Genomic DNA, 72,089 nt, shown 5'->3' with positions numbered 1-72,089 from the left:
CATATCTTGCAAGAAAAAATAGAAATTTCCTGAAAATCAGAAAGCTCATAGGTTTTAGCTTGAAGTTGACAAGTTTACAAGAAAAGTTTATAAACACAATTAGACAGTCTAGAAAATATTCGTCTCTCATGTCCAGGGTATGTATTTTTTAAGGATTATAGAATGCATTCTCTTAGAAGATCAAATCATATCTCCCATTACATGATAGCTATATTTCTTTATGGAATTAATAATTATAATTTCTAATAGGTATGTTCGAATGAATCCTCTGCCAAGTTGCTAGTTAGCTCTGAAGATCTTGGGGAATCTAGAGAGATCAAGTCCTGATTCGATAAAATATCATAGGAATCAAATTAGTTTTGATTCGATAAACTATCATAAGAATCAAATTAGTTCTTATATACTTACCTTTACAGTGAAGCCTGGAATCAAGAATCAATCAATGGATGGGAAATTATCTCTTTCCTTCTAGTCACTAAATACCAAACTGAAGATTGCAGTTTGTAAACCAACCACTTAGGTCTTATGATTTTTTAATAGTTAGGGTCACAGGCCATTGAGATATCAAGATTCAAAGGCTCATGCCATAGCTGACAGTGACCAGTGGTTCAAAGTCCTTCAATCTTTTGGATTTAAAAATGTATTCATTTTACAATTTTTGAAGAATAAGTATTTTTATTAATAAAATTTTCACAAATATATCTGATATGATAGATAATATGTACATAGTTAAAAGGATTGGTAGAAAGATAAACACAAACAAAAATAAACACACACACACACACACACACAAACAAATTTTGTCGACCGTGGCCACATAAGAACCGGATTACCTGGAAGAGGATTCTGGGGTTAACGGGAAGGGGGCGAAAGAGAAATGATTCAAGAGGACAGTTGCCCATAGAGACTGAATTTACTATCATTTAGCCAAAATTTATAATCTTTGGAAAAACCACCCTGCCCACCAATGACCACGAGTTCCTTGGATCTTCTTATCAGCGGGTTGTCTGCTTTCAGTTACGCAGTTTTCTGCTGGTCTCAAGGTGGAGCTGCGCTGAGGTGGCCTTGGTAGTTAAGGTGAAAATTGCTGTATTGTTCCCAATGGATCAAGGGCCAGAGATAATGCCAGGGGAAGGGTGGAGGCTGTGAGCCAGCAGCTTGAATAGGCCTGAGATAACGCTAGGGGAAGAGTGGGGGTTGCCAGCCAGGAGGGTCACAGCTAAATGCTGTGGGGGGAAGGGACACTTTCCCCTTAATTATTAATTTTTAACAACTAAGTGGATATAAGTATATTTGTCCAATGGACGATGGGCTTTCACCAGTGAGGGAAAACAGTAGTCGAACCCTCTTAAATATTAACGACATCTTTTTCAGGGGAGGGGAAATAGACTGCCTTAATAATTTAAGGACAGTCTCTTAATGTCAACCCCCATGCAGCTGGACATGATTTTCACGGAAATCCTGAGACAGGATTTTTTCATTTTCCCTTGCATTGCCTCGCCTCGCACCTCAAACTGATGCCCATGTTTGTTATAATAACAAACATGCATAGTTCCGAATACTATGCAGCCTCATTTTTGAGGATCCACTGGTAAAGTAAATGCTCTGTGAATATGAGCTGGCTTGCTATAATAACCACCCATCCTCATCCTGGCGGCCATTGCTGGAGGAGCTTATCTTCTGAGTGTTATCGGCTTGAAATAAAAAAGGAGATTAAGAGAAAAAAACCTGTTTGGTCAGTATCAGAAGGCCCAAGACATTTAATTTGATTGAAAATTTGTGACTTCAGGCAAGAGGCCTGGCTTGCAACTTAATTGCAAGAACATAAAGGAACCTTTCTTCCCAAGTAAGTGGGAAGCGGCTTAGGGAAAGCCTTTTGAGTTAATTATAATTACCAGCAGCTTTTAGGGTGAGTTTACCTGTCTTACCAATCTCTCTGGCAGCTAGCGTGCACCATCTTCTCCCCTCGAAAAAATTCAGATGGACCCTCTCCCCCAGATTAAAACGGGGTCTGGACTATTCCATGTATTAGTTAAAGGGTCCCGCCACTTAACCATGGCGTAGGAATTGGAAGTACCTGGGTGCCAGTGTCGGTCTGCTGCAGACTGACCTTTAGCATCTGTTTGGAGAAAATTTAAAACAAATAAGACAAAGTCAAGTTGTGTTTTGGGAGACCTGGGGGGGGTAGAGATTCCCCTTCTTTGTTTTAAGAAGCCAGTTTTTAAGGGTGCGGTGAGCACGCTCTACAATTCCTTGACCCATTGGGTTATAAGGAATTCCAGTTTTAAATTTTATATTAAATTCCTTGCAAAATGAGATCAAGTTCTTACCAGAATAGGTTGGTCCATTGTCTGTCTTAATGACTTTGGGTAATCCTATGGTATTAAAAGCTTGTGAACAATGATCAATTACATTTTTAGAGGCTTCTCCCGAATGCAGGGAGGCAAAAAGGAGTCCCGATTACGTATCAATGCAAACATGTATAAACTTTAATTTTCCAAATTCTGCATAGTGAGTTACATCCATTTGCCAAATTTGATTGGACATAAGCCCACGTGGATTAACCCCAAGGTGGGGCACTGGTGCTAAAGTAAGACAATTAGGGCATTGTTTTACAATCATTCTTACTTGCTCCTTTGTGATCTTATGATGGAGTCTTAATGCATGGCTAGAAAGATGAAATTTATCATGATCATGTTTAGCCAATTCTATAGCTTTTAAAACTAAAGCCTCTCCTATGAGAGCCTTGTCAATGCACTCATTACCCTGACCCAAAGGTCCAGGAAGACCTGAGTGAGCTCGTATATGGCTAATATAAAAGGGATTTTTCCTAGCAAGAATGATACTTTGCAATTGTGAAAACAAGGATCCAGCTGGCGTATTAAAATTAAATGTGCCACAGGTTTCTAATTGTGGTATAGAAAATGCAACATAAGCACTGTCAGTAAAGAGATTAAAAGTACTATTTATCGATTGAAAGACACACAACACCGCTGTCAGCTCTGATAACTGAGCAGAAAGCCCAGGGGTCTATATGACCACCTGTTGATTATTAATAAGATACCCGGCTCTTCCTTTGAAAGAGCCGTCTGTGAAAATTAAAAGAGCATTATGCAACGGCTGTAAAGATGTCATTTTAGGAAATACAACCTCATGCATATTTAAAAACTTTATCAATTTGTCTTAAGGATAATGGTTATCTATAGTCCCTTCAAAGCCTATTTGATCAAGCAACCAATCTGTGCTATGCTGTTTTAACCAAGCATCTTGATCTACACTATAAGGCTGAATAATAACATCTGGTTCTTTGCCAAAATAAGTTAGCGCTTGCTTTCTTCCAATCACAATTACTTGGGCTACTGGCTCATAATATGGCAAGATATTACGCCTTGAAGACACCCTCAAATGAATCCACATCAGAAGAGCCTTTTGCCATAATAAACCTCTAGGCGAATAAGTCGTATTAAAAATTTGCAGGTACAAAGGTAAAGAATAATCTATATAGATAACAAAGTGATTTTCAAAAACTTTCTCCACTGTCTGCAAAGCCAAAAGTCCTGCTGAAGTTAATAATCTAGGGAATGTAGGATCAGCATTCCCCTTTAGAATATCAAATAAAGGTTGTAATTCTCCTGTGGTAAGCTTTAAATATGGCCGAAGCCAGTTAATGTCACCCAATAACTTCTGAAAATCATTTAATGTTTTTAAATTGTTACTGCGGATAATTATCTTCTGGGAAAAAAATTGCTTGGTCTGTAAGTTTAAAACCCAGATAATTATACGGCTCCTGGGTCTGCACCTTCTCTGGTGCTATTTGCAATCCTTTAGCAGATAAAGCTTGCTGTAAATCTTTAAAACATAAAAGCAAAGTCTGAAGAATTTTTCCTGCTATTAGAAAATCATCTGTGAAATGGATAAAGTAAATAACTGGCCATTTTTGTCTTACAGGCTGAATGGCCTGTGCCACAAACTTCTGACATAAAGCCGGGCTGCTAACCATGCCCTGGTATCTTTTCATAGGTTCCATGAAGTTAATAGAAGGAACACTGAACGCGAATCTTTTGCAATCCTCAGGATGCAATGGAATAGTAAAGAAACAATCTTTTAAATCTATGACTATTTTATGATATCCTTTAGGAATAGCCACGGGGGATGGAAGACCAGCTTGTAAAGTTCCCATGGGCAACATAGTTTCATTAACCTTTCTTAAATCTTGTAACAATCTCCATTTACTGGATTTTTTCTTAATAACAAATATTGGAGCATTCCATGGAGATAAAGACACTTTTAAATGTCCCGCCTTCAATTGTTCCTGCACTTGCAAAGAGGCGGCTTCCATTTTTTCTTCAGATAAAAACCACTGATCAACCCACAGAGGATTATCATTAAGCCATTGAATTTTATCGCGTGGGATACAGGCAAGATAGTGGCCATTACTGAAAATGCCCCAGACTTCTAGAGTTAGGGTTTGGCTGGGTGATTTAAACTTTCTAGTGCCTTGCCCTTCTTTCCCAAGCCCCTGAGCGGGCAAGGATTTTTGCTCTGTCTTTTGCTTAGAGGCAATTTCGTTAGGGCTACACATAATCAGATTCATTTTTGACAGAAGGTCTCTTCCCCAAAGGGTAGTAGGCAAGTTTTGCATAACATAAGGCAGGATTTGCCCTGAATTTCCCTCTTTATCTTTCCAAGTTAGAAGTCTCGCACTCTGTTTTGGATTATTAGCATATCCGATGCCTTGGAGATGCGTAAGTGTCTCTGTCTATGGCCAGGTACACGGCCAATCTTGTCCTTTAATAATTGTTACATCAGCTCCCGTATCTATTAATTCTTCAAAACTCTTTCCTTCAATAGTCAATTTAAGGTGAGGTCTCTGATTGGTGATAGAGTGAAAAAGTTCATCAGGAGCCTGTTTGACACCTGTTAAGTTTCCACTAAGATCTCCCTTTGATGGTAAAAGATTCCAAGCACGGCAGGCAGCCATCACAATCTGCACATACACGGCGATGGGAAACCCAATCTGGTTAGTATTTCTTTCATATACACCTTCTCCCAGTAACATATCAGCATTCCATTCTGGATGGCCTGCCTGAGTATTTGTGGTGGCAGTTCTTTTGCTAGCCTCATGCCATTCAGAACTCCAAAGCAAGAAATCTCCTCCTGACAAGGTAGCCTTACACAGGGTTCTCCAATCCTGTGGAGTTAAATTTGACTCTATCACAGTATCCAATAACGCTTGTGTAAAAGGTGCTGTAGGGCCATACTGAGCTACAGCTACCTTTAATTCTTTTATCACTTTAAATTCCAACTTCTGATATTGTGTAATCACATTTTCCTGGTCTTCTATCTCAAGGACGGGAAAAGCTAAGATTTCTGACGTATCCTGCCCTTCTCTATGAGCCTGGCTTATGACTCTTTCTAGTGGCAATTGGCGGGTCTCAGAATTATTGTTCTCTCTAGTGTTTGACACCATTTTCAGCTCCAGTAATTCATAAGTCAATCTCTGCAATTTAATTTCAAACTCAATCTTTTGTAACTGCATATCTCTCTGGATCTCATCTCCTGCCATCAAGGTCATAGGTGGAGCAGATGGCACGATAGGGGCCCATTCTTCACTATGAGATTCAGCTGCTCTTTTTTTTGGGGGGGGGTGAGCTGCCTTTTTTACATTTAGCACATCAGCACTATCTCTGTCTTTTTGTAACTTAGGGTGGGGAGGGTCCACCTTTGCCGAGGTCCTCTCCGGCAGGCTTTCTTCTTGAGATTCCTCAATTTCTTGAATAATATCAAATTCCTCCAAGCCTCCTTCATCTATAATATCTTTTATAAGTGTCCAGAGGCAGAGGGTAATATTAATCTGCCTTGGCTGCCTTTAGCAAATTACCAGTTCTTTCCCAAGTTCTCTCGTTTAACGTTCGTTTTTCTTAAAACCAAGGACAGTAAGAATATATCTGGTCCAAGAAATCCTCCAATCTTCCTTCTTCAAACCCTATCTCTTTCGCCTGAAGCAACTCTTGAATGTTGCAGGCACAAATTTCACGCGAACTTTCCTGTCCCATTTTTCCCTATCACTCTACCACAAGTGGCCTCTGTGCCGGGTCAGCAAAATTTTGCTTGCTAAACCGTATCCCTCTGCACTCACAACAATAGTTTCAAAGAATAAAATTTTACACTAGCGCTAGAATTTGACTTCTATGTTGCTTATCTTGTGGATACCGTCTTCTTTCCAATTTTTCTGCGAAGCTTCGCCAGATATGGTCACCTCAGGAAATTCTCCCGTATCAGGTCTGTCCATGTTTAGGAGCCAATATGTTGCCGTCCATGGCCACATAAGAACCGGATTACCTGGAAGAGATTCTGAGGTTAACCAGAAGGGGTCGAAAGAGAAATGAGCCAAGAGGAGAGTTGCCCATAGAGACTGACTTTACTATCACTTAGCCAATATTTATAATCTTTGGAAAAACCACACTGCCCCCCAAAAGGCCGCGAGTTTGTTGGATCTTCTTCGCGGCGGGTTGTCTGCTTTCAGTTACGCAGTTTTCTGCTGGTCTCAAGGTGGAGCTGCGCTGAGGCAGCCTTGGTAGTTAAGGTGAAAATGGCTGTATTGTTCCCAATGGAACAAGGGCTGGAGATAACGCCAGGGGAAGGGTGGAGGCTGTAGGCCAGGAATGCCTCAGCTTGAATTGGCTAGAGATAACACCAGGGGAAGAGTGGGAGTTGCCAGCCAGGAGGGTCACAGCTAAATGCTGTGGGGGGAAGGGACACACACACATATATGAAGATGGATACATAGATAGGTAGATAGATAGATAGATAGATAGATAGATAGATAGATAGATAGATAGATAGACATTTGAAAGATATCAGGAATAATATCTGCTCAAGAAAATGAAGAATATTTTTAAACTGAGTAAAATGCATGCTCATTCCCACATACACTCAATACCTAAATATTTTTTTGCCCTATCAAAGGTATATGTAAAAATTCAACATCATTAACACTGTGAATCTTAGATAGCAACATGTAAGTGTCATAAGAGACTTTAAATATTAATGTGATTTACTACTTAGGTTAAGAAAGATTCACCAACATGGAGGTCAGACGGCATTGAAAATTTAGTTATATTTTTCCCATTACAATATTTGCTCATTTCAGAATCACAGTTAAATATAAAAACATTCTGTAAATTAATCCATTCTATCATTTACAACTTCACTATAAAAATCATTAAAGTAGATACAAAATATTATTCTATTTGATTTTATTTCTACTATTTAAAGTTTGAGGTTTAAATATTAATGTTTTTTTTCTTCCTTATATTTTTCAGTTAAAACATTACATTTATTTCCTTTCTGCAGGAGTCAAACTTGCTGTCTTACAGAAATGTTTTTATCTTGTGCTCATATTCTGGGGACCCCAGACACATTTCTAATATACATGACCCATACCAATGCTAATTCAAAAAGCTGATTACAATTCAGAGCCAGTTTGTTTCCTAATCCCACAAATTTCCCGAAAGACAGACAGACACACACACACACACAGAAAGAGGCACACACAGAAACACACACACACACTCAGGAAGAGAAAGAGACATAGAGAGACAGAAAAACAGAGAGAGACAAAGAGTCAAAGAGAAAAGTCAGGAAGCACACAAAGGGTGGAAGCTAATGGAGTGGAGACAGTTTGTACAACTGGGCTTTGTGGTAATAAGCTAGTATCAGGAAATGCAGAAGGAAGAGATGATGGCTAAGTGTTGAGGGAAGGGGGTCATGTGAAAATCAGATAATGACAGAATGGAGACGTTTCAGGAGGAACCAGAGTCAGCTTGGAATATATCCTGACTATGTGTACCTTGCGAGATTTCCAGGTCGAGTCTATCTGCACAGGGATCAAAACATGTAGAAACATACTGTAAAGGCTACAGAACTCAACAAGAAGTTCTTGTTTCTGAGACTCCTCAGCTAGAAGAGTCTATTATAGAGATCATTGTCAGTATCTGCCTAAGCTATAATGAAGTAAGTCATGATGGAGTCAATATGATTATCCTGATGGGGATCCTGGTGATGGCTGTGTTTGGTGCTGCTTCTTGAGCATATGATAAATATTATGGTCCATACTCATGTCCACAATCATAGTAAGGTACTTATACATAGCTGGCACTGGAGATCAGATTGATGTCTATATCCTTCATGTACCAGTAAATTCAGTTGAGGATCCTGATGCATACTTATAACACCCAATGTTGACCGTGCAATATGTTTTGATATCTGTGATTCTACCTGTAATAAGAAGCTGTGTTGATGTTAGTACTACATACTGTGAACAGAAATCATGACAGAATTGATTATTACTAATCTGATGGAGATTATGGAGATGGCTATGATTGGTGTTGCCTCTTGACAATTTAATGAATTTTATGGTACATCCTCACACCCACAATCATATTAAGATAGGTATTCTTAGCTAGCACTTATGATTGATGTCTGAAACCCTACCTGCCAAAATTAATTCAGTTTATACTCCTGATACATATCAGTAGCACAACATATCGACCATATAATGTATTTTGGTGTTGGAAGCCATAAGAATGTGAATGTTTCCAGCTGCCAGTAAAATTATTACTGATGTCAGTGTTCCATGCTTCTGAACCATTTAAGAAAAACCTCCTTCAATTCACAAGGAAGGGAAGGTATTTCTGTCCATGGTCATACCTGTCCTCTGAAACTACCTTGATTTTCCTGAAACTACCTGCCAACATCCACCATGATAAATTCGAGATGCCTTTTGCTAAACGGAAGCAGGTTGTAACTGATTCAGATTGCCACTTTTGAGAAGATTGAAGATATCTTTGATCCCAAATGCCAGGAAAATTTATTGAGAGTACTAACCCATGATGTAACTGGTAACTATTATGAAACCCATTGTCTGTGGGGTCATTTAAAAGTTCATTTTGTTTGGAATTCTTCAGCCAGAAATGTCTATTGTGAAATTCTTCGTCAGTGCTGCTGCTGAAGTGTGTAATGTTGTAAGTGGTGTGTGCTGCTACTGGAACCATTTTATGTATATGATACTACGTGGAACCTGAAACTTTGTGTAAGTAGTGCATGTGGTGAAGAGCAATCTTAATTTAGTCATGGTTCCTGTTGCTGATGGAGACCATGATGATGACTATGATCTTCCTGCTGCAAGAGAATCCATTAAAACAAAGATCAATAGTACACTCAAAATCAATTTGAGTTAAGTGTTCTGAGTTGGCCCTAGTGATCTGATTGATGTCTGAGGTCTTACCTGCAATAAGAAGCTATGTAAATATCCGTGATGCATGCACACAGATATCAATGTTTACCATGTAATTTCTAAGATCCTTCTGCCACCAGAAGAAGTAATAATGTCCTGACACTGTTTTAGTTTATGAACATAAAATCTTCCTCCATCTGAATCTATCTTGATGTCACTGATATAAACTTGTGGCAAAAGTCATCAATGTATTGCTAAAGATCTAGGTGACCATTGGCAAACTTGTAGTCAGTTATGTGTGCTGTCATTAAGAACCATGTTAGTATTTCTAAAATATTAAATAGCTAAAGTACCTGCAGGAACTTTTACAATGTCAATCATTCCCACTGCCTCTAGTAGCCATCTTGAAACCCATTGTCCATGAAGTTTCTGAAGAGATTGTTAATGACAAAGAAAGCTGAGGCCAGCAGGGTCAAACGTGAAGGTCAAGGTCATTACTACTCCTTCATGCCATACAGAATTCTATCTTCTATGATACAGTGAAGCAACCTGAATAATGACAGCAGACACCATTTTATTTCCATTCTTCTTTAGGTCTCTCACAGCCATGTGTCAATGATCCCTGCTGCCTCTTGTGTGACCACAATAATATGAGAGTGACCACAATAATAAGAGTTGGTAGTAATATTAATAGTCAAAATTTCTGCCTAATGTCTTAATGAGGTAAATGCTGTGTGAGTGTACCTTTAAGGCTTTTGATCCTACCTCCAAAATGATAATATGTTGATGTCACTGCTACATGAAGTAGCCAACAATCATGATGGAGTCCATAGTTTCACATGCTGATGGAGACCTTCATGATGGCTGTTATTTGTGCTGCTGCTTTTGGAATGATGAATTCTAAGATCTGGACTGATACATGATATTTTATTTAGGTAAGTGTAATGAGCTGGGATTGAAGATCAGAATGATGTCTGAGATAATAACTTCCCCAGCTCTGATGACAGCTCTGATGGTTTTGTGTATTTCCTGCTGTGGACCATGAGTTCATTGATAGATATATCATTAGAAGAGCAAGCATTGCATTTTTACATTTTTAGATTTTGTAGGTAGCAATACTGTCAGTAATCAGTTCTCTTATTTAGAACCACATTAATATGAGTGATACCAATTGACATTGGAATCTATGCTGATTTCAGTGATGCATGTTTTGTCACCTGTGATTTAATTTTTGAGAAATACCATTCCAACTATAACAGATTTGATGAGAATAATCTATCCTTTCAGTAATGATGTGTTTCCTGTTCACTGTCATTCATGCTCTGTGAAAATATTTTGAAGCTCCTGATATGTCCTGGCAATAAAGAGACAGCATGATATATCCAAGATTACGAATGCCACAGTCAACCTAGATTTTAATCATCCTTAGTGACACATGGAGCCAGAATGTGACATCGGTCATCCTCTCTACTATGACAAATATATTGATATCACTCATTCATTGTGAAATTTTTTTATACACATTGATATCTGTAGTCAGTGTTTTCTCAGAATAGATTTGTGATATCTATGTTTCCTGTGAACAGAAGTGTTGTATTTGAAATTCCAGGTCAGTATTCATATTTTCTAGTTCTCCCTCCCAATCAAAACAAAGCAAATCAAAAAAAACCCAAACAAACCTAAATGCTGTTGATGGCAGCAATCTGTGTTGCTAAATGAGAAAAGGCTTAATTTCAAGTTCCATAGTGAAAGGTATCGTCATATTGAGTTAAGTATTTTTTAGCGTGCACAAGAAATCATATTGATGTCTAAGATCCTTCCTACCATGAAAGCAAGGGCAACATTTCTGATACATTCATGTATTATATCTTTTTACACCTTGTTATAAGTAATATCCTTGCTGCTAACAGAAGAGTAATTGATGTGATTGAATCATCCTGTCACTCTAGAAAAGCTCTATGCCCATAATGACTTAGAGGACTCTGTCCTCTGGATCTATGCTGATTCCAGTGATACAGCTGTCAATTGTCTTTGAACTTTTTCCAGGATCCCTACTGCCAATAGCAAATATCCTAATAGAAATTCGTGACAGTGTACCATCTCCATGTAGCACCAGAAGCCAGCTATTCAGCCAGTGACACAGAGGAGACATGCAGCACCAGTGAGAATTGTTCTGCAGCTCATAGTAGCCCACGAGGAACACTCAGGGAGGAGACTTCAAATTTCTGTCTCCGGCTTTGGACTATATTCTGCCATGCCCGAAGGTAGCTAAGCACTGAGGAGTTATAGCAGTATAATAGGACAACTTCTGCTGCTCAGAGGAAACAGCCAGGCACCCTGAGGACACAAGAGCCTAGAAACAGCCTGGGACTGGATTCTTCCAATTACTGCCTGCACACAGATTTGAACTGAGCCTCATTTTTATATACCCAAATATAACTACAAGAGAGAGGTTTTTGCGGAAGTACTTACACACTAGTGTGTACAGAGAGAATGGGCCTCCCAGGAGCACAGAGAGCCACAGTCAGACACAGCAACACCAGCTTACAATAGAGATAACCAGATGGCAAGAGGCAAAGTCAAGAGCATCACCAACAGAAACGAAAGCAACATAGCTGCATCAGAACCAAATTCTCTAACAAAAGGAAGTTCTAGCTACCCCATCACTGCAGATAAGCAAGACCTGGTTTTAAAATCACACCTCATGATGCTGCTAGAAGATTTCAAGGAAGACATAAATAACACCCTTAAAGAAATTCAGGAGAACATAAGTCAAAAGGTAGAAACCCTTCTAAAGGAAACACAAAAATCACTTAAAGACATACAGTAGAATATATGTCAACAGAATGAAGCCCATAAAGAGAAATCACAAAAATTCTTGAAAAAATGAAGGAGAACATGTGTCAACAGGCCTAAGTCCTGAAAGAAAAAAAAACACAAAAATCCATTAAAGAATTACAGGAAAACATAAACAAGTAAAAAAATGAGCAAAACCATCCAGAATCTAAAAACAGAAATAAATGCAGCTATGAATAACAAAGGGAGACATAATTGGAAATAGAAATCAAATTTGAAGAAAAAAAATAGAAGTCATAAGTGCAAACATCAACAAGATGATACAAGAAATAGAAGAAAGAATTTCATGTGCTGAAAATAGCCTAGAAAGCATTAACTCTACAGTCAAGAAAATGCAAAATGCAAAAATTGTGAACCCTTATCATACAGGAAGTCCATAACAGAATAAGAAAAACAAAACTATGGATTAAAAGTATTGAAGTTAGTGAAGATTTACAATGTAAGGTCCAGTAAAATCTGACAACAAAATTATAGAAGAAAACTACCCTAACCTAAAGAGAGAGATACCCTTGAACATATGAGAAGCTTACAGAACTCCAAATTGATTGGATCAGAACAGAAATCCTCCTGTCACATACTAACTATTATATCAAATATGCTAATCAAGGAAAGAATACTAAAGCAAAATGTGAAAATGGTCAAGAAACACATAAAGGTATAACTAATCAGAATTACACTGGACTTCTCACCAGAGACTATAAAATCCAGTAGAGGCTGAGCAGATGTCAGGGAGAATGTAAGGGAACAAAATTGCCAGTCCAAAGTATATTATCCAGCAAAAATCTCAATTTCCTTAGATGGAGAAACCAAGGTATTTTATAAAAAACACAAACTTTTCCACAAATCCAGCCCTTCCAGGAGTAATGATTTGGAAAACAAGAACAAATGGATTGAAACCATACAATGGAAAGAAACAAGGAATAATTTTTAAACAAACCAAAAAGAACATAACCACACCAATATGAAAAATACATTAAAATTTTCAGGAAGCAACATTCACTGTTTCTTCATATTTGTTATCATCAATGGATTTAATTCCCCAAAAAAGACACAGAATTACAGACAAGATATATAAAGACGACTCGACAATTTTCTGCATAAAGGTAATACATTGCAGTGTCAAAGCTAAACACTACCTCACAGTAAAGGCAGGAAAACAGATTTCCATGCAAATGGTGCCAGGAAAGAAGCTTGAATAGCCAATCTAATAGTGGATAAAATTGTATTTCATCTAAAAGTTATCAAATAAGACGAAAAGGACACCTTATACTCAACAATTGAAAAATCTACAAAGTTGAACTCTCAATTCTGAAATCTATGCTCCAAATAAAAGGGATTCATTTTCATTTATAAAAGAAACTTTAAAGCCTACATCACAACCCACTTAATAATTATGGGTGACTTCAAGACCCCATTCTCTTCAATGTACAAATCAGTGTACCAAACTCTAAACAGATACAGTGAAACTAAAAGAATGTTTCGAACATATGGATTAAATAGATATCTATAGAACATTACATCCTAAATCAAAAGAATATACCTTCTTCTAAACACATCACGGTATCTTTCCAGAATTTAAACCTATAATTGGTCAGAAAACAGACCTCAGTAGATATATCAAGAACAATCTAATCCCATAAATTCTAATAGATCACTATGGAGTAAGGGTGTTCTTCAATAGCAACAAAGATACCAAGATGAACACTGATACCAAGTCAAAGAATAAATAAACAAAGAAATCAATGATTTTTTTTTTTATAAAATTTAAAAAAAATGAAGGGACAACATTACCAAATGTATGGGACATAATGAAAATGAGGCTAAGAGGAAAACTCTTAGCACTGAATGCCTCCAAAACTAAGCTTGGGAGAGTTTGCACTTGCAGCTTAACAGCACACCTGAAAGACTTAGAACAGAAAGACTCTAATACACTCAAGAGAAGCAGAAGACACGAAGTCATCAAACTCAGGGATGAAATCAACCAAGTTGAATAAAAAATAACTAAACAAAAAATCAACAAAACCAGGGAACTGGTTCTTAGAGAAATCAACAAGATAGATAAACTTTTAGCCAGACTAAACAAAGGGCTCAGAGACATTATTCAAATTAACACAATCAGAAATGAAAAGGGAGAAATAACAACAGAAAATGAGAAAATTCAAAAATTATCAGATTCTACAACAAAATCCTATACTCAACACTACTGGAAAATCTGAATGAAATGAATATGCTCATAGACAGATACCTATTACCGAAATTTAATCTGGATCAGATATACAATCTAAATGGTCCAATAACCTCTAATGAACTAGAAGTGGCCCTTGACAGTCTCCCAATTAAAAAAAAAGAAGAAAAGAAAAAAAAAGGAAAAGGAAAGAAAAGAAAAGAAAGAAAGAAAGAAAGAAAGAAAATGAAAAAAAGTAAAAAGAGAGAGAGAGAGAGAAAAAAGAAAATCCCAGAACTAGATGGTATTAGTTCAGAATTCTATTAGACCTTCAAAGGAGAACTAATAACAATACTCTTTTAAGTATTCCACAAAGTAGAAATAGAATAGTAGAAGTAGAACACTATCCAATTCATTCTATGAAGCCACAATTACACTGATACCAAAACCACACAATGATCTAACAAAGAAATAGAACTTTAGAATAACTTCCCTTATGAATAGCAGTTCATAAATACTCAATAAAATTATTTTCAACTGAATCCAAGAACACAACAAAATGATCATTCATAATGAACAAGTAGATCTCACACCAGGGATGCAGGAAATGCTCAATATATGGTAAGCTATCAGTATAATCCCCTACATAAACAAACTCAAAGAAAAAAAAACACACAATCATTTCATTAGATATTGAAAAATCATTTGACGAAAGTCAGCATTTTTCATGTTAAAGTTTTGGAAAGAACAGGAAATCAAGGCCCATATCTAAACATACTACAGGCAATATACAGAAAACCAGAAGCCAGCATCAAACTAAATGGAGAAAAACTTGAAGCAATCACACCAAAATAGGGATTAGACAAGGCTGCCCTTTATCTCCATATTTATATAATATAGTACTTAATATTCTATTTAGAGCAATTAGAAAACAAGGGGTCAAAGGGATACAAATTGTAAAGGAAGAAGTCAAATTATCACTATTTGCAGATGATATGATAGTATATTTAAGAGACACAAGAAACTCCACAAGAGAACACCTACAGCTGAGAAACAACTTCATCAATGTGACTGGATATACAATTACCTCAAGCAAATCACATTCCTTTGTTCATCATTCCTTTTATATGCTGTTTTTCCTTTGAGAAACACACACACACACACACACACACACACACAGACACACACACACACACATATAATAATTTCTAATTTTTTTTGCTATTCTCTCTTTACCCTTCCATTTTTTCTTTTTTTTTATTTGATATATTCTTTATTTACATTTTATTTTTTTTGTCTGTTTTTTTATTCGATATATTTTTTCTTTACATTTCAGATGATTTCCCCTTTTCTAGCCCCCCACTCCCCGAAAGTCCCATAAGCCCCCTTTTCTACCCCTGTCCTCCCACCCACCCCTTCCCACTTCCCCGTTTTGGTTTTGCCCTATACTTCTTCACTGAGTCTTTCTAGAACAAGGGTCCACTCCTCCTTTCTTCTTTTACCTCATTTGATGTATGGATTATGTTTGGGGTATTCCAGTTTTCTAGGTTAATATCCACTTATTAGTGAGTGTATACCATGAGTCACCGTTTGAGACTGGGTTACCTCACTGAGTATGATGTTCTCTAGCTCCATCCATTTGCCTAAGAATTTCATGAATTCATTGTTTCTAATGGCTGAATAGTACTCCATTGTGTAGATATACAACATTTTTTTGCATCCACTCTTCTGTTGAGGGATACCTGGGTTCTTTCCAGCATCTGGCAATTATAAATAGGGCTGCGATGAACATAGTAGAGCATGTATCCTTGTTACATGGTGGCAGAACTCAACAAATATAAGATGATCGAACTAATCCCATGCCTCCTATCCGATCACTATGGTTTAAGAGTGATTTTCAATAGCAACAAAAACAGCAGAAAGCCCACATACACATGGAGGCTGAAAAATACTCTACTCAATGACACATTGACCAAAGAAGAAATAAAGAAAGAAATCAGAGACTTTTTAGAATTTAATGAAAATCAAGGCACAACATACCCAAATCTTTGGGACACAATGAAAGCAGTGCTAAGAGGTAAACTCATAGCCCTGAGTACCTCCAAAAAGAAAATGGAAAGAGCATACAAGAGCAGCTTAATGACACACGTGAAAGTCCTGGAACAAAAAGAAACCAATTCACCCAGGAGGAGTAGAAGGCAGGAAATCATGAAACTCAGGGCTGAAATCAATCAATTGGAAACAAAGTGAACTGTACAAAGAATTAACGAATCCAGGAGCTGGTTCTTTGAGAAAATCAACAAGATAGATAAACCCTTAGCCAGACTGACCAAAGGGCACAGAGAAAGTATCCAAATTAACAAACTTAGAAATGAAAAGGGAGATATAACAACAGAAACTGAGGAAATCCAAAAAAATCATTCGATCCTACTACAAGAGCCTGTACTCAACACAACTGGAGAATCTGGAGGAAATGGACAATTTCCTTGACAGATACCAAATACCAAAATTAAATCAGGACCAAATAGATCATCTAAACAGTCCCATAACGCCTAAAGAAATAGAAGGAGTCATAGAAAGTCTTCCAACCAAAAAAAAGCACAGGACCAGATGGTTTCAATGCAGAATTCTATCAGACCTTCAAAGAAGAGTTAACACCAATACTCTTCAAACTATTCCACAAAATAGAAACAGAAGGAACACTACCCAATTCCTTCTACGAAGCCACACTTACGCTGATACCAAAGCCACACAAAGATCCAACAAAGAAAGAGAACTTCAGACCAATTTCCCTTATGAACATCGATGCAAAAATACTCAATAAAATTCTTGCCAACCGAATCCAAGAACATATCAAAATGATCATCCACCATGATCAAGCAGGCTTTATCCGGGGAATGCAGGGTTGGTTTAATATATGGAAATCCATCAATGCAATCCACTACATAAACAAACTCAAAGAAAAAAACCACATGGTCATTTCATTGGATGCTAAAAAATCATTTGACAAAATTCAGCCTCCTTTCATGCTTAAAGTCTTGGAAAGAATGGGAATTCAAGGCCCATACCTAAACATAGTAAAAGCAATATACAGCAAACCGGTAGCCAGCATCAAACTAAATGGAGAGAAACTTGAAGCAATCCCACTAAAATCAGGGACTAGACAGGGCTGCCCCCTCTCTCCTTATCTTTTCAATATTGTACTTGAGGTACTAGCTCGGGCAATTCAACAACATAAGGAGGTCAAAGGGATACAAATTGGAAAGGAAGAAGTCAAACTATCATTATTTGCAGATGACATGATAGTCTACCTAAGTGACCCAATAAATTCCACTAGAGAACTCCTACAGCTGAAAAACAACTTCAGCAAAGTGGCAGGTTATAAAATCAACTCAAGCAAATCAGTGGCCTTCGTATACTCAAAGGATAAACAGGCTGAGAAAGAAATTAGGGAAATGACCCCCTTCACAATAGCCACAAACCGTATAAAGTATCTTGGGGTGACTCTTACCAAACATGTGAAAGATCTTTACGATAAGAACTTCAAGACTCTGAAGAAGGAAATGGAAGAAGACCTCAAAAAATGGGAAAACCTCCCATGCTCATGGATCGCCAGAATCAATATAGTTAAAATGGCCATTTTGCCAAAAGCAATATACAGATTCAATGCAATACCCATCAAAATCCCAACTCAATTCTTCACAGAGTTAGAAAAAGCAATTAACAAATTCATCTGGAATAACAAAAAACCCAGGATAGCTAAAACGCTTCTCAGCAACAAAAGAAATTGTGGGGGAATCAGTATCCCTGACCTCAAGCAATACTACAGAGCAATAGTGTTAAAAACTGCATGGTATTGGTATAATGACAGGCAGGCAGATCAATGGAAAAGGATTGAAGATCCAGAAATGAACCCACACACCTATGGCCACTTGATCCTCGACAAAGGGGCTGAAAACATCCAATGGAAAAAAGATAGCCTTTCCAACAAATGGTGCTGGTTCAACTGGAGGTCAGCATGCAGAAGAATGCGAATTGATCCATCTTTACCGCCTTGTACTAAGCTCAAATCCAAACGAATCAAGGACCTCCACATAAAGCCAGACACTCTGAAGCTAATAGAAAAGAAACTGGGGAAGACCCTTGAGGACATTGGTACAGGGAGAAAATTTCTGAACAGAACACCAATAGCATATGTTCTAAGATCAAGAATTGACAAATGGGACCTCATAAAATTACAAAGTTTCTGCACGGCAAAGGACACCATCAAAAGGACAAATCGGCCACCAACAAATTGGGAAAACATCTTCACCAATCCTACATCAGATAGAGGGCTAATATCCTATATATATAAAGAACTTTATTTACATTTAAAATGATATCCCCTTTCTAGGAAACCCAGGAAAGTCCTCAAAAGTCGCATATGCTCCCTTGCCTCTCTCTGTCCCCCAATCACGTCTTCCCTTTTTCCCTGCCTTAGTAGTCCCTGAAATGCTACACTGAGCCTTTCCAGGACCAGAACATGCTTCTTCCTTCTTCTTGGGAATGATTTCATATGTGAGTTGAGACTTTTGTATTCTAAGCTTATCAGTGAGTGCATTCCATGTGTGTTATTTTGCAATTGGGATGCCTAACTCAGGATGGCATTCTCCAGTTCCACACACTTCCGTAAAATTTCATAATTTCATTGTTTTTAATAGTTGAGTTGTATTCTATACTGTAAATATATCATATTTTCTGAATCCATTGCCCCAATCTCTTTTTTCACATAATCCTTCCCAGATTTGTGACTTTTCTATTATGTTTTGATTGGTTGAGTATAACACGAGTGTGTATGTGTGTGTGTGTATGTGTGTGTGCATATGTATATTTGTGTTTGTTGGTGCTTGTGTTTGTATATGTGTGAGTTTCTGAACCTGGAGCTGCTAGTCTGCATGGAACACACTGTTAAGTTAATATGTTGTACTAAAACTGAAGATATTCTTCATTGTAAGTAGAAATATTGACAGTCATCTACTATGAGACTAATAATGCACTTAACAACCATAACTAGATGATAAATAGATAGATAGATAACCATTATAATATTTCTGCAACAACAGGAGAAATATTTTTATAAAACTACATATGTAGTTTTATATATACTTTATGTAGAATATATATACTCAATTCCTAATTTGTTCAATCTGTCCTGAGAAAATTTGAAGAGACAAAAAATAAACTTCACCCACACTGTGAATGTTAGTGTCTAATGTTTGTAAAAATTTCAGGAAACATAAAAGTTTTTGGAAGAAGATACACACATTTTAGGTAAAAAAAAAATTTATTTAGTAAGCCAAGAATGACTAAGTACTGTACATAAAATAGTGTGGAACATTCACTTTAAATCTTACAATTATGTAGCATCTCATGGAAATCAAATAATAAGGGAAAAATATGGGAAATTAGTAGTGTGAGGTCCATAGTGTAAGACTATGTCATATTTGAGAAAATGCCACATACTGTTTCTTCCCTTCATTTATGTGACTTTTATATTAGTGAATAATTGATGATTCTTGAGTATTTATATGGAATAACAGATATTTGTCAAATATACATGCAGAATATATATATATATATATATATGTATATAGATAGATAGATAGATAGGTAGATAGATAGATAGATAGATAGATGTGTGTGTGTGTGTGTGTGTGTGTGTGTGTGTGTGTTTGTGTAGTTATGGTACTTAAAACAATTGGGTTGCACATAAAATAATCATCACCCATTATAGGATAATTTTTTTAACATATACAGAAATTGTTCTCCTGTATTCTTAAAAAATAGTACACCTTATTGGATATTCCTCCAATAACTCCCTTTTCAAAAAACCACTTCAGAGTTGAGATAGCTTATAAGACCTGGAGGAATAAAGAGAGAATATTTCCTGATAGAATTAGGCAATCAAGAGAAACAAATTTCTTATAAAAATACCTTTTCAGTGGAGCCTGACAGAGAGAACCTTTCAATAAACTTGAATTTTCCCTTCTTGTTCTTGAACACCAAACTGCTTACTACAGTTTCTAGACACACAGCTGAAATCTGAGGGTTCTGTAGTAGTCATGCTTAAGAACCTTTGTGATGTCAATATCCTAAGGCACATTCCAACAAACACAGGATCACATGCACTTTTTCTTATTCTTAGGAACTTTAAAAATATTTTGTAATAGTTGTTGAACTATAATACTTTGGAAGGAATAACATTTTCATAACCGTAGATATGTATATGAAAGTTATATAAGTGATAGAACATAGAGACAAATGGATGATAGATCAAAAGACAGATTGATAGCTACACTCTTTTTGGTTCTTTGCTCTAACCTGCTCATAAAATTTGAAGACTAAAGCATATATTAAATGAATAATACACAGCCCAAAATATTTGATATATCTTTCAAAGAATATGGAGAGAGACACCAGGTTTTATCAAGAAAGGGTTTAGGAGCCTTGACATTAGAGGAGTCAGAAGGGAAAGCAGCCATTGGTTAACATCACACATGGTCAACAATAATGTAAAAATAATTTTTAAAAACATTATGGTTGCATCCATTTCATGGTATGTAATATTGAAAGTAAATAGACATGTTTGGAAAGGGATTTCTTTCTATCTATATGAACATTAAAATATTGAAAACTGTAAAAAAAAAAACTCATATCATATCTAGTAAAAAAATAGAAATTTTCAGAAAATCAGACTCATAGGTTTTAGGTTGACGGTGACCAGTTTAAAAGAAAAGCTTGTGTTTGTAGTGGGCAAAAACAATCTGATAGTCTCTTAAATGTTCCTCTCTCATTTCCAGGATATGTATTTCTAAGGATTATAGAAAGTATTCTCTTGGAAGATCAAATCATACCTCCCATTACATGATAACTTCGTTTCTTTGAGGATTAGTAATTAATATTGCTAATTAGTATGTTTGAATAAAGCCACTGTCAAGTTATAAGTTAGTTCTGAAAATGTGGAGGAATCTAGATAGATCAAGTACTGATTCCATTAGACTATCATAAGAATCACAGTAGTTATTATATACATACAATTACAGTAGAGCAAGGAATCAAGAACTAATAAATGGATGGAAAATGATCATTTTCCTTCTATTCGCTAAATTCCAAACTGAAAGCTGCAGTTGGTAAACCAACCACTGAGGTCTTATGATTCTTTATTAGTCAGGGTGACAGGTCATTGTGATATCAACATTCAAAGGCTCAATGTATACCTGACAGTGATAGGTGGTTCAATGTTCTTCTAACTTTTGTATTTAAAAATGTATTGTGTTTACAATTTTTGAAGCAAAAGTATTTTTATTAAATAAAAATTTTCACAAATATATGTCTGATATGACGATATATATATATACATACAGAGAGAGAGAGAGAGAGAGAGAGAGAGAGAGAGAGAGAGAGAGAGAGAGAGAGAGAGAAAGAGAGAGAGAGAGAGAAGGGAGATGGAAAACACAATTGAAAAGGCAATGGGTAGAGGAAATATTAAGCATGAAATGAGAAAGTACTGAATGAGGAAATCAGGCAATAGTTTATGCCTTTAGGAAGGTTAGAGATTATCTGGAGCAAGTGTCCTTGGAGCATTGTAGAGGTAAACATTGGAACTAGAACAAGGTGGGCAAACTTTCTCAAGCTAAAAGCAGAAAAATAAGATTCTCTGTGCTGGGTGAGTTGTTTAGGGGTCTAAAACATTGAGTTGTGATCTGTCACTTAGAATTAATGAGCAGGTTTTATCTTGCTGGATTATACAATGCAGAGAAATAAAACCTACAGTAATATGTTTTTGTTATACAGAAGAATTTGCTGAGTGGGGATCTGGAGAGTCTTCATCAAAGGCTGAATAATAGCATGGTGTCTTTAAGAATTAATATTCTACAGTATCTTGAATCAAACACTTTCCATTTTTAATGGACCAAAGGACATTAACAGTCAGCATAAGGAAATATTGAGAGCAGTGGAATAAACCTTGTGTTCACAAGTTTCAGTATTAATGAGAAACCAAAACTCTTATGGCCCTATTAGGCCTGGATTCCCTTGGGAATTGTCTCATTCTTCTAACATTTTATCTGGTTCTTGAGGCATCTATTTACTATGGAAATGATTTACCCTGACCAAAGAAACCCTGTGGTACAGTGAACATTGAAAGTGAGAAGGCTAGGATGACTCCATGACAAGCTTCAAACTGGCAGTTCAGGACTCTGAACCTAAATATCTGTTTTCAAGAACTGTGCAATTCCAGGCATTTCAAGGCCTCCGAAGCTACCCCACCACATGGCCATCACGTAGTGGGGAGAAGGAGAAATTCAGAGAAAATTAAATGGCCAAACTAATGACTTCTGGGTTTGTACATGCTTAAATAATAAGTTGGGTTTGTAGGAACTTGGGAGATAGAAACATATCACTTAGGTAGTCTATCATATCACCTGCAAATAATGATAGTTTGACTTTTTCCTCTCCAATTTGTATCCCTTTGACCTCCTTATGTTTTCTAATTTCCTGAGCTAGTAACTCAAGTACAATATTGAAAAGATAAGCAGATAAAGTGCACCCCTTTTGCAGGGATTGTCTAGTCCCTGATTTTAGTGGGATTGCTTCAAGTCTCTATCCATTTAGTTTGAAGGGGGCTACCGGTTTGCTGTATATTTCTTTTACTATGTTAAGGTATGGACCTTGATTTCCTGTTCTTTCCAAGACTTTAAGCATGAAAGGATGCTGAATATTGTCAAATGCTTTTTTCGGCATGCAATGAAATGACCATGTGCTTTTTTCCATTGAGTTTGTTTATGTAGTGGATAGCATTGATGGATTTCCATATATTTAATCATCCCTGCATCCCTGGAATAAAGCCTACTTGATCGGGGTGGATGATCGTTTTTATGTATTCTTGGATTCGGTTGGCAAGAATTTTATTGAGTATTTTTGCATCGATGTTCATAAGGGAAATTGGTCTGAAGTTTTCTTTCTTTTTTGGATCTTTGTGTGGTTTTGGTATCAGCATAATTATAGTTTCGTAGAAGGCTTCTCTTTCTATTTTGTGGCATAGTTTAAAGAGTATTGGTGTTAGGTGTTCTTCGAAGGTCTGAAGGAATTCTGCACTGAAAACATCTGGTCCTGTGCTTTTTTTTTTTTTGGTTGGAATGCTTTCTCTGAACTTTTCCATTTATTTAGGGGTTATGGAAATGTTTAGATGATCTATTTAGTCCTGATTCAATTTTGGTATTTGGTGTTGGTATAGGAAATTGTGCATTTTCTCCAGATTCTCCAGTTGTGTTCGGTATAGACTTTTGAAGTAGGATATGATGATTTTTTTTGATTTCCTCAGTTTCTGTTGTTATATCCCCATTTTCATTTCTAATTTTTTTTTAATTTGGATACTTTCTCAGTGCCATTTCATCAGTCTGGCTAATGGTTGATCTATCTGGTTGATTTTCCCAAAGAATATGCTCCTAGATTCGTTTATTCTTTGTATGGTTCACTTTGCTTCAATTTGATTGGTTTCAGCCCTGAGTTTGGTGATTTCCTGTCTTCTACTCCTCCTGGGTGAATTGGCTTCTTTTTGATCCAGTGCTTTCAGGTTGTCCCTAAGGTGCTAGTGTACCCTCTCTCAGTTTTATTTTTTGGAGGAACTCAGGGCTATGAGTTTTTTCCTTAGTATTGCTTTCATTGTGTCCCAAAGATTTGGTTATATTATGCCTTCATTTTCATTAAATTCTAAAATCACTCAGATTTCTTTCTTTATTTCTTCGTTGGCCAAGGTGTCAATGAGTAGAGCATTGCTCAGCCTCCATGTGTATTTGGGCTTTCTGTTTTTGTTGCTATTGAAAACCACGCTTTCTCCATAGTGATCTGATTGGTGAAGTCAACTTTCAAGAGGAAGCCATAGTGTGGTGGTTTGAAACTGCATAATTATCAGGATTTATCAGAACTTTGAAAAATTAGGGTTAGGATATGAAATATATCATCGTGAATCACAGTAAATGTTAGGCTTTGAGATTTCTTGAAATTCTCAAGTCTAGGCAGGGTGATACTGATGATATTTCCAGTGGTCTGAGGGAAGGTGTCCCCTCTCTGCACATGGGTCATGATGTAGGACACTTGGCTCTTCCAGCATCACATCTTCATGCACAGTGCTATACACTTCCTGACAAAGTGGTAACAGAAGGAATCAAATAGATAAGAGAAGGGGTAAGATCCCACATGGATAAGCTTGGTATTTATGTTTTAGCAGTGAATCCTGAGATATATCATGTTAGACATTATTATGACTGGGTTAATTTTTTCATGTGAACATAAAGAGACATAATTGTTTGTCAAATAGACAAGCTATAGATTGGGATGATTACTCTCAGTGTTTACCTTCATTACACCTAAATTAACTACAATCCAGAAATGGAGGGCACACCTATGATCCAGGCCTTAAGGCTGGAAAACAAAGGATTTTGATATAAAATCAAGAATTGGGAGGATAAAGGTTTAGATCCAGACCTAGAAGCATATTAGCCATGAAAAGCTTGGGGACAGGTAAGGTACATATCCTTAATCACAGGAGAGAGTTGAATGCAGATTTCTTAGTTCCTGTCCATCCTGTTACAGAATAATTTCCAGGTATACAAAACCTTTGGTCCAATCATAGTGATATAAGACTTTCGTCACATTACTCAGGTGTGAGAGCCATACATATCTGAGTTCAAGATCTATCAAATTCAAGAATTACAGAGCTAGTTCCATGACATCCAAACTTAGATAATGAAATCACTGAAAACAGAAACCTTGTGTAAATGTAATTGATCCTGGGAGAAAATTTACAGATCCAGCATCCAGAAGAATTTGTTAAATTCTAGAATGTACCTTTGTGTAGTAAGCTACCCTTTGTTCATCTCTATTACAAGATGGCGCTGGCCACATGTATCTTCCTGGTAGTAAATCACTTGAGTACATGTGCGGTGTGCTGTTTTCCTGATCACAATTACATGCTAATGAGGTACTCACTTAGTTGACCTATGAGAAAACGGCTATCTCCCTGGGCAGTCTGAGCTGAGTAGGCTTTATAAGGTGAGGCTGGGAGAGAGCCGGGGGCCGCCAAAAGAAGAAATAAGCTTAATTCAAGGTTTCCTTAATAAGCCATTAAAGGGGGAAACTCCTTGGTGTTGCATCCTCTTTGCTGGCAAGGGTGGACGCGACACCTATGGGTTTAGAATGAAGAATTGAACAGGGTACTGGTACAATATATGCTGCTTAGAAAGAGTTCAGATAATGATTCATAGCATCACTGAGGAGAAATTTTCTGGGAACTGTTACCAGAAATCACAAAGAACCTGAATTCCAGAGAAAAGCCTCCTGCTGGCTACCTGGTAATAGGTAAGAACCTGCCAGGTGGCAATGAATGTGAATGACTAAAGGGATAATGAATAGCCATTGAGTCTTGCCAGTGTGGGAGACCAGTAAATATCTGTGAAGGAAGCACAGCCTCATGGGCAAGTGAAGACTCCAGACTGAAGGGTTTTTTGAAATGAAGCTGATGCTTGGAACCTTGATGAAAGCTTACCAGAGACTCTTGGTAAAAATGCTGCCTAGTTACAGAAGAAGATGCCACTGTATTTGAAATGTCAGTTCCATGGGATGACCGCCAAGGAGAGCAGCAATCATGGAGTGAAGTTTTCCAGAGCCTAGTGTGATAGAGAAAGAATAGTTGGAAGAGTGACTCAAGCCCTTTGTAAGAATCCAGAGAATCATGCCTGAACCATATTAGATACCTGCTATGTAAAGATGCAATGTGGAAATGAGAACAGCCCTAGTGAAAGAGATAGATAATAGTTAAGAAAGCTGAGAGAATACAGGATGTCAGAAATGTAGATATAGTCTTTGGTGTTTGCTCAGCATGTTTTTGGTCTTGATTTGGTTTAGGATTTCCTCACTGTCAAGTTTTTGGAGTATATGACCTACTATTTCACTTTCATTTTATAAGGGATTGCAGTTCTAAGAATGCATGAATCTTAAAAGAGACTTTAACTTTAAAACACTGTTGAGGCTGTGCTAGAAAATGTGGAGTTGTATTTAATGTATTTTTGTATGGGTATGTATAGGTATAGCCCCAATGCACTCATGTGTTTGAATAATCTAATGGGTTCCTTAGAGTGGAATGTGATTGATTGAAAATGCTTACCCCATGGAAAATGTGGAATAATCAGATGTTTTCATATTGGGGAAGATGAAGCTTTCTTACAGGAAGTATGTAACTGCATGTCACAATGTAGTTAGGTCTTGTATGTTTCTTGAAATTCTTAGTACAAGGAGACAAGTATGGATCAATTCGCATTCTTCTGCATGCTGACCTCCAGTTGAACCAGCACCATTTGTTGAAAAGGCTATCTTTTTTCCATTGGATGTTTTCAGCCTCTTTGTCGAGGATCAAGTGGCCATAGGTGTGTGGGTTCATTTCTGGATCTTCAATCCTGTTCCATTGCTCCTCCTGCCTGTCACTGTACCAATACCATGCAGTTTTTAACACTATTGCTCTGTAGTATAGCCTGAGGTCAGGGATACTGATTCCCCCAGATTTTCTTTTGTTGCTGAGAATAGTTTTAGCTATCCTGGGTTTTTTGTTGTTCCAGATGAATTTTATAATTGATCTTTTGAACTCTGTGAAGAATTGAGTTGGGATTTTGATGGGTATTGCATTGAATCTGTATAGTGCTTTAGGCAAAATGGCCATTTTAACTATATTGATTCTACCGATCCAGGAGCATGGGAGGTTTTCCCATTTTTTGAGGTCTTCTTCCATTTCCTTCTTCAGAGTCTTGAAGTTCTTGTCATACAGATCTTTCACATGTTTGGTAAGAGTCACCCCAAGATACTTTATACTGTTTGTGGCTATTGTGAAGGGGGTCATTTCCCTAATTTCTTTCTCAGCCTGCTTATCCTTTGAGTATAGGAAGGCCACTGATTTGCTTGAGTTGATTTTATAACCTGCCACTTTGCTGAAGTTGTTTATCAGCTGTAGGAGCTCTCTAGTGGAGTTCTTTGGGTCACTTAGGTAGACGATCATGTCGTCTGCAAATAATGATAGTTTGACTTCTTCCTTTCCAATTTGTATCCCTTTGACCTCCTTATGTTGTCGAAGTGCCCGAGCTAGTACCTCAAGTACAATATTGAAAAGATAAGGAGAAAGGGGGCAGCCTTGTCTGGTCCCTGATTTCAGTGGGATTGCTTCAAGTTTCTCTCCATTTAGTTTGATGCTGGCTACCGGTTTGCTGTATATTGCTTTTACTATGTTTAGGTATCGGCCTTGAATTCCTGTTCTCTCCAAGACTTTAAGCATGAAGGGATGCTGAATTTTGTCAAATGCTTTTTCAGCATCCAATGAAATGACCATGTGGTTTTGTTCTTTGAGTTTGTTTATGTAGTGGATTGTATTGATGGATTTCCGTATATTGAACCAACCCTGCATTCCCGGGATAAAGCCTACTTGATCATGGTGGATGATCGTTTTGATGTGTTCTTGGATTCGGTTGGCAATAATTTTATTGAGTATTTTTGCATCGATGTTCATAAGGGAAATTGGTCTGAAGTTCTCTTTCTTTGTTGGGTCTTTGTGTGGCTTTGGTATCAGCGTAATTGTGGCTTCGTAGAAGGAATTGGGTAGTGTTCCTTCTGTTTCCATTTTGTGGAATAGTTTGAAGAGTATTGGTGTTAACTCTTCTTTGAAGGTCTGATAGAATTCTGCACTGAAGCCATCATCCATCCTTGTCTCCTTGTACTAAGCTCAAATCCAAATGGATCAAGGACCTCCACATAAAGCCAGACACTCTGAAGCTAATAGAAAAGAAATTGGGGAAGACCCTTGAGGACATCGGTACAGGGAGAAAGTTTCTGAACAGAACACCAATAGCGTATGCTCTAAGAGCAAGAATTGACAAATGGGACCTCATAAGGTTACAAAGTTTCTGTAAGGCAAAGGACACCATCAAGAGGACAAATCGGCAACCAACAAATTGGGAAAAGATCTTCACCAATCCTACATCAGATAGAGGGCTAATATCCAATATATATAAAGAACTCAGGAAGTTAGACTCCAGAAAACCAAACAACCCTATTTAAAAATGGGGTACAGAGTTAAACAAAGAATTCTCACCTGAAGAACTTCGGATGGCGGAGAAACATCTTAAAAAATGCTCAACTTCATTAGTCATTAGGGAAATGCAAATCAAAACAACCCTAAGATTTCATCTTACACCAGTCAGAATGGCTAAGATTAAAAATTCAGGAGACAGAAGGTGTTGGAGAGGGTGTGGAGAAAGAGGAACACTCCTCCACTGCAGGTGGGGTTGCAAATTGGTACAACCACTCTGGAAATCAGTCTGGCGGTTCCTCCGAAAACTGGGTACCTTACTTCCAGAAGATCCTGCTACACCACTCCTGGGCATATACCCAGAAGACTCCCCACCATGTAATAAGGATACATGTTCTACTATGTTCATAGCAGCCCTATTTGTAATTGCCAGATGCTGGAAAGAACCCAGGTATCCCTCAACAGAAGAGTGGATGCAAAAAATGTGGTATATCTACACAATGGAGTACTATTCAGCCATTAGAAACAATGAATTCATGAAATTCTTAGGCAAATGGATGGAGCTAGAGAATATCATACTAAGTGAGATAACCCAGACTCAAAAGGTGAATCATGGTATGCACTCACTAATAAGTGGATATTAACCTAGAAAACTGGAATACCCAAAACATAATCCACACATCAAATGAGGTACAAGAAGAAAGGAGGAGTGGCCCCTGGTTCTGGAAAGACTCAGTGAAACAGTATTCAGCAAAACCAGAACGGGGAAGTGGGAAGGGGTGGGTGGGAGGACAGGGGAAGAGAAGGGGGTTTGCGGGACTTTCGGGGAGTGGGGGGGCTAGAAAAGGGGAAATCATTTGAAATGTAAATAAATCATATCGAATAAAAAATAAATATGGAAAAAAAAAAGAAATTCTCAAGTCTGGGCAATGGGGTCTAGAGGGTCCTCCTGGATGGCTGTGGAAGAGTCTTCTGCCTGCTTTAGGGTTATAATGTAGGACAATTGGCTTCTTTATTAATGAGTCTTTCTGCATAATACTGTACGTCATGCCATGATTAAAAAAGAAGGAAGCTCTAAAACTGTAACCCAGCCTTGATTGAATGTCTTCCTGTATAAGAATTGTCTTAGGGATAGAGATTATATGGCAATGAAACCTAAAACAGATATGGGGGCCAGGTACTTCGATATTATTGACATAGGTGTGAGCATTATTTTTAAAAATGCAGATTTTGTCACTATAGAAAGCTGTGGGATGGATTAAGTGGGGCTCAATTGGACAAAGTATTATAGCATGGAAGACAGTGGTGCTGAGAGTGATTTCAACTGTTGAGACCTGGTTCAAGGGATTTCAGAGGAATAGAAATTTAGTATGTGGCTTAGAAACAATTTTCATGTTATTTTGTTTTAGGTCTTTTTGCCTTCTCTGAAGAGTCTGCCTGAGCATAAGGTAAATGGATTTAGAATATAACTGTAAGAAAGACGTTCACAAAGCCAATTCATTTCAACATGCTCCAGTGGTAGAGCCTTACAGGGAAGGTTTTATTAATCAAGTGCACCAAACTAAGGAAGAAAAATACAAAATGTATGGTTCAGAGATAAGTTGAGAACCAGGAAATGGAATGGAGGTAAATGTTCTGTAGATGAATATTAAATATGATTAAGGAAGTGTTAATATTGGGTAAGATACCACTTAACTTACTGTTTATGATTTTGCAGTGAACCTAGAGAAACTTACATCATTATAGGCATTATTATTAACTGGCTATTATTCCCATTTGGACAGAAGGTAATATGGTTGTGTTTCAAATTAACTAGTTTTGGATTGTGATGACTATTCTCAGTGGTCAACTCTGTCAGGAGAGGACTGTATCTAGAAATAGAGGCCGTAACTGTGATTCAAATATTTTTAAAAAATATTTTTTCTATATTCTTTGTTTACAAACCAAATGATTTCCCTTTTCACAGATTCCCCCTTCCCATTTGTCCCATAAACCTTCTTCTCTCCATCCAATCCGCAATCACTACCCTCCTGTTTTCTCTGTCCTTATATTGCCCTCCAATGCAAGACCAATCCTTTCCGTGATCAGGACCTTCTCCATACTTCTTCATGTGTGTCATTTTTTATGCGATTTGTGCTTTGTTCATTCAGGGCTTCTGGGCTAATTAATACCCTCTTATCAGAGATTGCTTTCCATGTGTATTCTTTTGTGACTGGGTTATCTCACTTAGGATGATATTTTCCAAATCAAACCATTTGCCTAAAATTTTGTGAATTCCTTGTTTCTAATTGCTGAGTAATATTCCATTGTGTAAATATACCACATATTCTGTATCCATTCCTCCTTTGAGGGGCATCTAGGTTCTGTCCAGGATCTGTCTATTATAAATAAGGCCGCTCTGAACATAATGGAGCATGTGTCTTTATTGCATGCCTGGGAATCCTTTTGGTATATGCCCAGGACAGATATAGAAGGGTCCTCCGGAAGTGTCATGTCCAGTTTTTTGAGGAACCACCAGACTGATTTCCAAAGTGGTTGTACCATCTTACAGCCCGACCAGCAGTTGAGGAGTGGTCCTCTTTCTCTACATCTTTGCCAGCACCTGCTGTCTCCTGAGTTTTTGACCTTAGCAATTCTGACTGGTATAAGGTGAAATCTCAGTTTATTTTGATTTCCATTTTTCTAATGACTAATGATGTTGAGCACTTCTTAAGGTGCCTCTCGGCCATCCGAATTTCTTCAGGTGAAAATTCTTTGTTTAGATCTATACCCCATTTTGTAATACGGTTTTTTGGTTTCCTGGGGTCTAACTTCTTGAGTTCTTTGTATATATTGGATATTAGTCCTCTATCAGATGTAGATTCATGAATATCCTTTCCCAATTTGATGGTTGCCATTTTGTCCTTTTAACAGTGTCCTTTGCCTTACAGAAACTTTTTAATTTTATGAAGTCCCATTGTCAATTCTTGATCTTAGAGCATACGCTATTGGTGATCTGTTAAGGAACTTTTCCTCTGTACCCATGTCCTCTAGGGTCTTCAACATTTTCTTTTCTATTAGTCTCAGTGTGTCTGGTTTTACATGGAGGTCCTTGATCCACTTGGAGTGAAGTATAGTACATGGACATAAGAATGGGTCAATTCGCATTCTTCTGCATGCTGACTTCCAATTGAACCAGCACCATTTGCTGAAAAGACTATCTTTTTTCCACTGGATGTTTTTGGCTTCTTTGTGGAAGATCAAGTGACCATAGGTGTGTGGATTCATTTCTGGATCTTCAATTTTATTCCATTTGTCCACTTATCTGTCACTGGGGCAACACCATGCAGTTTTTAACACTATTGTTCTGCAGTATTGCTTGAAATCAGGGATACTGATTCACCCAAAATTTCTTTTGTTGTTGAGAATACTTTTAGCTATCCTGGGTTTTTTGTTTTTCCAGATGAATTTGAGAATTGCTTTTTCTAACTCTGTGAAGAACTGAGTTGGGATTTTGATGGGGATTTCATTGAATCTGTAGATTGCTTTTGGTAAGATGGCCATTTTAAATATATTAATCCTGCCGATCCATGAGGATGGCAGATTTTTCCATTTTCGGAGGTCTTTTTCGATTTCATTCTTCAGAGACTTGAAGTTCTTGTCACATAGATCTTTCACCTTTTTGGTTAAAGTCACACCAAGATACTTCATATTGTTTGGCCAATTTGAAGTGTGTCATTTCCCTAACTTCTTCCTCACCCTGCTTATCTTTTGAATATAGGAAGGCAACTGATTTGCTTGAGTTGATTTTATAACCAGCCACATTGTTGAAGTTGTTTATCAGCTGTAGGAGTTCTCTGGTGGAGGTTTTCAGGTCACTTAAGTAGACTATTATGTCATCTGCAAATAGTGTTAATTTGACTTCTTCCTTTCCAATTGGTATCCCCTTGACCTCCTTATGTTGTCTAATTGCTCTAGGTAGAACTGCAAGTACTATTTTGAAAAGATATGGAGAGAGGACAGCCTTGTCTGTTCCCTGATTTTATTGGGATTGCTTAAAGTTTCTCTCCATTTAGTTTGATGTTGGCTACGGATTTGCTGTATATTGCTTTATCAATGTTTAGGTATGGGAATTGAATTCCTGTTCTTTCCAAGACTTTTAGCATGAAAGTTACTGAATTTTGTCAAATGCTTTTTCTGCATCTAATGAGATGATCATATGTTTTTTTTTTTTCTTTGAGTTTGTTTATGTAGAGGATAGCATTTTTGGGTTTCCTTATATTGAACCATCCCTGCATCCCAGGGATGAAGCCCAGTTGATCATGGTGGATGATCGTTTTGATGTGTTCTTGGATTCGGTTGGAAAGAATTTTATTATTTTTGCATTGATGTTCATAAGGGAAATTGGCCTGATGTTCTCTTTCTTTGTTATATCTTTGTGTGGTTTTGGTATCAGCGTAATTGTGGCTTCATAGAACGAGTTGCGTAGATTACCTTCTGTTTCTATTTTGTGGAATAGTTTGAAGAGTATTGGTGTTAGCTCTTCTATGAAGGTCTGAGAGAATTGTGCACTGAAGCCATCTGGTCACGTGCTTTTTTTGGTTGGGATACTTTCTATGACCCTGTTTATTTCTTTAGGTGTTATTGGACTGTTTAGTTGATATATTTGATCGTGATTTAGTTTTGGTTTCAGATATCAGTCTAGGAAACTGTCCATTTCCTCCAGATTCTCCAGTTGTGTTGAGTATAGGCTTTTGTAGTAGGATCTAATTATTTTTTGAATTTCCTCAGTTTCTATTGCTATATATCTCTTTTCGTTTCTAAGTTTGTTAATCTGGATACTGTCTCTTTGCCTTTTGGTTAGTCTGGTAACGGTTCATCTATCTTGTTGATTTTCTCAAAGAACCAGCTCCGTGTTTTGTCAATTCTTTCTATGGTTCTCTTTGTTTCTACTTGATTGATTTCGGCCTTGAATTCGATGATTTACTGCCTTCTACTCCTCCTGGGTGAATTAGCTTCTTTTTGTTCCAGTGCTTTCAGGTGTGTTATTAAGCTGTTAGTGTATGCTCTCTCCATTTTCTTTTTGGAGGCACTCAGGGCTGTGAGTTTTCCTCTTAGTACTGCTTTCATTGTTTCGCTTAGATTTGTGTATGTTGAGTCTTCATTTTCACTAAGTTCTAAAACGTCTTTAATTTCTTTCTTCATTTCTTTCTTAACCAGTTTATCATTGAGTAGAATATTGTTCAGTTTCCACGTATATGTGTGTTTTCTGTTGTTTTTGTTTCTTTTTTTTTAATATTTTTTTCATTTTTATTTTTTTTATTTACATTGCAAATGATTTCCCCTTGCAAATGATTTCCCCATTTCTGGTTCCCCACTCCCCGCAAGTCCCCTAAGCCCTCTTCTGTCCCCCTATTCTTCCATCTACCCCTTCCCACTTCCCTGTTCTGGAATTCCCCTAAACTCTTGCCCTGAGTCTTTCCAGAACCAGGGTCCACTCCTCCATTCTTTTTGGACATCATTTAATTTGTGGATTATGTCCTGGGTATTCAAAGTTTCAAGGCTAATATCCACTTATCAGTGAGTGCATACCATGATTGATCTTTTGAGACTGGGTTACCTCAGGTAGTATGATGTTCTCCAGCTCCATTCATTTGACTAAGAATTTCATGAATTCATTGTTTCTAATGGCTGAATAGTACTCCATTGTGTAAATATACCACATTTTTTGTATCCATTCCTCCGTTGAAGGACATCTAGGTTCTTTCCAGCTTCTGGCTACTACAAATAGGGCTGCTATGAACATAGTGGAGCATGTGTCCTTATTTCATGCTGAAGAATCCTCTGGATATATGCCCAGTAGTGGTATAACAGGGTCCTCAGGAAGTGACATGCCCAGTTTTCTGAGGAACCGCCAGACTGATTTCCAGAGTGGTTGCACCATCTTGCAATCCCACCAGCAGTGGAGGAGTGTTCCTCTTTCTCCACATCCTCACCAACACCTGTCTTCTGAGTTTTTGATCTTTGCCATTCTGACTGGTGTGAGGTGAAATCTCAGGGTTGTTTTGATTTGCATTTCCCTAATGATTAATGATGTTGAACATTTCTTAAGGTGTTTCTCAGTAGAAATTAATGAAAATGAAGTTACTTCATAGTGATCTGATGACACACATGATTTTGATCCAAATCCTGGCCTGGAATAATATAAGATTTATTATACATCTAGAAGCATTTTCACCATGAAAATCTTAGATTCAGGCGTGGTGGAATTTATCTTTATTCACAGGAGCCAAAAGCAAGTTTATTTCTGAGTTCTATACAGTCTTGGTATAGAGCATGTTCCAGGTAAAGAAAAACTTAGGTCTAGGCCTGTTGGCATACAACTTTATTTTCATCACCCATGTATGAAGACCATCCAGATTTCTGAGTTCAAGTCAGTTTACTTAGCTAGTTACTTGGCAGCCAAATACAGATAATTGGGACATAGGAAAGTTGTGTAAATGTAATTGAACTGGGGGATGGTGGGCGGAATGTTCCTACCACAGCAACCAATAGCACTTGGCAGCTTCAGGCAACTCACTATGCCTTTAGAATCAAGAGAAGAAGAGGTTATGAGGGCAACTGATACTGGTAAGCTAGAGATAAGAAATTGCCAGTAATTTAGAAGAGACTAGTGCTTCTAAGGTGAAATATTTGATAAGTGTTTCCTGAGAACACAAAGAAGTTGTATTCCAGAGAAAGGCCTCTTGCTGGCATGCAGGAAATATTTAAGAAATTGCCAGGTTTGGAGAACTGTTGAGGCTTGTCAATGTGAGTGGTCAGAAAATATCATTGGAGATTTTTCAATCCCAGTGGCAGCTGAAATCCCAGTCTTAATTGATTTTGTGATGAATTTGAGGATTTCCACCTTAAAGACAGCATATCAGAAGAAATAGGTGGATGTGCTGCCTCTTTGCAAATGAAAACCGCAGTTTATTGGATATCGCAGTACCATAGGATGACCACGAATAGCAGCAGCAGTGGAGTGGAATAAGCTAGTGCTTAGAGTGATACAGAGGGCCAAATTGGAGTTGTGAGACTCCCATATAATAGCTTCTGGCTATTATAAATAAGGATGCAGTGTCTGGTTTTACATGGAGGTCCTTGATCGCCTTGGAGTTGAGTTGCTGATACAGAGAAAGACTAACACTTCTTTACCTTTGGTGGGATTGCAAAATGGTACAACCACTCTGATATCAGTCTGATGGTTCCTCAGAAAACTGGCCATGATACTTCCATGTGACCCTGCTATACCTCTCCTGTGTATATACCCAGAGGATTCCCTAGCATGAAATAAGGACACATGCTCCATTATGCTCATTTCAGCCTTATTTATAATAGCCAAAGATGGAAATAACCCATAAGTCATTCAATGGAGGAACAGATATAGAAAATGTCATATAGTTACACAATGGAATACTACTCAGCAATTAAAAACCATGAATTCATGAAATTCTTTGGCAATTGATTGGAAATGGAAAATATCATCCTACATAAAGTTACCCAATCACAAAAGAATATACATGGAACACAATCTCTGGCAAGTGAATATAAATTTGCCCAAAACCTCTGAATACACAAAAAATAATTAGAATAACAAGTGATTTGCATGAAGTAATAAGGAGAGGGCACTCATCCTGGAAAGGCTTGATCTAGCATTGTAGGGGAGTACTAGAGCAGAGCAAAAGAAGGGTGGTGATTGGAGAATCAGTGGAGTGAAGAAGGCTTATGGGACATATGAAGAGGGGAGAACCGGGAAAGGGGAAATCATTTAGAATGTAAATAAAGAATATAGAAAAGAAAAAAAGAGTAAAAATAGAAAAAAGAAAGAGAAAGAAAGAAGGCAGGAAAGAAAGAAAGAAAGAAAGAAAGAAAGAAAGAAAGAAAGAAAGAAAGAAAGAAAGAAAGAAAGAAAGAAAGAAAAAAAGAAAGAAAGAAAGAAAGAAAGAAAGAAAGAAAGAAAGAAAGAAAGAAAGAAAGAAAGAAAGAAAGAAAGAAAGAAAGAAAGAAAGAAAGAAAGAAAGCTGTTTTGAACATAGTGGAGCAGGTGTCTTTATTGCATGCTGGGGAATCCTCTGGATATATTCCCAGGAGAGGTATAGCAGGGTCCTCTGGAAGTGCCATGTCCATTTTTCTGAGGAACCGGCAGACTGACTTCAGAGTGGTTGTACCATCTTGCAATCCCACCAGAAGTGAAGAAGTATCACTCTTTCTCTGCATCCTTGCCAACACCTGCGGTCTCCTAGTTATTAACCTTAGCCATTCTGATTTGAGTGAGGTGAAATCTCAGGGTTGTTTTGATTTGCATTTCCGTAATGACTAATGAAGTTCAACATTTTTTAAGGTGCTTCTTGTCCATCTGAATTGCTTCAGGTGAAAGTTCTTTGTTTAGCTCTGTACCCTATTTTGTTATAGGCATATTTGGTTCCTTGGGGTCTAACTTCTTAATTTTTTTTATATATTGAAATTTAGCCTTCTGTCAGATGTAGGGTTGGTGAAGATCTTTATCAATCTTGTTGCTAATTTGTCCTTTGATGGTATTTTTTGCCTTACAGAAGCTTTTTAATTTTATGAGGTCCCATGTGTCAATTCTTGATCTAAGAGCATGAGTTACTGGAATTCTCTTCAGGGACTTTTCCCCCATGCCCATGTCCTCTAGGGTCTTCCCCAGTTTCTTTTGTATTAGTTTCATTGTGTCTGGTTTAATGTGGAGGTTCTTGATCCACTTCGATTTGGATTTAGTACAAGGAGATTATAATGAATCAATTTGCATTCTTCTGCATGATGGCCTCCAGTTGAACCAGCACCATTTGTTGAAAAGGCTATCTTTTTCTACTGGATCTTTTCAGCTCTGTTGTTGAAGATCAAGTCACCATAGGTGTTTGGATTCATTTCTGGGTCTTCAATTCCATTCCATAATTCCACTTGCCTGTCACTGTAGCATTACCATGAAGTTTTTACCATTATTGCTCTACAGCATTGCTTGAGGTTTGGGATGTTGATTCCTCCACAAGTTCTTATACTGTTGAGAATAGTTTTAGCTATCCTGGATCTCTCTTATTCCAGATGAATTTGAAGATTGCTTTGTCTACCTTTTTGAAGAACTGAGTTTGGATTTGATGGGGATTTTGTTGATTTTGTAGATTGCTTTTCAGGATGGCCATTTTAACTATATTAATCTTGCCAATCTATGAGCACGGAAGATTTTTTTTTTTCCAGTTTCTGAGGTCTTCTTCAATTTCCTTTTTTAGAGACCTGAATTTCTTCTCATGCATGTCTTTTATTTGTTTGGTTAGAGTCATAAGAAAATGCTTTAGCTTGTTTGTTTGTTGTTTTCTATTGTAGCCTTACTTTGTAGCACATGATGGTTTTGCTTCACAGTGGTGAAACAGTTGTAATTATGAATTATTCACCCGATCACACTCTTGTTAATATAAAAACACATTAAATAATGTTGTATATATAAGTGTGTGTATGTATGGATTTATACATATGTGTCTGTGCATCTATACATACAAATATATATTCACAATGTGTGTATCATAATTTTAAGTCCATCCTATAGGTATGTAGCTTATTTATATACAGTTCATATTACTAAGCCAGTCTTTAAATTATTAAATACTCTCAAAAGAATAAAACATTTTAACACCTTCAGAATGATTTACAAGCATCATCAATAATTTCTGTGAACTTTCATCACCCTCAAAATAATTCTTCTTTATATTAATAATCATTTTCCCAAATTTCTCAGCCTTCCTTATATACAGGCTGACCACTGAGCTCCAGAATGCTTTTACATTCCCTGTGCTCAAAGTCCCCAAACACTTGTGTTCTAGATGCACAGTAATATTGAAGTGGCTGCTTCCAGATTCTTTGGAATGTCTCCTATGTCAAATGATGTTTTGTGGGGGCAGAGGTTACAGGATATTTTGTTAAAGCAGACATAAAAATGAATGCTTTGTTAAATCAGACAGGTGATTGGATGTTTTGCTATAACAGACTCATGAAAGGATATGTGGTGTTGAGAAGGAATATGAATATAACCCCAGAGACCGTGGGAGCTTGATCACTGGTTTGCTTTCTTCCACCTCAATAGTCTTCCCTGAGGATTCAAACATATTGGTTCATATCAAAATGCTTTGCTGAGTTTCGCTTGTAGTGACTTGATAGAGAGCTATTGACCAAAGTGCTTCTTGTGAGGTTCCTGCAGATTCTTGCCTCTCTCACAGATTCAGGCTGGTTTATGAGACTCTCGGTTGCTTATGGATTGAAATAAAGTTGCTGGTTCATGTGCGGTGCTTGGCAAGAGCACGGAACTGCAGCTCCTTATAGACAGCCTGGACATTCACTTATTTTGAACCTACATCAGTCAGACACTAACAAAGTTTTTCTATGTTGGGACTTAACAGTGACTGATCATAGCTGAATGCCAAATTTACCCAATTATTCACTTCTGAACTTTTCATTTTCTCACAATTTTTGCAATGAATCTTCAGTAATATTATTTAAAGTTGCCCAGAAATTTTATCTCCCAAGCTGAATGAAGTATATTATTGATGTTTATTCTCCAGACCTTTTAAGAACTATCTTACATTATATAGTGAGAACATATTTTAAAGTATTTTCTTGAGAATATCAGTATCAACTTCATACCTTCTAGAATAATATGAAGGCTATGATCATGGGCAATAGAAAATATTCTGTGTCTATGTTGTCAAGAAAAACAAATAACAGAGGAGACTACTATACCAAGCAACATATCATTCATATGAACCAAAGAGGAGAAACATTACACAGATAATCAGCCATTAAGCCATTTCTCTTCAGCAATCTAGTTCTGCACAGGAAACAATAGTCTAAAGATAAAGTATATGTTCAAGATGAGAGAAACGATAAGTAACCCTGTACTCTTTCATCATAGGTGTAGGACAAGTAAATGGCAACAAGCAAATAACAGAAATTCATGACACTACTCTATATAATGCTAATTCAGATAACAGGTGCTGGCGAGGATGTGGAGAAAGAAGAAGACTCCTCCATTGCTGGTGGGGTTACAAATTGGTACAACCACTCTGGAAATCAGTCTGGTGATTCCTCAGAAAACGGGGCAAGTCACTTACAAAAGATCCTGCTATACCACTGCTGCGTATATACTCAGAGGATTCCCCAGCATGTATTAAGGACATATGCTCCACTTCATAGCAGCCCTATTTATAATAGCAAGAAGCTGGAAAGAAACCAGGTATCCCTCAACAGAAGAATGGATATAAAAAATGTGATATATATACACAATGGAGTACTATTCAGCTATTAGAACCAATGAATTCATGAAATTCTTAGGCAAATGGATGAAGCTGGAGAATATCATACAAAGTGAAGTAACCCAGTCTCAAAAGATCAATCATGGTATGCACTCACTAATAAGTGGATTCTAACGTGGAAAACTGGAATACCCAAAACCTAATCCACACATCAAATGAAGTACAAGAAGAACGGAGGAGTGGCCCCATGTTCTGGAAAGCCTCAGTGAAGCAGTATAGAGCGAAATCAGAACAGGGAAGTGGGAAATGTTTGGTGGGAAAACAGGGGAAGGGAAGGAGACTGATGGGACTTTCGGGGAGTGGGGGTCCAGAAAAGGGGAAATAATTTGAAATGCAAATAAATATATCAATAAATTAAAAAAAAAGAACGCGCTACAGAACTTTTCTTTTTTTTTTTTTTTTTTCTGAGAAACCAAATGTTAGACCCAAAACTATGTTCAATTGTGAGTATGGAAAATAAAATTAAGTCTAATCAAAGTCTTCTTGGATACTACTGACATTTAAATACCACTTATGGCTCCTATTGTGATACCTTGCTGTAGAGGTTATTGTCATACTTCATAAGTTTTGCAAATATATACAACTGTCAATCGCTTCACTAACATGTTTATTTACCTACTGTTTTATGTACCATAGAAACCCATTTTCAAGGTAAAGACTTCTAAATGATTTTTGTCTTGAACCTGTTCAATTCTGAAGCGTCCCTGTAAGATCTCTTTGCAAAGATACTCAACTCCTCAACACTGAAAGAGAACCAAGAATTACCTCAAACTTTGCTATTTTAGGGAAAGTCATGTGATATACTTTAACAATAGAAAGGAATTCTCTCAACAGGTTTAACATCTTGGCTGGGGATCAAAATTTAGTCAGATTTATAGAATTAGTGAGGCCATAGACTTGAATATTTATCACACTAATTTGCTAGATCAGCTCAATTCCTTTCTGTAGCATTCTAAGTAATTTTGTAATTTTTTTTAAAATTTTTACACACCATATTATATCCCCCAACCCATCAACTATCAGACTTTTCTATCACTGATACCTCCTTCCCTCCATGAATTTTCCACATGGATGTCCATATTTGCCACTCCACAAGACCTCTAAACTCCCTGAGGTCTGTCTTTTGACGGTTATTTGCATCATCTCTGAATGAACACAAACATCGAAGTCCTCTAATGTATGTGTGGTGGGAGACTCATATCAGCTGAAATATGATGACTTTTTGGTGGTTCAGTGTTTGAGAGATCTCAGAGGGCCAGATTAATTGAGAATGCTGGTCCTCCTACAGGTTCTCCCTCCTTACAGGTTCAGCCTTTACTAATTCAGGAACAGGAGTCAGCTATTTCTGTCCATTATTTGGGTTAAAATGTTTGTATCTGTAGGGAGCTGCTTGCCTGTTAACTGTCGTTAACCTGTAACAAGTCCTTATTTGGGTGGAGCCTGTTGAGTCTTGCACCTTCCACGTGGATACAACCTATCAGCAATGCCCACATGGCTAAGCCTGCTTGGCTGGTTATTAGTATTTAAGGGCTGGGCTGATTCTCTCGGGGTCAGAAGAAGAAGTACAGGGTCAGAAGAAGTAGGACAGGGGAGAAGAAGTACAGGGATCCTGAGCAAACTGCTTGAAGAAGATCTTCATGTGTTGTGTCTTTCCTTGCCAGCGAGGGTGGTCGCGACAACTGGTGCCGAATCCCGAGAAACTCTCCTCGTTCCTGGGGTTTGAAGATCAGAACTTCTCGCAGTCAGGGTAGCATGCTGGTGATTTCCCGGTTAAATGGGACAAGGTAAAGTTCTTGGTATTGAGAGACTATAAAGTTCCCCAGTAAGTGAGACAAAGTCAAGTTCTCGGTGAGAGACAATAAAGTTCCCAGGTAAGGAGGGACAAAGGGAAAGGTCCTCGATACAAGAGGCTATAAAGACTCCGGTGTGGAGCGATAAAGTTCGCAAAGCAAAGAGGGACATAAGGGACCATTAAAAATGGGCAGCCTGCTCCTCTCTGTAGACAAAGAGCGAGTGGAAAAGTTTGCAGAAGGCAAACCGAAAGTAAAGTCCATGGACCTTTAAGATCACAGATTAGCAACCTAGTTAAGAGTAAAGAGTTACAATTTATAGCAACCTAGTGAAAAGTAAAGAGTTACAATTTATGGACCCTGCTCTGATAGCAGTGTCCGATATTTTTGCTTGCTTTCTTTTTTGGGGAGTCGTGTTCTGGTTTTGCTGACCGACGTGCACCCCCGGTGATGGCAAGTAAAAGGACTTAGGGCCTTAATTTTTAAAATGGGCACCTCACAGTCTCATCCAATTTTTCTGACCCTTCAGGAGTTGCTTTTATCAAAGAATTTAAAGATCAAGAAATCGACTTTAGAGAGATTTCTTAATGAATGTAATACTGTGGCACCCTCGTTTGCTGTTTATGGAAGCCTAATGGTCGTCTGCTGGGATAGGTTAGGGAAGGATCTGGACTTAGCTTGGGATCGGGGCACACTCAAAGGAGGAGTAAAACCTATTTGGAAGCTTGTTAGAGGCTGTTTAGAAGATAAAAATGCTTTAAGGCCGTAGAGGATGGACAAACTGCTTTAGAAATATTAGAAGAGGAAAGATCAGAAAAGGCAGAGAGTGCTAAAAAAAAAGGGGCAAAGTCTCTCTACCCTCCGTCAGAAGGGCTAGGAGATTTCAGTCTGGAAGATTCTGATCTTGAGGAGGAGGAGATACATGCTCTGCTTGAACAGTTGGAGGGAGCGAGCCTAAAACAGAGGAAGAAACTTAGAGATAAGTCAGGGGTGGAGGTGCCATCAATGGGTGTGGCCGTCCCCACCCAGCCAGCACCTTCCACTCCTACACCTAATCTAGAGATTACCGAGTATACAGGGAGTTCCTTTTGTCCACAAGTTTGGCCACAGGTTCACACTGAGCTCTCTTTAGCTTTTCCAGTGTTTCATAATCTACAAGGGCAAAGGAGTCATGAGCCTTTAGACTTTAAAGTTATCAAATCTCTGGCCGAATCAGTTCAAAATTATGGAACATCTGCTGCTTTCACGGTGGCTGAAGTTGAGGCTCTTTGTTTAACAAAACAAAAAGAGGGAATTGGGTATGGTAGAACACCCAAAGAATGACTTTAATTGGCATTATTTACTTTAAATTTTTTGAATCTGGACAATGATGGTTTGGCTGCAGCTAATTGGCACCAATGCCCTAAAAATACCTTGAAGGGTTATGTTAAATGGAAGGATGTGCTTACTGGATTATGGCATGGCCGTGATCCAGTGTTGTCATGTGCGAGAGGTTCTGTTTGTGTGTTTCCTCAGACTCAAAAAGATCCACTGTGTGTGCCTGAGCAGCTGACCAGACACTGCAATAAAAATGAAGATCCTCCTGCTGTTACTGATTCTCGGCTAGACGTTGAAGCTGGTGTAAATGGAGTCAAGATGGGTGCTCTTGTCGGTGTTCCCGAGACCCATGCCGATACGCCATGATTCTAAGCTGTTTCCTAGTCTTTTTAGTTCTAACAAGTCTCTTGATATACCTTATTTACCTTTAGATAAAGAGCAGGGAAGTGTAAATGAAAAGTATGCCCTTGCCATCCTTTTGATAGTACTTTCAATTGTTTACCTGTGGTGCATCTGCAGAATGAGGTTTATTTAACAAAGATAGGTTGCAATGATGGTACAGGCATTCACAGCCATTGAAGCTGGACAGTCCTCCCAGGCCTGTCTGGCAGCCATGAAGGCCTAATAAGATGCTTTCCTCACTCAGGATGCGAGGCTAAGCACTGCACTCAGGGGCCCATGATTGGAGAGCCCTTGAGGGGAGCATGTTTGACTGCACACGGGTTGGTACCTCATAACCCTTCTCTGAGCAAAAGGTACCGGACGGGTTTGACGAAATCCACTGGGCTGATGACTCAGAAGGGCATTGAAACAAGGTCCATGAGTCCACCCGATGGGCAAATGATATATCAGAGGTCAAACCTCTGCTCTCACCTTAATGTGTGTTTAAAAAGAAAATGGAGGAACTGTAGGAAACTGCTTGCCCGTTAACTGTCGTTAATGGTTAACAAGTCCTTATTTGGGTGGAGCCTGTTGAGTCTTGCGCCTTCCGCGTGTATACAACCTATCAGCAATGACCACATGGCTAAGCCTGATTGGCTGGCTATTAGTATTTAAGGCCTGGGCTGATTCTCTTGGGATCAGAAGAAGAAGTAAAGGGTCAGAAGAAGTAGTACAGGAGAGAAGAAGAAGTACAGGGATCCTGAGTAAACAGGCTCCACCCATTCCTTGCTGGTGAGGGTGGTCGCGACATGTATGTGTCCCTTTTTGCTGCTTGTTGGATCCTTCAGAGGGCATTCATGATAAGCCCTTTATAGGGGATACTCCATAGCCTCAGTAATATTGTCAGACCTTAGGGCACCCCTTGAGCTAAATTCCACTGTGGGCCTGTCCTTGGACTTTCTTTTCCTCAAGAACAGCTGCATTTCCATCCCTGCAGTCCTTTCAGACCGGAATAATTACAGGGAAGAATTGTGGCTATGGGATGCCCAAACCCCCATTTGATGCTCTATCTTTCTTTACTGGATTGTATATGTTCACTCTTCCTATTGTCAGGCATTTCATCAAAGGTCCCTTCCTTTGAGTTCTGCGTGTGTCTCAACTTCCACGTTTCTGGTATATTCTGGAGAGTCTCCTCCACCTTCGGTCTGCCTGTTTCTATTCTTTCTGCTGGCCCTCAGTCCTGCAGTGTTTTTCTTTTTTCCAATACCATGACAGGTTCTTCCCTCAACTGACTCCCCCCCCCCACCGCTGTCCACATTCCCTTATGTGTCCCATCACTACTCCCCACTTGTGATTCATTTCTTCTCACTCCCAATTGGGACTGAAGTGCCTTCACTTGTGCACTTTTGATTGTCTAACTTTTTTGAATTCTGTGGACTGTATTTTGTGTATTATGTCCTTTTTTGCTGAATACCCACATACTACTGAGTACATTCCATGTATGTCCTTTTGTGTCTGATTACTGCACTCAGGATATGTTAATTATCTTCCCATAGAACAATTTTCTTAGTGATGGAGTCTGTACACTGCAATGGGTTAAATAGGCAGAGCCTAGAGTGACACAGAGAACTGAGTTAGAGGAGAGACCCAAGCCTTCTGTTATTATAGTCCTAAAGGTCATGTGTCAACCTCATGGGATATCTAGTGAGTAAAACTGTTACCAGGAAATGGAACCAATCCCGGCAAATTAAATAGCTTTTAATTTACAAATCTGAATAGAGTTGGATATCAGATATGTAGATAGTATAGTCTTCATCCAACTAGTTTTTGGTCTTGATTTGGTACAGTAGTTCCTAACTGTGACATTTTGAATTGCTACTGTATATCCTGAGATTTTGGGAGAATGTGACATATCATTCAAGTTTTAATTTATAATGTATATTAGATAAATGAATACATGTATTTCAGAAGAGACTTGTCATATTTAAATGTTATTCAGTCTGTGTTAGACTATTGGTACTATTGGAAGTGAATGTAATGTATTTTGTATAATGGTTTGCCTTAGTATAGCGCCAATGTACACATGTGTGTGAATAAACTTATGGTTTCCAGTGAATGGAATGAGGTTGATTAAATCTGCTTACCCCATGAGAATTGTGGAATAATCAGACATGTGCCCATATTGGGAATGAGTAGCTTTCTTACAGGAAGTATGCCACTTCATGCCACAATGGAGGTGAGTCTTGACTGTTTCTTGAAATCCTCAAATCTTGGCAGTGCGGTCTAGATGATCCTCCTGGCTGGCTGTGGGAGAGTCTTCTGCCTGGCTTTGGGTCAAGATGTAGGACACTTGTCTCCTATATTAACATATCCACCTGCTAATACTGTACTTTGTGCCATGAAGAAACCAGAAGGAATCTCTAAAACTGGAAGCCAGCCTTGATTAAATGTCTTACTCTATAAGAGTTATTTTAGTAATAGTGACTCTATATGGCAATGAAACCTTTACTAAAACTGAAATGGGTGCCAAAGACTTGGCACATTATTGGCATAGGTGTGAGCATGATTTGGTTTGGGAAATGTAGATTTTGTGACTATGACAAGCAGCGGGATGGATTAAGTGGGGCTCAATTCGTGAAAGTAGTTCAGCATGGAAAACAGTGGTGCTGAGAGTGATTTCAACTGTAGGTACCTGTTTCAAGGAACTTCAGTGGAATGCATTTGTAATATGTGGCTTAGAAATTTTTTCATGTTATTTTGTTGAAGGCCTTGTTGCCCTTTTGTGAAGAGTCTGTCTGAGCATAAGGTAAAGTGATTTACAATAGTTACTTTAAGAAGTTCTCAAAGCCAACTAATTTCAAATTTCTCCAGTGGTTCAATCTTATGGGGTAGGTATTAACCAAGTGCACCAAACTGAGAAAAACAATACAAAATATATGGTTCAGAGATAAGTGGAGAACCTGGAAGAGGAATGGAGCTAAATCTTGGGTTGAAGCATATTGAATAGAATTAAGGGTATGGTAATATTGGGTAAGATTTCAACTTGCTTACTGTTTTATTTTTGCAGATCACAAAGAATAAGTTAAATCATTTTAGGTATTATTATGACCTTGATATTATTCCCATTTCAAAATAAGAAAATATGACCATGTTTCAAATTGACAGGGGCTGGATAGTGATAACACTTCTCAGTGGTCAACTCTGTTGAGAATGAACTATATCCAAAAATGGAGTACATGACTCTGATTTAGATCTTGAGGCTTGAAAACACATGATTTTGGTCCAAATCATGATCTGGAAAGACATAAGATTTATTTCACATCTAGAAGCATATTCACCATGAACATCTTAAATTCAGGCATGGTCCAATTTATCTTTAATCCCATTAGACAAAAGCAAGTTTATATATGACAGCATTTTCCAGATAAGGAAAAGCTTAGGTTGCATGTTGGCATGCAACTTTAATCCAAGCACCCAGGTATGAAGACGTTACATCTTTCTGAAGTTCAAGTCAGTTTACTGAGCTTGCTCCATGAGAACCAATCATAGATAGTGAGGACTCTCCTTGAAAACAGGAAAATTGTTTAAAAGTAATTGCACTGAGTTTGGGGGAATGTTCCAGCCCCTGAAACAAATAAAACATGTCAGCTTCTGGCCTGAAACTATACCTTTAGAATCAAGAATCGAACAGGTTACTAGAACAACTGATTCTAGTTAGCTTGAGATAAGAAATTGGCAGTGATTTAGAAGAGACAAGTGTGTATGAGATGAAATCTTCTGGTAAGTGTTACCTGAGAGCAGAAAGAAGCTTTATTCCAGAGAAAGACCTCCTGCTGAGATCCAGGTAATGTTTAAGAAACTGCCAGCTAATAAAGGTTTTGGTGGAATGAACAGGTCATGGAGAACAGTTGAGTCTTATCAGTGTGAGTGGTCAGAAAATATCACTGGGGATCTTTCAAACCAAATAGCAGTTGAAGTGCCAATCTTAATTGATTTTGTTTTGAAAATGAGGCTTGCTACCTTAAAGACAGCATATGAGAAGGAATAGGTAAATGTGCTGCCTCTTTACAAATGAAGACCCCAGTTTATTGGAGATGACAGTATCATGGGCTGACCAAGAATAGCAGCAGCAGTGGATTGGAGTAAGCTAGAGCATTGAGAGATTTAGAGGGCATAACTTGAGATGTGTAACACATGCCCTTTGTCAGAGCCCAGAAGATCATGTGTGATTGAATCCCCATGTTATTCCTCTGAACAAAGAGTAATACCGGCCGCAGGAAAATAAGATTGGTATAGTTTACAAAGCTGACATGAGGTGGACACTTTAAATATAGATACAGAGTTTGGAGTTTGTCCATCATTTATTTACTCTTGAGTTCATCCTTTCTATGTTCTTTTGTAATGTTACAGTCTAACTTGTGAAGGTGGAACTATGTGATCTACTATTTAACTATGATTTAATAATGTATTACAGTTAAGAAAATGTCTGATTCTTAGAAGATACATAGAACTGTTTTACATTGTGCAGTCTGGGCTCTACTCTGAAAACTTTTAGAGTTGTATAAAATATATTATTTATTATGCTATGTCTTGCATGCTTTTAGTTCATATATACTCACTTCTGTGTATAAGCCTATGGGTACCAGGGTATGTCATGAGATTGTTTGAACATGTATGGACAATGTGAAGTTGGAAATAATCAGACATGTGTTATTATTGGTTAACAGATGTTTGTCACTGTGTTTTACAATAGATAAAGGACTTTGTGGTCTCATGAAATTGCCACACCAGGCCTGCAGAATTCAGAGCATACTTCTGTCTCCTAGAAGTGCATGTTCTCCTGTCTGTATTTTCATCAAGGTGTATCTATTATCCTCTAGCACCTTGTCTTAATTCATGCTGACATTCTTTCTGCCATGCTGAAAATAATATTATAAAAGTGTATGTCACTTGCAATTTAATGTCTTCCCTTATAAAAATTGCCTTTCTCTTGAAGTTTATTCATAGAACTATGTAAGGCATATATGAATAAAATGGACGTTGTGCATTTATGAAAAAGAACACAGATAATATGGGATAGTTAGTGGTTATGGGATAAATGTAATGAAACAATTATAAAATATAAAAAGCAGAGTGGATTTCTCTTTTTTAACCTAAACATGCATCAGCTAAATATGAAGAGATTAGGTACATTTATACTTTATTTATCATATATGTGCTCAGTACATAGAATCCTAAATGATAATTAAATAATTAGTTAATACAGCTTACTATATTAACTATTATAAAACATCTTATAAATAAAGGTTTATATGACGGTTAATTATCAAAACAAATTTGAATGGTTTGTATAATGCTTCTATTATAAAATATATGAGGATAATAAATTTTCATAGTTTATAAGGAAGTAATCAAAGAACTAAACATTCAAAGATATGAGAACAATTACCAACATGAGAAAATTACCTTCCATCAATTCTCATAATTTAACATCCAATTTGTTTAGAAATGTTAATTAGCAAATGTGCATGATGTTTAATATTAGTCATAATACCCAAAATGAAATGATATAATAATAGATAAAAAGATTGAACTATAAAGAAAACAGCATGCTATCATAGAAGTATTCTTGCAAATATTACTAAGGTAAGAATGACAGGTATTTTACTTATGACATATTTCAGATATTAACCATAAAGAATCCTTTATTTATATTTCTCATTTTGTTATGATTATTTGGAAATGTAGTGTTTAATCTAACACATTTTATAGGTAAAACTATAGTTGTGCTGGCCAGAGTTCCAAGAATTATTCTTCCAATCTGTACAGAAATTTACACATAAAGAGAAAGATTTTGTCAGAGAAACTATAATTTCTCATTGTAACTAATTGTTGAGACTCTCTGAATTCTTTGTCCTTTCTCTACAACAACTCTCACTTATTATCTTCTTTCCTAAAGTTTTCTCAACATAAACTCTAATAGATGAATAAAGGCAAAGATTTTGATCCAGTGTAGTGTACCATTTGAGATCTAATAAATAGCGAAAACCTAGAAACCTGCCAGAAATGAACTTAAAAGACTGTAAGATAATATGTAACAAAAGGGAAAGGAAATTATGAAGAATGGTTATGTGTGAGTGAGGGAACAGCTAAGAAATAGAAGTGGAACATACGATGAAATATTTAATAGGTTACCAAAATAAGTGAAAATTTAGCACCTGTACCAGACAACGATAGAGTTTTTAACTGTATTTCAACTTCATAAAATTAGTAAAACTAAACACTAAATAAGTGATATTAAAATTCAAAATTTTACTGCTCTTCACTTTAGCACTTGGAAATATTTTTTCTAAATTCTAAGTATATAAAACTTTGAAAATCTAAAAAATAACATTACATATTATGTATTTTATTAATTTTAATTTTTAAAAGAGAAAGAGGCAAAACAGAATGAAAAAAGCTAATAATGTTCTTTGTGGCCTTTCGGGATTTATTGGTTTTCAGAGCTATGTAGACTATGCATATTTTAACTCTATAAACAATAATTAACATTAGTGGATAATGAATTGTCTTCATAAAGGCTTCGATATCCTTACACACCTTCTGCTTAAAATTTTATTTTGCCCTGTCTGTACTTTGTCATGATGTAGGACACTTTTCCAGAACCATGTCTTTTTGCATGGTGCTTCCAGACAAGGTGATAATAGAAGGAATCAAATAGATTTAAAAAAACGGGGGGGGGGTAAGATTCCACCAAGGTAAGCTTGCTATTTATGTTTTTGCAGTAAACCATGAGATATATTTTATTAGGCATTATTATGGCTGGGTTACTTTTTTCATGTAAACATAAAGAAACATGATTGTGTGTCAAATTGGCAAGCTATGGATTGGCATGTTTACTCTCTGTGTTCAACTCTATTACATCTGAAATGAACTGCAATCCAGAAATGGAGGGCACACCTGTAATACAGTTTTTGAAGCTGGAAAACAAAGGATTTTTATACAATATCATGAAGTAGGAGGACACAGGTTTTGATCCATACCTAGAGGTATATTAGCCTTTAAAAGCTAAGATACAGGCATGGTGGTGCATATCTTTACTCACAGGAGAAAATATAATGCAGATTTCTGATTCCATTCCATCCTGTTACAGAATAATTTCCAAGTAAACAAAAGCTTACATCCAGGAATAGTGATATAAGAATTTCATACCAGTACACAGATGTGAGAGCCATACAGATTTGAGTTTAAGATCTATCAAGTTCAAGAACTAAAGAACTTGATCCATGACAGCCAACCTTAGATAGTGAGGAAACCACTGAAAACAGGAACCTGTTTTTGTAAATGTAAATGAACAAGCAGGGAAAGTTCTAGCTTCAGCATCCAATAGAATTTGTTAGCTTTTGGAATGCTCCTATGGGTTTAAAATGAAGGAAAGAACAGTGTACAGGTACAACATATGCTGCTTAGCTAGTGCTCAGAAAATGTCAGTGATTAGGACCAGCATCAATGAGGTGAAATCTTCTGGGATGTGTTTCCAGAGATCACAACGAAGCTGTAATTCAGTAAAAGACATGCTGACAGGCAGGGAATATGTAAGAATCTTCCAGGTATTAATGGTTTTGAAAGAATGAAAGAGTAATAAATAGCTGTTGAGTCTTGCCAGTGTGAGAGACTAGAAAAGATCAGTGGCGAGGCGACAGCCTCATGGGAAGTTGAAGATTCAATACTGAAGTGTTTATGAAATGAAGCTGATGCTTGTGACTTTGATGATAGCTTAGGAGAGGCTATTGTTCTCCAGATCTATCCATTTGTCTAAGAATTTCATGAATTCATTGTTTCTAATACCACATTTTTTGCATCCATTCTTCTGTTGAGGTATTACTGGTTTCTTTCCAGCTTCTCACTATTAGAAATAGGGCTGCGATGAACATAGTGGAGGACGTACTCTTATTACATGCTGGGGAATTCTCTGGGTATATGTCCAGGAGTGGTATAGCAGTATCTTCCAGACGTGACATGACCAGTTTTCTGAGAAACGGCCAGATTGATTTCCAGAGTAGTTGCACCAGCAGTGGAGGAGTGTGCTTATTACTCCACATCCTAGCCAACACCTGCTGTCTCCTGAATTTTTAATCTTAGCCATTCTGATTGGTTTAGGGTGAAATCTCAGGGTTGTTTTGATTTGCATGTCCCTAATGACTAATGAAGTTGAGCATATTTTCTAAGAAATTAAAAAATCACCTTGTTGTATATTTCTAATATTTATGAAGTCTTTACTTATCCTTTGTACTTATTTTGGTTTGAAATATGTACATCAATGTATACCAGAATGGCTAAACCAGCTTGCTTCCTTGGTCCATTTGTTTGTACAGGATAGATCAGGATACTGAGTGCTCACATCCTGAACTGAAAGGAGGAAGGAGAGAGAATTAATTGGAGGGAATGAGATGATATCAACTGTGATGATATACTATTTTCCTCACACCAACCCCAGTCTTGCAAGCAGCACTTAGCATTTGGGATAAGTTGTTCAAATTCCCAATATTAAGGATGGAATTACATATTTTTTTATTAAAAAAAATTCATGCTTTAAAATATGGTATATTCTTCATTTACATTGCAAATGATTTCCCCTTTTCCAGCTCCCCACTCCCTGAATGTCCCATAAGCACTCTTCTCTCCCCCTGTTCCACCATTTACTTCTTCCTACTTCCCTGTTCTGGCATTCCTCTATACTGCTGCCCTGAGTCTTTCCAGAAACAGGGGCCACTCCTCTGTTCCTCTTGGACACCATTTAATATGTGGATTATTTCTTGGGTATTCAAAGTTTCTAGGCTAATATCCACTTATCAGTGAGTACATACCATGACTAATCTTTTGAGACTGAGTTAACTCACTTAGTATGATGTTCTCTAGCTCCATCGAGTTGTCTAAGAATTTCATGAATTCATTGTTTCTAATGTCTGAATAGTATTCCATTGTGTAAATATGCCACATATTTTTTATGGATTCTTCCATTGTGGAATACCTGGGATCATTCCAGGTTCAGGTTACTACAAATAGGGCTACCATGAACATAGTAGAGCATGTGTCCTTATTGAATGCTGGGGAATCCTCTGGGTATATGCCCAGGAGTGGTAAAGCAGGATCCTGCTGGAAGTGATGTGCCTAGTATTCTGAGGAACTGCCAGACTGATTTCCAATGTGGTTGCTCCAACTTGCAATCCCACAAGCAGTGGAGGAGTGGTCCTCTTTCTCCACATCCTCACCAACACCTGCTGTCTCCTGAGTTTTTGACTTAGCCATTATGGCTGGTGTGAGGTGAAATCTCAGAGTTGTTTTGATTTGCATTTCCCTAATCATTAATGATATTGAACATTTCTTAAGGTGCTTCTCAGCCCTCCGAAGTTCTTTATGTGAAAATTCTTTGTTTATCCCCATACACCATTTTTAAACGGGCTATTTGGTTCTCTTGGTTCTACCTTCTTGAGTTTTTTTGTATATATTAGATATTAACCCACTGTCGGACTTAGGGTTGGGGAAGATCCTTTCCCAAACTGTTGGTTGAAGTTTTGTCCGTTTAACAGTGTCCTTTGCCTTACAGAAACTTTGTAGCTTTATGAGATCTAATTTGTCTATTCTTGATCTTAGAGCATAAGCTATTGGTGTTCCATTTGGGAACTTTTCCCCTGTGCCCATGTCCTCAAAGGTCTTCCCCAATTTCTTTCCACAACAGCACACCCTTCTCTCAAGAGTCAGATGTCAACTTGGAGGAGGTTGTGATAGATTCTATGACTCAAAGTTAGTTAATGACCCCAGAGAAAGTCTGATTTCAAGGCATAGAATGCATTTTTACAAATGAGTTATAGTGGCTATAACTATGTGCAGGAGACCAGTTCAAGACCATGCCAGACAAATCCCAGGATATAGGGAAGGGTACTCTAAAATATACCAGTGTGAGGTAAAAAATTTAGCCACTTCCTTTTGGTCACGATTGGGAGATGGAAATTTATATTTTTAACCATATGGTCCATGAACATAAAAACAACAGTAACTGTATATGATGGTTTAAGTGAGAAATGTCTCCTTTAAGATTAGATATTAGAATACATTATTCTCTTCATGGCTGATGTTTGGGAAGGTATAGTAGCTTATGCAGATGGCAGAAAAAGTGTCTAATAGTATGCAGGTTTTGAAAATTTGCACATCACTTGACTTCCACCTTATTTTCTTTTTAGTGCTTGTAACAGATGAGAATTCTTAGCTTCCTACTAGTTTTAATATTCCTGACACTTGCTGCCACACAACACATCATGAAAGAGCCTTTTCTATCTGAAAACATGACAAACTAAACTATACCTTTTGTGAGGAGTCCTGGTCATGGAATTTCATCATCCCAACTGTAAATTAATACAATGAACTTTGTAAGGTTATCAAAAGCACATATAATATGAACGGGGTAGTTACAGGTAGATGGATTAAAGGAATGAAGTAACTAGAAGAAATGAAATGCAGAATGGATTTTTCTTTTTTAACTTAAACATCCATCAGCTTAGAATGTGGAAACTAGGAAACTTTAGTTTATAGAATTTTGTGCTCTGATTGGATTCAAGGCCCACTACACAGATGGGCAAATTTGATTAGTTCCCATAGCTCAGGAGGCCTTTTGACATAGTTGAGAACCTACTATGATTCTTTTTAGCTAGGTGGATATAGTATCAATCAACCCACACATGAAAACATATCATATATATTTGAGTAATATTTAGTTGTAATAATAACGTAATTCCATCATTAGAGGAAAAATAGGTAGAAAATGTTATGTAAATTGAAGGAAGCCTGAATAATTGTATACATGGTTTTTGAAAGGTAAATTAGAAGTAAAAAAATAACTTTCACTATGTATGTTAATTTACTTATAACTTACATGTAGAATAGGTATTTATATAGCTACCTAATAGTGTGAGATCTTTTGATATATTCTGACACTCTGATATCATCTAACCCTCTCCCCTACTTCTGCATGGCTATCTCTCCCTAATTAGAACCTGACTCACTATTTTATGACCTTCATCAGTTCACTTGTAACTTCCTTTTGACCCATCTACTGCTCTCTGACTTCAAAGCCTGCGATGGTTCCTATTTACTAGATTCAGAATTTTCTTCATGTTATGCACTCGGATCAGCAGATTTCGATGTAGGAGACATTGATGAGAAAGAGCACACAACATTTCTGATTTATTGTCTAGATTAACTCACTCAGTACAATTTTTTTTATAATTTTATTCATGTTCTTGGCAAAGTCTTCACTGCATCTTTTGACAAATGAATACACTTCCATAATGTATATGGACTACAAATCTAATCATCAAATAGGGCATTTATGTTACTTCTATTTTCTAGTTATTGTGAATATATCAATAATGAATATGAAAGAGAAATATTTACAGAAGAATGTTGAGTGTTAGGGTAAATAACAATGGGTAGTAAGATTCAGCACATCTAAAAGCAAAGCAAATCAATAAAATCCTTATAATGAGCTTGAGCAGCTGCTAGATGTTTTAGCTTCTAATGAGATGTAGTAAAATGTTCTGACAAAAGCGGCTTTTAACTTTTTGAGAGAGAATATGATAATTTGGCTCCCAACTTGAGGTTGATCTTTTTATGACAGGGAAGTCACAGCAATGAGACCTTGAGAAAATTCATTACACCAATCATAGAGTCAAAAGAGGATAAGAATGAATTAATACATTTTTAACTTACTACCACCATTTTGTGTAGTCCAGAATGTCTGAACCAGGCCATGGTGCTTAATATAATTCAGAATGGCTTAGCTGTATTAAGTAACATAATCAAGTTATTTCTGCACACACAATATTTTAGATTTTTCTTAATTTAGATTAAGAGTCTTTTGAATGTTTCCTCATGTATCCTATATGTGCTTAGTATCTTGACCCTTTAATGATAATTAAATAATTAATTAATACAAACTACCATATTAGCTATTATAAAACATTTTATAAACAAAGGTTTACCTTTTAGTTAATTTTCACAATAATCAAAATGTGATGTATACTGCTTCTATTTTATAAAAAATATACATATATGAAGATAACAATTCTTTATGGTTTCGAAAAAAATAATCAAACAATTAGAAATTCACTGATATGAGATCCGTCACCATATATGTGAAAAAATTTCCTTTCAGCAGTTTGAATATTTTCAACAGTTATTTTGTTTAAATTTGTTAAGTAGTAAAATATGTATTATGTTAAATATTTGTCATAGTACCCACAATGAACTAAAATAATAATGGATAAAAAAATTGAATTATAAAGAATAGTGTATTATTGTGGTTATCTATCTTTCTATCTTTCTATCTATCTATCTATCTATCTATCTATCTATCTATCTATCTATCTATCTATCTATCTATCCATCCATTCAACCATCTATTCATCCATCTATCTATCTATCTATCTATTTATCTATCTATCTATCTATCTATCTATCTATCATCTATCTATCTACCTACTAATCTATCATGTCACACATATTTTTATGAAAATGTTTAATTAAATAAAAATAGCTATTGATATCTATCTGTCTGTCTGCTATATATCTCTCTATATCTATCTATCTATCCATCCATTCATCTATCTATCTATCTATCTATCTATCTATCTATCTATCTATCTATCTATCCACCTACCTTCCTTCCTTCCTTTCTACCTACCTTTAGCTATCTATCTATATCTATCTATCTATCTATCTATCTATCTATCTATCTATCTATCTATCTATCTATCTATCTAACTATCCATCTATCTATCTACCTATCTACCAATCTATCATGTCACACATATTTTTATGAAAATGTTTAATTAAAAATACCTACTTATATCTCTCTGTCTGTCTGTCTATATATCTCTATATATCTATCTATCCATCCATTCATCTATCTATCTATCTATTCATCTTTGAATCCATTAACCAACCTTCCTTCCTTCCAACCTACCCCTCTATCTATCTATCTATCTATCTATCTATCTATCTATCTATCTATCTATCTATCTATCTATCTATCTACTCATCTACCTGTATACATATTTTTGTATATATATATATATATATATATATATATATATATATATATATGACATATCTATCATGTCACACATATTTTTATGAAAATGTATAATTAAATAAAAATACCTCTGGTTTCACAATTGTTAAAGAGTACAATATTAAAGCCAAAATACTGAAGGACAAGAAATTCACTTGTCATTTTGTCAATTGCAACATGAGCATTTGATTATTGACATCACGATGACCTGTCACCATGACCACTAAAGACTACTCAGACTTCAGTGATTGGCTTATCCACTGAAGTCTTCAGTTCAGTATTTAGTGGCTAGAAGGAAAGTGATAATTTCACGTCCATTCATTGGTTCCAAATTCCAGGCTCTACTGTACAGTTATGCATGCAATAACTAATTTGATTCTTATGATGCTCTAATAGAATTAGGAAGTCTTCTATCTTGACTCTCCAGATTTAGAAAACTAGATTATAACTTGGCAGTGGCTTCATGGAAATTATTCAGTAGCAATATTCAGTACCAATTCCCTAAAGAAACAAAGTTATCAAGGAAGAAGAGCTAAGCTTTGAGCTTCTAGGAGAATGCTTTCTCTAGGTCTCCCAAAAATACCTATCCTGAACATGACAGAGGAGTATTTTCTAGACAATCTGAATGTATTGCCCACTATGAACACAAATTTTTCTTGTAAACTTCAACACAAAACCTATACATGCTTGGGTTTCAAGAAAACTGTTGCTTTTTTCCAATGTATGCTATGTTTAAAAAGTTTAAAATTTTTAATGTTCATTCAAATACAAAGGAATCACTTGCCACATATATTCCTTCACTTTTAATATTTAATATCTTGAAACTGAATTGTTTTTTTTTTTGTAAAATTTCATTGCATTATTGTTTCAGATATGTGATTATCATCATTGGATGCTGTTGATCCTGACTCCTCTAATCTCATGGCTCTTAAATATTTTCTACCTAAAAGCTGTCTACATATTCTTTGTCAGATATACCAGATCTATTGGACAGCATGATACTCACTTAATATATGTTTTAATATTCAAATTGCATAAACAATGTAAAGAACAACTGAAAGAGTAACTATGAATCCCTATTGATCATACATCTGTCTCTACATTCTTTATCTCACCTATATGACTTTCATATTAGTATTATTTTGTAACATCTATACATTAGTGTTTGAAGTCTGTAATGAGAACCATTGACCACTGTTCCTCCTCACTTTGAATCTTGTGGTCTCATTTGATTTCTACATAAATGCAGGTGGCTCTACATATTCTGTGAATGATATGCCATATGCTTTGACGAGAGATATAGTCACTTAATATATAATTTTAATAGTTGTATTGTATGAGCAATGTAGAGTAAAGAAACCAATAAAAATTAGTCACTCCATTATTATACGGAAGAAGATTATTATAGATTAGACAGAAATAATCAAAGGCATCTTAGAAATGTTTACAGCCGATTGAAGCTTGATTTTACGAATGTCTAAGAGAGAACATAAAATATCAGGGCAGAATATTGGAGATACCTAAAGGACTGATAGAGACTTTCCTTTCATAAAGAGAATGGGTCCTCTATAAGATTTTGGGAGTTACCTTAGTGCAGAATCAGATGGAGATGTTTGTGAAAGAGCAGAATTCTAGGTGAAATATATAACAATTACTTTTAATTCTTCTTATGTAAAAGTAACGGTCAGTGTGGCTTTTGACAATCCTGATAGGAGTCTCAAGTCAATGGATTGCCAGTTTCTTTTTTCAGAGACAAGTGAAATGACTCTTTCCTCTGAACAGGGTAAATTTTTATTACTTTTTTTATAATACACCAATTTTGGTTTTGAGCTTTTTATTTGTTTGGTTCTAACCACCAGTAATCCATATGCACTCTATGTTGAGGTGGGACAGTCTTGGCATTTAAGAATATATGGAGTCTCAGAGAACTAATTTCATTTAATTTTTGGAAAACCTGGTTATTTACTTAAACTAAACATATATTAGCTATATAAGTTTTATTGAATCCCTTTAAGTGAGTGTCTTCTTCAAAAGGCTTCAAAATATTCCTGTGATTTTCCATTTATCAACTCTAAAATTCACAATGTTGATGAAATCTACATTCTCTCATTTTCTCTTTCACTCTGAAAAGGTTTAAAAATAGGAATTGAGAACATTTGGGGATGTATTTACATCACAATACTTTACACAAATATTTCTCCTATTGAATTATTACTGTGGATATCTATCTATCTATCTATCTATCTATCTATCTATCTATCTATCTATCTATCTATCATTCTTTTTTTTTATTCGATATAATTTATTTACATTTCAAATGATTTCCCCTTTTCTAGGCCCCAGTCCCCGAAAGTCCCATAAGGCTCTTTCTCTTCCCCTGCCCTCCCACCCACCCCTTCCCACTTCCCCATTCTGGTTTTCCCGAATACTGCTTCACTGAGTCTTTCCAGAACAAGGGGCCATTCCTCCTTTTTTCTTGTACCTCATTTGATGTGTGGGTTATGTTTTGGATATTCCAGTTTTCTAGCTTAATATCCACTTATTAGTGAGTGCATACCATGATTCAGTTTTTGAGTCTGGGTTACCTCACTTAGTATGATGTTCTCTAGCACCATCCATTTGCCTAAGAATTTCATGAATTCATTGTTTCTAATGGTTGAATAGTACTCCATTGTGTAGATATACCACATTTTTTGCATGCACTCTTCTGTTGAGGGATACCCGGGTTCTTTCCAGCATCTGGCAATTATAAATAGGGCTGCTATGAACATAGTAGAGCATGTATCCTTATTACATGGTGGGGAATCCTCTGGGTATATGCCCATGAGTGGTATAGCAGGATTTTCTGGAAGTGAAGTGCCCAGTTTTCGGAGGAACCGCCAGACTGATTTCCAGAGTGGTTGTACCAATTTGCAACCCCACCAGCAGTGGAGGAGTGTTCCTCTTTCTCCACACCCTCTCAACACCTGCTGTCTCCTGAATTTTTAATCTTAGCCATTCTGACTTGTTTAAGGTGAAATCCCAGGGTTGTTTTAATTTGCATTTCCCTTATGACTAATGAAGTTGAGCATTTTTTAAGATGCTTATCCGGCATCCGAAGTTCTTCAGGTGAGAATTCTTTGTTTAACTCTGTACCCCATTTTTTAATAGGGTTGTTGGGTTTTCTGGAGTCTAACTTCTTGAGTTCTTTATATATATTGGATATTAGCCCTCTATCTGATGTAGGATTGGTGAAGATCTTTTCCCAATTTGTTGGTTTTGTGATTTGTCTTCTTGATGGTGTCCTTTGCCTTACAGAAACTTTGTAATTTTATGAGGTCCCATTTGTCAATTTTTGATCTTAGAGCATATGCTATTGGTGTTCTATTCATAAACTTTCTCCCTGTACCGATGTCCTCAAGGGTCTTACCCAGTTTCTTTTCTATTAGCTTCAGAGTGTCAGCATGCTTTCATGCTTAAAGTCTTGGAGAGAACAGGAATTCAAGGCCCATACCTAAACATAGTAAAAGCAATATACAGCAAACCGGTAGCCAGCATCAAAGTAAATGGAGAGAAACTTGAAACAATCCCCCTGAAATCAGGGAACTGACAATGCTGCCCCCTTTCTCCTTACTTTTTAAATATTATACTTGAGGTACTAGCTCAGGCATTTTGACAACATAAGGAGGTCAAAGGGATACATATCGGAAAGGAAGAAGTCAAACTATCATTATTTGGAGACGACATGATAGTCTACCTATGTGACCCAAAAAACTCCACTAGAGAGCTCCTACAGCTGATAAACAACTTCAGCAAAGTGGTAGGTTATAAAATCAACTCAAGCAAATCAGTGGCCTTCTTATCCTCAAAGGATAAGCAGGCTGAGAAAGAAATTAGGGAAATGACCCCCTTCACAATAGCGTCAAACAGTATAAAGTATCTTGGGGTGACTCTTACCAAACAGGTGAAAGATGTGTATGACAAGAACTTCAAGACTCTGAAGAAGGAAATGGAAGAAGACCTCAAAAAATGGGAAAACCTCCCATGCTCATGGATCGGTAGAATCAATATACTTAAAATGGCCATTTTGCCAAAAGCAATCTACAGAGTCAATGCAATAACCATCAAAATCCCAACTCAATTCTTCACAGAGTTAGAAAAAACAATTATCAAATTCATCTGGAATAACAAAAAACCCAGGATAGCTAAAACTATTCTCAGCAACAAATGTCTGGGGGAATCAGTATCCCTGACCTCAAGCAATACTACAGAGCAATAGTGTTAAAAACTGCATGGTATTGGTACAATGACAGGCAGGAAGATCAATGGAACAGGATTGAAGATCCAGAAATGAACCCACACACCTATGGCCACTTGATCCTCGACAAAGAGGCTGAAAACATCCAATGGAAAAAAGATAGCCATTTCAACAAATGGTGCTGGTTCAACTGGAGGTCAGCATGCAGAAGAATGCGAATTGATCCATCCTTGTCTCCTTGTACTAAGCTCAAATCCAAATGCATCAAGGATCTCCATATAAAGCAAGACACTCTGGGTTGTTTTGATTTCCAATTCCCTGATAACTAAGGATGTTGAACATTTCTATAGGTGCATCTCGGCCATTTGATATTCCTAAGATGAGAATTCTTTGTTTATCTTTATACTCCATTTCTAATACGGTTATTAGGTTCTCTGCAGTCTAACTTCATGACTTATTTGTATATTTTTTATATTTTCCTCTGGTGGATGTATGGTTGGTGAAGATCTTTTCCCAATTTCTATGTTGCTATTTTGTCCTAATGACAGTGTCCTTTGTCATATAGAACTTTTATGCTTTTATATGCTCCAATTTGTCAATTGTTCATCTTAAAGTATAAGCTATTATTGTTCTGTTCAGGAAAATTTTCCTGTTGACCATGTGCTAAATGCTCTTCCCCAGTTTCTTTTCTGTTAGTTTCATTGAGTCTGGTTTTATGTGGTGTTTCTTGGTCTACTTGACCTTGAGCTTAGTACAAAGAGAAGAAAAGGTTCGATTTGCATTCTGCATGCTAGCCTCCAGTTGATTCAGCAGCATTAGATGAAAGTGCTACCATTCCTGGGCATATACTCATAGGATTCCCCAGCATGTAATGAGGACACATGCTCATCTATGTTCATAACAGTCCTATTTATAATAGACAGAAGCAGGACAGAACACAGAAGTCGCTCAAGAGAGGAATTGATACAGAAAATATGACGCTTTTACACAGTGGAATACTACTCAGATATTAAAAAGAATGAATCATGAAATACTGAGTAAAATTGGTGGACCTGAAAATATCATCCTACCTGAAGTAGCCAAACAGCAAAAGAACACATATTGTATTCACTCACTGAAAAACGGATATGAGCCCAGGAGTTTGGAATACACAAAACACAATTCTCATATCAAATGATATCCATGGTGAATGAAGGAAAGGCCCCTGTTATGAGAATGGCTCAGTGCAGCAGTGTAGGGGAATAGTAGTACAGGGAAGTGGGAGGGGTGGATTGGTGAACAGGGCGATGAAGAGAGCTTATGGGACTTTTAGGGAGGGGACAATCAGGAAAGGGGATATCATTTGAAATATAAATTAAGAATATGTATAATAAAAAAGAAGAGGATGTCTCTTATACGAAACATTGTGAAATGCACATTCATTTTCAAATATTCTCAGTATCTTATTCTTTTTTAAACTCTTAAAATTATATGTGAAATTTCAGTTTCATTTACACTGTGAACATTAGAGGCCAGCATCAAAAAACCAAGGAGACTATAAAATTAATGTGGTTCACTGAATAGTGTCAGAAAGCTTCATCCACATGAAGGTCAGAGGGCATTGGAATTTTGTTTATTTCCCGCTGCAATGATTGCTTATTTTAGAATCATTGCCTTCACCTGGATCTCCATCAGAATAGTAAAAATGGAACCCATCATGATTTATGGACACAGTATGCAGTTCTGACATCAACATAGCTTCTTCTTACATGTAGTAACACAGGTATCACAGCATATTTCACCTTCAACATTAGATGCTACATGCATGCATCAGGATCATCAACTGAATCTGTTGTCACATGTAGGATCTCAGACATCAATCTGATCTCCAGTGCCACCTAAGAATACTTGCTTCAATATGATTGTGGGCATGAGAATGGACCATAATATACATTCTCAAGAAGCAACACCAATCACAGACATCACCAGGATTTCCATCAGGATAGTCATAATGGACTCCACCAGGTCTTACTTATTTCAGTATATTGTCTTAATGACAATGACCTTTACAATAGACTCTTCTGTCTGAGGCATCTCAGACATCAAGAACCTCTTCAAAACCACACTGATTCTGGATCTCACTATGTCAGCATAGAGGTGTTGTAAATATATTTCTTTGTCATTTGGAATCTCTGATATCATCAACTGTTTCAAAGTGTCAGTAGAGTTTAGTCATAGCATGTTTGTCTGGTGCGAATGACCTGTGGTGTAAAATGATGTCAATTGGATGGAATATTTGGGACATTACGATAGTTTCAGAGAGCAGTTAAGACTTTGTACTGAAATGTGTAGTGTAAGGATTCAGTATGACATCAAACTGGTTAATGCCTGGTGAACACTTCTCATACATTGGGCTGAATCGTGGATAAATAACATCATTAAAGATTGCATAGTTATTTGTCCACAGTACCAGCAGGGTGCTTGGATTTCAACATAAAGCAAGTTTGAAATTTACACATATATGATTCTTTGTTGCAAAGTAGAACACTTACCTGAATATAGTTTCAGGAGGCAGTATTGACCATGGATTTCATCAGGGTATCAGTAGGCAACAGGGATCATGGGTATTATGAGGTCTCCATTTGGACATCAGCACGGTTGATTTGTGGGTGTGAATAATCATCAGTTATTTCGACCTAGTTTGTGTTTGCAATTCAAGTCATAGACTTCAACTGGAGCACTCTAGAAGTACATAACGCTTACTTCAACATTTTCTTCAGCAGTCAGAGGAACTAAGGTTATCAACATGTCTATCTTGTGGCAAGTTCAAGATGTCTTGGTACTACATTGATGATGGTTATCAACAAGATGTCTGTAGAAAACATGGAGTATTGTTTGTCAGCATGTTTACTGAAGACAGAAAAGATCAGTGATATCAACATAGTTGACAGAGGCAGCAGGAATCATGTCCATATTTCATAAAGTTTAAAGCACATGTTTCTTCAGTTTTAGGTATATTTTATAATTGTTACTGACAATTAATACTTTTGAAATGATAAAATAAACAATAAAACATAACATAAACCCCTAAAAATAACTTTTTATTACCACAAACATATTATTAAACAATTCAATCCTTTGAAATTTTTTTTCTATTAGAGAAAAGTCTTTAAGTAATCTCTCCAATTTAAGTGATATATCTAGATATATGTTTTCTACAATTTATAAGTCATCACAATCCACACATGAATACTTTAACTTTCATTCCATAAGGGACTACACCTTGAGGTGAATTTCTGTATTACCAATCATTTTCTATGGCTCCAGAGTGGAAACATCATGGGGTCAATGCACAGAAAACTGTATCAAAATAGAATATCAACAAATTTCAACTTATTCTATTTAAAGACACTATTCATTAATGGCAATAATTAGAAAAATATACAAAATGTTTAGGAAGTCCTCTGCATATAAATTATAGCTTCCAGCTTTCCATATTTATGAGATTCTTGAGTATATGAATGAATGGGTTTCTGACTATTTTGCCTACTCTTGGGACTCTTTGTCTTTCTCTGGCCTTCCTGGTCCAAATTAATGTGATGATATTTCTCTTTGTTATTTTTTTTGTCATATTTAGTTGGTGCCTGCTAGATGTCTGTATTTTTCTAAAGAGTGCCAGAAAAGGAGTGAAACTGTAGGGGGCTTGAGAGGTTGAATAGAACAGTGAAGAGTAAAGTTGTGGGAACAGTAAGCAGAATGTATTATATTAGAAATCCATTGTATATACTATAGGGAAGAGTAGAAGAAGCAATCAGCATGCTTTTCCAAATGGAAGAGTTGTTGTCAGATCTCTGTGTCTCCATGAAGTTTGTCTTGGTCTGTACCGATCCATAACTGAGAGATGGGAACACTGCATTTCTGACAACCACATCTAGGTAGATTGCAGGTTTACCTTTGTATTCTCTGACTTCTGTCCCCCACTCAGACATTTGTGAGGTCCACCTTTGAGGTGGCAAGTGTGTTTGTCTGAAAATCATGGTTACAGTGATTGTCACTAAGAGAATAAGAGTTTAAGGTCAACTGTAACTTGTCTTTTGAATGAAACAATATTCTTGAAAATACTTTAGCAAGGAGGTATATCTGAAGTTCCTATGACTATGGATTCACAGATGTTCCATAGGTGGCCAAAGGAGTCAAAGTTGAGATCGCTGTCATCATTGTTCCAGGGGACGTATACTCTTGGCCAGGAACTGGATGTCTATAGCCTTTGTGTTTGAAGGAGGAAATCATAGCCTCTTTTCTACTACAGTGAACGCACTTTAACTGGATTTTCTTCTATAGAGTGAATGACATAAGTCTTACATTTAGCCTCTATGTACAGAAGAGGAATGACTTAGTCCCACTTCCCCAAAACCAAAAGTTTGAGGGTCTTTCCACTAAAAGTGTGATTTAGTCCACCTTGGGCATATGGGAATGGTCTGCAGTTGGCTTAGTTTTAGGATGGACATCTGGCATTCTCTTTAATGAAGTAAAAGGACTGAGGTAACTTATAGAGATAAGAACTACTGGTCCACATGAAAAAGACAAAACTCTGGATCTGGTTGTGCAAAGATATGGGTTAGAAAAAGCTTGGAGTGGAGATGAGTGTAATGCAACATTCTGGTAAACATGAATGTCCCTGTTACCTTGTTCAGTCAAGGAAGGTCCTATCACTGCTCTTCGAATTCTAACTCTTCCTTAGTTGTAAGCAGTTTCACATCTTGTATTCAGTCTGAGAGAATTCAGCCAACAGCCTGAGCATGTTTCAAACATCCTGGATGGCTATCCCTGGCTAGGTTGTCTCCTTAATTTGTCTTAATATATCTATAGATGGTCAAAAACAATGTGATTAGATTGAAGAGAAAAACCTAGGATCCAGTCAATAATTCTTCACATAGGAACTAGGACCTCAAACCAGAGTGGAATAATATATTTCCCTTGTCATCCTGATAAAAGATTTGATTCTTCCTTATTTAGAGAATATACATTGAAGGTAGTTCAAAATCATAAAAGAATGTTTGATGATACATCAACAATACACTATTATTTAGAAGAGCATATGTAATGTCACCTTTGGAGTAAAGGAATGTGAGAGCGCTTCCTTTCTCAAAAACAGGGGCTCACATTCCCCCTTGAACATAGGGACAAGATACAAGGCTGCACTGATGGAAAAGGGAAGGACTGATATTCAGCTTCACCCAGGATATGTCTTATGGTCTCTTCAAAAATCAAGGAGTGTATGAAGAAATATCATGGGAACAGGGAATGCTCAGATTGGGAACTTGTAATTCCAACTTCAATGCAGGAGAAATCCAGAATGTCTTGGTTCATACGTGAGAGGTCCCTGGTCTTCTTTTACACAAAATGAATATCCAGTTCACCCATGGTCTGCAGGGGAAGTTTCTAAGCTACGATGTATAGTGCATGGAAGTTCAGACTCTTTCTCAATAGCTTCCAAGTATGTTACCCATCTGCATATCATGTATTTAATCTTTGAGAGACCAGGCAATGTCACTATAAACTTCCAAGAAGATAATTAGTTATGCAAGCATTGATATTTCCTCAAGGATGTGTTAAGCTGCACACATATTGGAATAAAAAATAGTAATGGTGCAATTTGATGACCAATTTTGAGGTTTAGGAAATGAGAGCCAATTTCAGTTTTCTATATTCTGTTCTATGATTTTAAAAGGGAGACATGTGAGATATCATTGGTTGCAAATTGTATCTTAATCGGAGAGATATCTTTAAATCAAAGTTAGTTAATAGGGGTATTTTTGAGGAACAACATGAAGCAACGCTTTGGTGGGTCATTAGTTGAACAGGTAAACCTGAAGACTAAAGTGTACACAGTGGAGGTCTTAAATACTTCCTTTTGTGCAGGAATTAGTTTTGAAAGTCCTGTCAATACACTTTAAATTCCCAGAGCACCTTGAGCATAAAATTAATGTCTAAAACCCACTTTGTAAATAAAAGTAGAAAATAGGTCCACAATCCTATGGGCAAGGCAGGAAATATTAGATGATATTTGTGTAGAATATGTGGTATAAATCTTTTTAATATGCCTGGATTTAAGGAAAAATAGAATTAAATCACGTGGTAGTAATAGGAACATATAAGACAAAATACAAGTTTTAGGTTCCTTTTGGCAAATGAGCGCTAGGGCTATGTTAGTCCTAGGAGAGTTCCGACATTGTGCTCAATATAGTGTGAAGGAGTAAGTTAACACTGGAAAATGTGAGTCCTATGTAATATGAAAACTCTGAGGTCCTATTTAAAAATGGGGCTAGAATTATCTTCAGGCAGAGAGAGAGGACCATATAAACTTCTGTCAAAGTTAAAGGTCCCTTGTACCTTACATAGTGAAGAAAGAATTCAACAGTGACTATAAGCCTTCAATTCCTACGCAGAGTTTTGTATATTTAGAGTTTGTGTTCATTCTTGGAGATTTGAGGCAGCAACTTATTTTCCTCAAAGTTTGCATGATTGTTGCTGGCTATGTTTATTTTTGTAGTTTGTTCAACTGTTTACATCTAAGAAGAAATGTTGAAGTTTGTACTTTTCTATTCACTTTATAGAAAGCAGATGCAAAGGTTCTATGCTCTGATTCTAAACTTGTACAAGGGGATCTCAAGAAATTGGGGCATATTACAATAACCCTTGGGTAGAATTGATAAGTCTAGAGTTTTGGTGGGAAAATGGAAGTGTCTTGTGCATTTTTCATAAGAAGGTATAGGGATGTCACCAGGTGAATAAAGGGACAGTCCTGAAAACTTAGTTGAAAAGGAAGTAACCTCAGTGTCTTGGATAGAGTTATAGGTTTAGAGGGCATGGGCTACTTGAGAAAGTTCTCGAGATTCGTGGGGAGATGTTGGTGTTCTCTGGATCATTTTTTTCAGATACTAAACAACCCGGTGAACATTAATTAGGTTTCAAAAGTCCCAGAGCTACTGGTACAGATGGGAAAGCTTCTAAAATCTCAGTCTCAGAATCTGAAATTTTAAAAGTGGTTTGGCAACATGGCAGATGTTCTTCTGCCTCTGGATTAAGTGATGAAAAAGGTAAAGTTTGAGAGAACATTTTGTTTTCTAGAAAGTCAATATCTTGTGATGACTTCGGTAGAGGGGGCATGTCTAGTATTTCCTCCCAGAGAAGGCATGGATCTAGCCTGTGGTGGTATTGGGGAGATCAAGCCAGTCCTCTAGGGGTGCTCCTTGACTTGAATATGGTTTTACTTGGGTTTGGGAGTACTTGTGTCCTGTAGAATGCAGAGAGGCATTGTACAGGAGATTAGATGGAAGCTCTAAAGGAGAAGGCTTTAAATAACTTTTACAGAAGGGGTTTCTCAGAAGGAAAATATATATCTTCCCCTCCGTCAATAGGCTATACATATTAATGATGTTCAAGAAGGAAGGAGAGGAAGAAGAGGACCCTTGTATTCATGCATTAAGAAAACTGAAATCATGATATTTTCATGAAAATGGCCTGCAATAGGAAAATCATAAACTCTTTCCCATCATGGTGGATCCCAATGAGTCAGTCTGTTGTTGTAAAGCATTTATTGTCATGGCAAAAACTGGATGAGTAAAACAATACTTCCCTTTTTAGTGTGGACATTAGCCCTTTAGATCTTTAGCTAACTCATAAAAATTGAGATTTGATTTTAGCCTATGTGACAATAATTCACATTCTTTTCATATGGATGTATTTTGGGCATTGCCCTTACATGTAAGATGGCCACAAATTTAAGGTAGGCTGTGGCTAGTAACAGGGGCTTTGTGCATTTACATTTATTTTCCATAATATGACACTGATCAGTTTTGGTGGTATAAAATGCATACTAATTTCAAAATTTGGTAGGTTTGTATTCTATGTGGGTATATTTTGTTGTATTTTAGGGCACATTGCTGTATGAATATGAGTAGTCAGAAGGTGAGACTTATGTTTATACCCTGGGGAAGCACTTTAAAAGACAAATGTCAGTGCCTGATTATTGAGAATTAAGCCTTGAAAAGTACACCTTTATCACTGGCATGTAGAAGAATATGATCCTGCAGATCACCCTAATTATATGGTGCCTTTGAGTGACTATGGCAGAACAGAAATCACATTCTGAAGAATATCAACACAGTTAGGATGAGCATTGACAAAGGGGAGGATATATAAACCATTTACAAGAATCTCAGTAATACAGGAGATAGGAATATTTCAGGAAGTAAAGCATGGCTCTATAATATCTTTCTGAAGTTGTTGTCATAGCTTATGAGAAAGTTTAAGTCTTCCCCATTAGTTGGTCATTAGTGGGTAGAAAATAGGACTCATCCCACCCAACATCACCAGGACGCAAGATTTGGATTTAAAATCACAGGTCATGATGATATTTGAGGGTATCATTGATGGCTTCAAGAAGGACATAAATAATTACCTTAAAGAAATACAAGAGAACACACAAAATCAGCAAGATGCTCTTGAAGAACTAATGAATAATACATCAAAACAAGTGAAGGATATAAACAAAGTCATCAGCATCTAAGGAAGGAGATAGAAACACTATCAAAAATTACAAAGGGAGACAACTTGGGACATAGAAAACTTAGGAAAGAAGTCAGGAATCATGGATACAAGCATCAACAACAGAATACAAGAGATGGAAGATAAAGAGAGAATCTCAGATAGGGAAGATTCCATGGAAAGAAGTAATGCAAGAGTCAAAGAAAATGAAAAATGCAAAAGGCTACTGACCCATAATATGAAGGACATCCAGGAAAAAGTGAAAAGACCAAACCGAAGAATTATAGGCATAGAAGAGAGTGAAGATTTACAACAGAAAGGGCCAGTTTGTGGGACCATTTTCCTAATCTAGCTTTGATAAATGGTTTATGTCTAGGCTCCTTGTGTCTTGTTATGTCATGTTCTCTTGACATCACTGGAAGACTGCTCTTTTTTTAAAGGCAGGAGAGTAATTTTTGATGAGGGCGAGAAGGGAGGTGAGGGAATGACTGGGAAAAAGAAGTTGGGGATTTTCCTGTTATCATTAATTTTATGAGAGGATCATGAGAAAACAACAACAACAAAAAAACATAAAACCAAACCACAACAACAACAACAACAAAAACCTAATGCAGCATTAGAGGTTACCCACCTGTACAAGGGTAATTTAACCACTGCCACTGACCAAATGAAACACACTTTTTTCCCCTCAAAATGTGACATTAGACATATTTTGAATAATACTGCCTCATACTTTGCAGCATTATTACATGCATCCTCAATTCATCCCAATATGCATTTGGGCATATCAGATGAATTTTAGGATAAATAAGATAGGTTTAATCCTTCCACCTTTAATCTGGGTGACTAGAAAAATATTCTTAAGTCACAACCGACCTCCTTCTGCACTTATATATATTCCAGAGTGTTAAACTCATGTATGGTGTCTTCATGCTTGAAGTCAAACATAGTGAAATATCCACCGTTCAATCCAGTTCTTATGTAGCTGATAATAAAATTGAGATTACAGAAGGAATGCCTAACAGACTAATAGATATACTATAATATTGCTGCCTGTCCTCAAAGAAGTCTCCAAACGTATGACTATTCTGAGAATGAATGGAATTTGTTTGGGTTTGGGGATGTTTCTGGTCACAAGGAATTGCCTAACAGTTCAACATTGAATAAATCAATCTGAAAATTTTTCATTTTGTTAAACAGACTTTTTTATTTCCCTTTTGCCCTACTCTTCCTGACACTACCCAGCCCACTCCTGATACAAGAGACTCTGTACTTAAGGCCAAAAAGGCTTCAGTGTTATCCTATGAAACCCAAGATATTCTACCTAGTTGGATGTGTCCTTGCAAGTTTCCCCATTTCAACAAGGTTGTCCACTCTGGTTACAAGTCCAAGAGTACAAGCTTGTTCAGGAAATCAGATATAGACTTTAGTCTATTTATCTAAAATGGTGTGGTTTCATTTGCAATCAGATCTGGGTTGCTGAAACCAGAATTGAAGTGGTAGTCTAGATGAGCAGAGCTATCCAAGCTATACATAAATAATTCAATTGATGCCTTGCTGCCTGGCATCTCAAAGTTTCTACTAATAATATTGTCATACTAAACTGTAAGCAACTGCACAGAGACCACATAGTTCAGAGTGATCCATTAAAGAATACATGAGTTTGATGTAATTCCTTGATTTTTCATGTGTGTAATTTCACATTTTATGTTGGAGCTTTCCTTCTATTTTCCTCCATAGGGGCTGGATTATTGAAAATGTATTTTTTAATTTTGGTTTTATTATAGAATATCTTAGTTTCACCATCTATGGTGATTCAGAGTTTTGTTCAAAATATTAACCTGGGCTGACATCGATGTTCTATTAGGGTCTTCATGACACATTCTATGTGGAGAAATCTAGTATAATTATGAAATGTCTTCCTTCATAATGTGACTTGTTCTTTTTCCCTTACAACATTTACATTCTTTCTGTATCCTGTGCATTTAATATTTTGACTAATATATTCAGGAGGACTATTTTTTCACATCGAATTATTTTGTGTTCTGCATCCTTCTTGTATATTTGGCCACACTTTAGATTAGGAAAGCTTTCTTATATGATTTTCTTGAAAATATATCCTGGTCGTTTGCATTGGGAATCTTCTCTCTCTTCTCTTCCAATTATTCTTATATTTGTTCTTTACATTGTGTCTTGAAATTACAGTTTGTTTTAGGCTAGCATCATTTTGCACTTTGTATTTTCTTTGACTGTTTTGGCAATATTTCCTATAGTATCTTCCTCATCTGAAGAAAATGTGTCTCTACCACGGCAGGGCTGATAGGGTCTACCTCCACTGGGTGCCTTGGGGTCCCAGTTAGGCCAGGTATTGGGGCAAAAGATATCTCATCTGTTATACTGGCTATGACAGACCTATTGGGAGTCAAGATGTGTCTGGATGAGGGAGGAGTTCTGGAGTTCTAGGTGTGCACCAGGTGATTAGGACCCAAGATGTGGCACTGAGATGAAATTTTATACTTTTGTAATTATAAGCCTAAGAAATCTACCCTTCTTCCATTTGCTTTGTTAATGGTGGTTTATCACAGCATAAATAAAGTAATTACTATGCATTCCTATGTTATGTGTATTCTGTTAATGGTTTTCTATTTTTCTGCTAGAGAATAAAATAAATCTCTAGTTTAATGAACTACTGTCATCATATCACAGACATTAATGAAATTATATAACAATTACCTTAAAGTCCACATGAGAGATAACCTATGTGAATTCCTTCTTTTCAAATCTGTATTACTTCACCAGCATAACAATCTCTCCTTCCATCCTTTTTCGTCAATTTGCCATGATTTTAACTTTTTAGTTGACTAATGGTTCATCAAGTATATAAATATACTTCTAAATATACACACACAATACATTTTATCTTCTAAGTTAGTAAAGGAAAGAAATGGCTAATTTTCTTAGCACTTATGAATATTGCAGGCAAAAACATGAATTCGAAA

The sequence above is a fragment of the Apodemus sylvaticus genome, chromosome Y, assembly GCF_947179515.1.
Source record: "Apodemus sylvaticus chromosome Y, mApoSyl1.1, whole genome shotgun sequence".
In the NCBI taxonomy this organism is placed as follows: domain Eukaryota; kingdom Metazoa; phylum Chordata; class Mammalia; order Rodentia; family Muridae; genus Apodemus; species Apodemus sylvaticus.
This window is presented reverse-complemented; position numbering follows the sequence as displayed.